The sequence below is a fragment of the Miniopterus natalensis genome, chromosome 4 (assembly GCF_054644295.1).
Source record: "Miniopterus natalensis isolate mMinNat1 chromosome 4, mMinNat1.hap1, whole genome shotgun sequence".
NCBI lineage: Eukaryota > Metazoa > Chordata > Mammalia > Chiroptera > Miniopteridae > Miniopterus > Miniopterus natalensis.
The window spans coordinates 82,490,508-82,551,455 of record NC_142084.1 but is presented as its reverse complement, the minus strand read 5'-3'; the positions used below and the strand labels follow the sequence as shown (position 1 = coordinate 82,551,455).

Sequence of the window (60,948 nt, the reverse complement as noted above, 5' to 3'; positions counted from 1 at the left end):
TCCGTGACCTCGCTAAGGCCGTTCACAGCAGAAGGCCTTTGCACTTGCTATTCCTCCTGCCTCTAACGCTCTTCTCCAGATGGTCCTGAGGCGTGTTCCCTCACTTCTCTCCGTCACATTATCCTGTCGCATTTTCTTTAAAGCACTCACTACCATCTTAGGTAATTGTGATTTTGTTTATTTTTATTAATTTTTTTTTTCAATTACAGTTGACATTCAATATTATTCTGTATTACTTTCAGGTGTACAGCACAGTGGTTAGACAATCGCATACTTTTCAAAGTGTTCCCTCCGATATTTCCGCCTGGCACCATGCATAGTTATTACGATATTACCGACTATACTCCCTGTGCTGTAGTTTACATCCCACGGCTATTCCGTAACTACCAATCTGCACTTCTTACTCTCTTTTCACCCAGTCCTTCCCCCCTCCCCCTCCGTTTTCTGTTTCAGGGTAGGCTTCTGAACTAGAATGTCCGCACCACTCCAGGGCAGGGCCACAGTCGCTTCCTAAACCTGAGTGTCTGTCCCAAGCGCCCAAGGCAGTGCCGGGCAGGTACCTGTCCTTCAGTAAATGTACGGTGGCCAAACTCCTGCAGCTCAGGCCACGCCTTTAAAAAAACACCCGCGGATACCCTAGCTTCCATCACGTCGTACCCCCACCCACCGGCTCCAACCCAAGCCACGGCAACCCCAGCAGCTGCCCCGCAGTGCCCCCCACGGAACCCTCACTCACCGGAGCGGCCCCAAGCCTTTTCCGGCCCGAGCGGCTTGACCCGGAAGTGCTCCCGGGAAGGCGAGGCCGCCTCAGGGCTGAAGGAGTACTTCCGGGGTACTAGGAGCGGCTCGTCGGCGGCTGTGGCGGCGGTGAGGGTGGCAGCGGGCTGGGTGCGGGGCTTCCGGGGAGGAGGCTCGTCGGGTGCGGGGGGACCCTCGCTGCTCTGTTCGCCGGGGTGGGGAAGGAGGGGGTCTGGGGCTGGGCGGCGGCCACCTCGCGGCCGGACGCTGAGGCTGTAGGAGGGTTTTGGGCATTGAAGCGCTACGTTAGGGTGAGGCAAACTCCTCGTGGGCGAGACGTCGTCAACTTAGCGCAGGTTTACAGTAGATCCCCCGTTCGGAACTGGTTCTCGTTTGTGGGAGGAAGTGACCGCGCACGGCTGCCCGTCTGGAGACAGCCTGTTAATAATGATAGCAGTGATGTAAACCACCACCACCACCACAGGTACTAACAGCAGGGCTCCCCGGGCGCGGTCATGGGCCAGTCTGGTCCCAGCCCTCACACACCCCGTGTCGTTTAGTCTTTGTAGGAGCCCTGTCTGGTAGGTACTCCTAGCGGCATTTTACAGACGCGCTTGGGTGAACTCACTTCCTGACAATTACTGCAGCGCGGAGCTGGAAGGATGTCGCTCAAACTCCGGAGTCCGTGCTTTTTAATCACCGAACGAAACCTCCTTCCACTTAGATAACTGTGTGGCTGGACGTTCTCCAAGAAAATGCAGGAAGTATATACATATATATACACACACACACATATATATGTATGTTAAGTGTATACATTTTTACTTTTAAAAAACGTGACTCATTTAGTTTTGCTTGTAATGGTCCAGTCCTTTGAGTCTTTCTCCTCCAATTATGAAAATAAAACACTACAGAATACTTGGAAAACTTACAAAAACATTAAATAGTGCAAATACATGTAGTTGGTATTTACCCACCCCCCTTTCCTGCTAGATTATGAACCCATTGAGAACAGAGATGGTATAGCCATCTATTAACGAAAGTAATAATGATAAACAGCCAGCACCACAAAAACTTCTCTTCCCATCTAGCTGAAATGTCATTAAATCTTTGTTATACAAATGAAAGAATAGCGATAACTAGTGTTTAGTATTTTAGAGTATGTCCTTCCAGTCTTTTGTAAAGTTATATAAATTATTTAGTACATATATATACTACGTGTGGTATGTGTACTATATATACAATGTATAGTATGCTATATTCAAAGTATACATTATTATGTGTTGTAACTTGGAGAGAGCTTAAGGAGAGTAAAAATATAGTTAAAAAAGTACATATTCAACTACACAGAACATTAATTGAATTTTATTCAAGAATTGTGTAGTCTTTCCTTTTAGGCCCTTAGAGTAAGTGGGGCGCAGAAATTGTGTCTTTATTTCTCAATCTCCAGAGCTTGGTAACTAGTAGGTACTCAACAAATGTTTGCAAGTGAATGAATCAATAAATGACTATTTCAGACTTCGTTTGTATGTATGTGGGTAGTTGTATCTAGATTGTTTTTTCCCCCCCTGTGTTTTGGTAATGTGTAATGTGTGAATATCATATAACCATATGACTTAGGATCCATGGTGTTGTGTAAATCTACGTTTCTAGTCTACCATTTTTCTCCCTGCCATGTTTACTACTGCTGGTATCTGTCCGTATTTCATACTGTCACACCTCAGGTCTTTGAGCTTTCCTATGTTTTGTTTCCACAGCCTTGAATTCTCTCATTGGCATCTTCATCTGTCAAAATCTTAAGTGCCCTTTAAGGTACATGTTGCAAGTTGAGATGCCTGTAGGGGTTAATCAGGTCACATAAACAATAAAGTTGATTCAAGTGGAGATTGTGGAGAACTAGAGAGCACTACCCTCTCGAAAATATCCCAGCAATTATTTGCCGTGAGCTAGTTATTACCAGGTCAAATGTGGGCCCAGTGTTACAAGATCTTTCAGTTTTACAAGGGAAGTTAGAAATCTATTTGTATACAAACTTTGAGTTTTAAATGTTAGCAATTAATACTAAAAAATGTTGAAACACTGTGCAGGCCAAGTAAAAACCATCTGTAGGCTGGATTTGGCGTTCAGAAATCTCACTTTGTGGCCAGTATTGTATGTTTATTTCTGATATGTTGTCCATGAGTGGTTTTCTCTGTTTCTAACAGAGCTCTTTCTCTCTGTTCTTTTAGTATTTTGTGTATACCTCAATTTTGTGCTCCTTCCAAGCTTCCTTAATTTTTAATATGTCTCTCTTTTCTAGTACATTAGGAATGTTTTTATGGCATGGGTTGGGTCTGCACTTAGTGTATATTGGTACAAAATCTGTGCTTGTACATACCTAAGGTCTCATTGTGTCATATATTTCTTCCCTGGTAATACTTGGTTTTCCTGCAAACCAGCATCTGCTCTTTGTGAAAACACCAATAGTATTCTTGGCTTTAATTGCCAAAGAGCTTTACTTCTGGAAGGAATTGAATTGGTTAACATTGTTAAATGGCTGGTCTCATATATATCCTATCTGATTGCTTAAATTTCATAATGTCTCTGAAAAATTATGGTAGGAATAATGACAGGAAGTAAAAGCAAAATTGATAAATTAGACCTCATTGAAATGAAAAAGTTTTGCCTTATGAAAGGTCCAATAAAGATGAAAAGATAAACTACAAACAGATAAAATATTTGCAAACCACATATCTGACAAAAGACTTGAATCTAGAACATAAATGGAGCTCTCAAAACTCAACATTAAAAGAAAAAGATTCAACTAGAAAATGAGCAAAAGGCACAAATAGGTATTTCACCGAAGAGGATATACAGATGGCAAATGAGCACATGAAAAGAAAGATGTTGAATACCAGTAGTGATGTAGAGAAATGCAATTTAAAGCCAGACAGAGATGTCATTACACACCTATCAGAGTGGCTCAAGTAAAAAATAACACCCCCGAATGCTGGCAAGAGTGCAGAGAAACTTGATCACTCATACATTGCTGGTGGGAATCCTATTTTGGAAAAGAGCATGACAGTTTCTTATACAATTAAATTTTAAGTACCAGTGATTGTACTCTTAGTCATTTATTCCAGAGAAATGAAAGCTTATGTTCCCATAAAAGTTGTACATGGATGTTCATAGCTGTTTTATTTGCAATAGCCCCAAACTGGAAACAGCTCAGATACTTTTCAACAGGTAAATGGTGAAACAAACTGAGATACATCTTATTGCCAAGTAATACTACTTGGCAATAAAAAGGAGAAGCCCTTGACACTCACAACTTAGATGGATCCTGAGGGTCTTATGCTGGGTGAAAAAAGTAGATCTCAAAAGGTTACGTAGTCTATGATTGCATTTATAGAACATCTTGAAATGACAAAAATGTGGAGATGAACAGATCAGTAGTTGCTATGAGATGGGAGGAGGGTGGGATGTGGCTAAAAAAGAATACCCCAAGGGATCCTTGTGATTTCATGTTTCTGTATCCTGACTGTGGTGATGGTCACAGAAATCTATACGTGTGATAAATTTTTATAGAACTAATTACACATGCACAAATGAGTGCATATAAAACTTGTGGGATCTGAGTAAGGTCGGTCAGTTGTTTCTTTCAATATCCTCCTGGTTGTGATCTTATAGTATAGTTATACAAATTGTTACCATTGGGGGAAACTGAGTGAAGGGTATGTCAGATTTCTCTGTATTATTTCTTAAACCTGCATGTGAGTCTTATGATAATCTTAAAAGGTTGAAACGAATAATTTTTACCAGAAAAACCTATCTAATTAATTTTTTTCTTGGGATTTTATATTACCAGGCGATGATCTAATCATGTCGGATAAAGATGATATTGAGACTCCAGTGATAACTGAAGCAAATCCCATCCTTGAAGATGAGAACTCTGAGCCAGCCAAGAATTCTGAGTCTGTTGACCAAAATATCAAGCCAGAGAGTAAACCAGAACCTGTAGTTTCTACTCGGAAAAGACCAGAGTCCAAACCTCCCAGTGACTGTGAGACTTCAGAAGTTCTTCCTGTTCAGGCATCACAGGCTGCAGACAAAGTAGAGTATCTACTGAAAGTTGAGATTAAAGAAATGTTAGGGTTAAAAATAATTTGGAATCAATGCCAGTTTAGAATTGTGCCTATTTCTTTCCTTTTATAACCATAAAACATAATTTTCTCAGTTTTATAAATGCCTTTTTGAGTAGTTGTCTTTGCTGTCTTGTGCTTACATGCAGGTTACATACATCTGTCAGTCAAACAACACACATTTCTTTAGCCAAATAATATGTGTTTGCTTGCCCATACTTTTGGCTACTAATTAGATGCCTTGTCTAGACATCCTTATTTTCCTCTGATTTTAAAATTTTCTTTTGCCTTTTGTTTTTCTGGCTACTGGGAAAATTAGGAGACTGTTTCCAGAGATGCACCTCAAACCGGATGGGGCTATTGGGGCAGCTGGGGCAAGTCCTTACTTTCCTCAGCCTCAGCTACAGTGGCCACAGTAGGTAAGGCCATCGGTTATTTTATTAATTTTTATATCTATTTTGCTACAGATCTGTGTTAAAAATGATTTTGTTAATAATTTCTCTTTTATGTTTGCTTTGTAGTTTGAGAATGCATTAGTAATGATGGGCTCATTTATACAGCTGCTAGAGTTTGCAGCATTTTCTTCCTTAGAAGGTTGATGTTTAGGACTTGTTAATATAAAACTATTCATTGGTGATAATTTTTTTCTTCTTTTGGTAAGGATGCATTCTCAAACATTATGTAAGATCAAAATAACATGTCCTGTGGCTGTAATGAAATTAAAAATCTATGGGTTTGATTTTTGGTTTGTTTCTTCAGTTTTAGTGACTAATAGCAAGTAATATTTAAATATAAAAATGTTATCATTTTCCTCATTAGGACAAGGTATTTCAAATGTCATTGAGAAGGCAGAGACTTCCCTTGGAATCCCTAGTCCCAGTGAAATTTCAACTGAGGTCCAGTATGCAACAGGTTAGTATATGGAAACATTAAGTCCTAGAATTATGGATCAAAATGAAATGGTTGAGGTCATTTTTCAGTAGAAAATTATTGAGTGTCTGATATTCAGGGCATGATGGGAGTAGGGGAGAAGAGAGAGAGAGAGAGAAACTTCAATGTGAGAGAGGACACATCGACTGGTTGTCTCCCGAATGTGCCCCAGTGGGCCAAGGATCTAACTTGCAACCCACTTATATGCCCTTGACGGGGAATTGAACCCATGCTGGCTGATGCTCTAACCACTGAGCAACACTATCCAGGGCTCATCTGTTATTTCTTATTTGAGGACCTGCTGTGCTTTACTATGTTTTTTTTTATGCAAGTATACATATGATAAAGCTTAATTTATAAATTAAGCACAGTTCATCTCTCTGTTATTTGAGTCTGTTTTTATTGACCAATTATTTTCTTGGTTATAGATCATATTTTTCATTTCTTTAATTGGATGCTGGATGTTACAAATGTTACGTTGTTGAGTGGATTTTGTTGTCTTTCAAAGGGTCTGAGTTTTGTTTGGCAGGCAGTTAAGATATTTGTAGCTTAGATCCATCCTTTTAAGCCTTATTTTTAAGCCGCTTTAGGGTGAATCTAGAGCAGCCATTACTCTTTTTTTTTTTAAATCCTCACCCGAGGCTGTCTTTTCCATTGCTTTTCAGAGAGAGTGGAAGGGAGAGAGAGAGAAAAACACAGATGTGCGAGAGACACATCCATTGGCTACCTCCTGCATGAGCCCCGACCTTGAGCCTGCAACCGACGTATATGCCCTTGGCCAGAATCGAACCCGGGACCCTTCAGTCCACAGGCCGATGCTCTAGCCCCTGATCCAAACCGGCCAGGGCCAGCCATTACTCTTAAGTACTAGTTTAGCCCTGCTCCTAAGGCCTCTGACCTATCTGAGGTCTCTACCTAATTCCCAGATGTTTAACTAGATTTCTCTAGTTAAACTCTGGTCAGAAGTCAGATGTTGTATAGCCTAGCATGGGCTTTGGACATTGTTTAGTTTACAGCTCCATGGTAGTTTTTGCCCAGTGTCATGGAGTCTCCCAGTGCATGAACAGCTTAGTATTTAGCCAAAGACTCAAGAGCACTCCTGCGTAGATTCCTGGGACTCCTTACCTTTGTAGCTCCCTCCTCTCCAGGACTTCGACTTGCAAGTTCCAGGTGTTTCAGCCTTCCTAGATTCCAGTCTTTCCCTCTTCCACTCAGCAAGACTGCCATGCTTTGCTTGGGTTTCCCCTCCCAGTGCTGTGGTCTGGAAAGCCAAGCCAGTCATAGGGTTCCCTTTGTTTCTCTTCTCTGTTGGTTTATAGCCCTGTACTGTCTGTCGTCCAATATCTGCAGGCAGTTATTTCTTATATTTTGTCCAGTTTTCTAGATGCTATGGTAGGAGGGCAAGTGCAATACCAGTTAACTCATCAAAGCTGGAAGAGGAAGTCCTTCCTATAGTAGCTAATTATTTGTTTGTCTCCTATAAGAGATTTTGAAATTAATAGATTTTTTTCAATGAAACATGTTCATTTTTGTAATGCATGTTACAGATAAGCATAATTTTTAGGATAAAATTTAAACTAGACTGGAATTTGAAAAGCCAGGTTTATTGAGCTATAAATTATATACAGAAAGTTTACTTCTTTTAAGTATATAGTTTTACATGTTTTGACAAGCATACAGTCCTGTTTACACTGTATACACAGTCCATTGTGATTATGCAGAGAGAGAGGAAATATTTTCTATATCTATAAAGGCAATCAAGATGCAGAATATTTTCATCATCACCCAAAGTCCCCTAATGCATGCACCTATTCTCAGCTCTTGACAGCCACTGATCTCTTTCTGACTCTATAGTTTATTTGTCCAGAAGATCCTGTAAATGGAATTATACAGTAGTCTTGTTATATATATCAGTAGTTGGCTCAAAAGACTGGATTTTATTTCTGAAATTAAATGAAAATGAGAAAAAGCTCTCTTACCTTTCATTTTAAAATAGGCAAATAGTTTAATAAAACAAAAAGGACTAATACCTTGTATATGGGAAGTAGGATTTAATTTTTAAAAAATTCACATAGATACTAACAAAGCAAAATCATTTATGGACCATGTCGTCATGTTTACACATCTCTCCCTCGTGTAGGAGAGGCAAATGCCAAAGAGAATGAAAACTCCTCCCCGGTGACTGGAGCGTTTGGTGTTTTCTCAACCATCTCTACTGCTGTTCAGAGCACAGTGAGTATAAAGCACAAGGTAGCCTGCTGCCTTCCATGATTATAGTGGGTTTTTGTCTCTTTCTGCCTTATTCATTGAAAAGCCATGGGAACGAATTACTCTTAATGACATTCCAAATCTCTGACGATCAATTACTTTGATTTTAGGGGTAGAGTGAGAGCTACTTGAAAATTTTCTTTAAAGGAGTAAAGGAGGGAACAGGAGGTGAAATGTAATACAGAGGCAGTGTACGTAATATTTTATGGACTAGAGTTCTTAGTTTTGTGGCCCTAGAAAACACTGCTTTACAAAAATATTTTTCTCATAATTGCATCTTTTAGGCAAAGAAGAAATGTATTTATGATGGATATTTGTAAAACTATATATGATTAGAAACTTTTTTTTAAGATTTTTAAATTGATTCTTAGAGAGAGAGGAAGTGGGGGAGAGAGAGACACACATCACCATGAGAGCGATTCATCTATTGGCTGTCTTCTGTACACACCCTCCTGGGGATGAAGCCCGAAACCTGGGCATGTGCCCAGACTGGGAATGGAACCGGCAACCTTTTGTTGCATGGGATGAGGCCCAACCAACAGTCACATTGGCCAGGGCTAGAAACATTTTTAAAAGGGTAATATAAGAAGCTTAATATCGCCCGGCCAGGTGTGGCTCAGCGGTTGAGCGTCGACCTAGGATCCAGGAGATTGGGGTTCTATTCCCGGTAAGGCCACGTGCCCGGGTTGTGGGCTTGATCAATGACTCTCTCATCATTGATGTCTCTATCTCTCTCCCTCTCTTTCCTTTCCTCTCTCTGAAATCAATAAAGACATAATTAAAAAAAAAAAAAAAAGAAGCTTAATACCTTCCCTATATGATGATAGATAGCTAGTTCTTTTTAATTTTGACTTTTTTTGAAATATAACACATATATACAAAAATGAAGTCTCAAGTGTTCAGTTTGAATTTTCACAGTGTGAACACATTCAGACTAAGAAACAACATGATGGTACATGAAATATCTACCCTGTGCCATCTCCAAGTCATCTGTGCTTCCCACTCTTGCCTACCAAGATAACTACAACCCTGACTTCTACCATTGTAGATTAATTTTGCCTGCTTTTAAACTTTATATAAATGGAATCATACAGATTGTACTCTGTTGTGTCAAGTTTCTTTCACTCAACATTATGTTTGTATGGTTTATCCATGGTGAAGATTGTGTGGTGTAGTCTATTTTCTTTGCTGTGTTTCATTGTGCGACTATGTCACATTTATTTATTCCACAGTTGGTGAGTATTGGGGTAGTTTATAGTTTTTAGCTTTTACATCACAGTTTCTGCCGTGAGCATTCTTGTACATCTTTTGATGAACCTCTGTAAACATTTCTGTTGAATATGTAACCATGTGTGGAATTGCTGGGTCATTAGATATTCATAGGTTCAGATGTAGTAGATAATGACAGTTTTCCAAAGTGGTTATACCAATTTATATTCTCACAAGCAGTATGTGATTGTTTCAGTTGCTCTAAATTCTTGCCAGTTCTTGGTATTTTAAGTCACTATTTTATATAGTCAAAACATGCAGGTGTCTTTTTTCAATATTATTGTAATAAGGTTGCATGTGTTTCCTAGGGAAAGACTGTTATCAGTGGGGGTTTGGATGCCTTAGAATTCATTGGGAAAAAGACAATGGATGTAATAGCAGAAGGGGATCCTGGATTTAAAAGAACCAAGGGTCTGATGCACCGGAATTCTACACTGTCTCAGGTACTGCCTTTACCTGGTTGTTTCCTGTTTCTGTTTTGATCTGTATTTTTGCCTGTGGTAACTTGGGACATTGTTAGCACTTACTTTTGAAGACTTTTTAAATGATTTTTAAATTGAGACTTTTTCTTTTTTGGTGGGGGTGGGGGGGAGGAAGAGCTCTAATGCTTAGAAAACTGCCCAGTTCTTTTTTCCCTCCTCTTTCCTTTCTGCAGAGGCCTCCTGTCAGTGCAGTATAAGATGCCAAGTCCTTTCAGAGTTGTTTATTAGATTAATGTTTAAACCACTTTCAGAGAAACACCTGGTTCCTTGGGTGTTATTTACCCTGTCTAGAATCAAATTATGTGTGATCATTTTCCCCCTGCAGCTCCTGGGCCTACCAGCTTTGAATGACAATGCCAAGAATAAAAGGGCAGTGCGCTATACTGTTACCCATCTCACCCCTGAGCCCTCATTACTCGCTGCAGTGTAATGCCTCTATCTCTTTTTCAGGTTTTACGAGAGGCGAAGGAGAAAGAAGAACAGTGGACCACAAATGAGGTTACTATGGAAACGGATAAGAAAACTCATTACGGGCTACTCTTTGATGAATTTCAAGGCCTTTCACATCTAGAAGCTCTGGAGATGCTTTCCCAAGAAAGCGAAGTAAAGGTAATTCTAAACCAACCATTTCAACTGGAGGCTTGAGGCTCTGAGAATACCAGGCCAGAACAAACTAAAAACTAGTGTTTGAACTAACTGCTGAAAACAGAATGAGTCAAGTGTTATTTCTCTAAATTTAAACAAAAAAGGAGAGATTAACAAAGAAGTTTTAATAGCACATTTGTTGTTTTTCCTCACCTTGGTCTTTTTTTTTTTTTTTAAAGTTTCTTAAGCTTAAACTGCCAATTTGGATATAGTTACCTGTTAGCTATTGATTAATTCAAGACTGTTTTATTTCCAGACATTTATGTCTTATATTATTTTTGGAAGTACAAATTCCACTTTTCTGTAATGACCAGCCTGTTGTGTTAAGGTTCTTAAGGACTAGATTAGGTTGGCCAGTGAGCTCCTAATTTTAATTTTAATCTGACCTGTAGCCTCTTCCCCATTTGAGAATGTTTTTCTTTTATCTTCCCACAACTTTATGTTGATTCAGGTGAAATCTGTTCTTAATTCTCTAAGTGGAGAAGAATTAGAGACTCTAAAACTTGAACTGGAGCAACTGAAAGAAGCATTTTCCCTTCCAGAGTTCTCTGAGGAAGAGGAAGAAGATAAAAAAGGTGAAATGAAAGCACAGCTTCTGGGTGGGAAGGATGCAGTGTGTCTGTGTGCGGTGGATTGCCCTTAAAATATTTTCTCTCCAATTACACTGGCCAGATTTTACTTTTTTCATTGAGAATTTTTATGCAAATTCTCTGCAGCCTGGCCCCTGACTAGGCACTGTTATGAGCAGTGAGCCTTATGTGCCTGTTACCTCCTCCTACCCCCAACCTCCTCTTCCCTCCCCCCAAACTCTTGGAGGCTTCTAATCTGCTCTTGCAACGCACATCTCTGCCTGCTTTTTCAGTTAGAGAGCTCCCCCTGTCAGATTCCTGCCTCATTGGGCTGGTCATCTCTACGAGGTTTTGTATGCCTGGATACTGCTCCCATGCCTCTCTGGCCCCTGTGACCCCTGTCCTTTTCTTGAATTAAGGCATGTAGGGTGGCAGTTATCCAAAATGTGGGTGATAGTTTGTCTTTTGTATTTTCAAAAAATTTTTATGCCATCTTTTTTAATATCTACATCCCTCAGAAAATGTAAGTGTAGTAACTACTCACTTTTGCAAAATTATCAGGAAATTTCCAAGCAACTGAATCTTAAGCTTTGAGTTATTTTAACATTTTAGCTGGAAATATTTTTAATATATGTTTACGTACTAATTGGATCTCTTTTCAGTAGAACATAGTGAATACAGTTTTGCCTTTTTTTTTTAAATTAAATAATTAGTTATAAATGTTAAAAGTGAAAATTCCCTCAGGGTCCATCACGACATACAGGGCCAGTTACCCATGTAGTAGATTAAATCAGTGGTTGGAGAGTGTGGTCTGCAAATCCTTGGGTCCCCAAGATCTTTTCAGGGAGCTCATGAGTCAAAACTCTGCATAATAGTATCAAGATGTCATTTGCTTTTTAAAAAAATAATCAGTTTCACATTTGCACTGATGGTGCAAAAGTAGTAGTGGGTAAAATTACTGGTGCGTTAGCAGAAATCAAGTTGATGGCACCAAACTGTACTAATATGTGTTTTCACTTCATTCACAGTAAAAAAAAAATAAGGTGTCATCTCATTTAAGTTTGTCCTGATGAAGCAGTAACAATTATTAATTTTATTAAATCTTGACCCTAGAATATACTTTTTATATTCTGGGTGATGCATACTGAAGTTGTCTCAAGGAAAAACACTTGTATTATTGGAGTTTTAAGCTGAATTACCTGTTTTATTCATGAAACACCTTCTTTAATTAAAAAAGATTACAGTCACACAGACTATTCAGAGCAGAATATTCGGTAAACATTTTCTTGAAAATGAATGATGCGAGCCTTTCTGAATTGTTTTACATGGGACTTGTGTTTTTTTAGGGGATGAAGATTTTACCAAAGAGGTATCAGAGCTATTTTCCCAGCTGCATGTCTCCTCCAAACCAGAGAAACTTGCCAGGGTAAGTGACTACTTCCTGATGATTTTTTTTTAAATTGTATGGGTTTAGCGGATAAAGAAAGTAAGATTGTTAATTCCTGGCAAGGATATCACCAAAATTGAGGGTACATTCTGAGTTCCACACCTTTTGCCTGCCTCTTGCTTTAACAGGTTAGCATGCTAAACTCACATCTGCATCCCTTTCCCTTCCCGTGGAACACACTCATCTGCCATCCTTACCTGTTTTCATTTGGAATTCTTTGATTGTCTGAAAGCTTAATTTAGGTCACAGAGTTGGTCAGTGCTCACCAGCCTTCATGGCACCAACAGGGCTAGCCTCTATTGAGTTTTAACTGTTCACAGGGTTCTGAATGTTTTCAGAGATAATGGGATGTGGCCCCTGCCTTTGGGAAGCTGGAGGTTGCCATTTCCTAGAGCCCAGTGACTAAGATAATGACCATTTAGCTTGTGTAAATGTGAGAGTCTGTGGCCTAGGTGATGATATTTTCCCATAACTTTTTCAGAGAGAATGGAAGGGAGGGAGAGAGGGGGAGAGAGAGAAACGTCGGATATGGGAGAGACACATTGACTGGTTGCCTACTGGTTGCCTCTCGCACGAGCCCCCACGGGGACAGGGAGTAAACCCGCAACCCAGGTATGTGCCCTTGACCGGGAATCGAACCCGCAACCCTTCTGTGCATAGGCCGACACTCTCACCACTGAGCAACACCAGCCAGGGCATGCTTGCTGCTGCTTCACCCTCCTTTCCAAATCTCCAGAAACATTGCTTCCTGGCCAGGGAGAGCTGAAAGCCCCACCTATTGATCCTTAAAGCCTCAATCCCAATGCTGTATCTGAAATAAAACCTGTGATTCTTTTAGTTCTCAGTTGGAATATTCTCAAAGTTTTCTCTGGATTCCTATTGCCTAGTTACAGCTCTGAACACATTCTGTCCATATGTTACTCAAGTGAATGCTTTCTTTTAATGCCAATAAACATTTCCTTAGAAACCAGAACTTTCTAAGTTGCAGATGACAGAAACTAAAGTCAGACGGGCTTAAGCAAAAAGGGGCATTCATTAGCTCAAGAAACTGTAAAATCAAGGGGCAAGACTGGCTTCTGGCATGGATGTCCACCTAGAAACCTGCCCCTTCTCCATCTCTTGACTCTGCTTTCTTCTGTTTAGCTCCATTCTTAGGGGTGCTTTTCCACAGGGTGGTAAGATAACTACTAGAAGCCTCAGAGTAACTCAATCCAGTTGAGTAACTCCAACAGAAAGAACTCCCTTTCCCAGTAATTTTATCAGATGTCCTGAGACTGATGCAGCGAGACCAATCAGAGTGCTATTGCCACACCGTGGATCTGAAATCAAGTGGTGGTAATAGAGAAAAAGAGGAGGGGCTGGTTGGAGAAATATGTAGGGTAAAATCAGACCATCTTGGTGATTGATTGGGAAGGGAAGAATCTAGGATGGCTCACATATTTTAGCTTGGGTGACTAATATATGGCTGTTCCTCTAAAGCCCTGGGGATTAAAAATTTTGGGAGGGAAAGGTCATTCAAATTTTGTACATGTTGTATATGAGGTGACTATAGAATATCCTGATTCATATGTCCAGCAGGAAGTTGGAATATGTTTTCAGGAGAGGTCAGTGCTAGAAATAAGGATTTAGGAGTTAGCAGCAGGTAGGGAATAGTTAAAATCACTGCAATAGGATGAGCGAAGAGGAGAGGGAGAGGGGTGAGACGAGAGCCAAGGCCAGAACTCCAGGTAATACTGATGTTTAAGGGACTACCGGAGGAAATCAGTACATACAAGAGACTGAGGAGGAATGCTCGTGAGGGTGGAGGGAGAACCAGAAGATAGTGGTGTTACAAAAGTTTAAGAAAACTAGAAACATCCCAAAGGGCCACCATCAGAATGAGTGAACTATGGTATATGTATAAAATGAAATACTGCACAGTAATAAATAAGAATGACCTGTTGGTACATGCAGCAACTATGTGGATAAATCTAACAGGCAGTATGTTGTGCATAAGAAACCAGACACAAATGAGAACTTATGGTTCCATTTACATGCATTTTAAGAGCAGGTAAAATTTATTTATAGTGAGCCAGAAGAGCGGTTACCTTTGGGTAGGGGTAGGGGGTCTCTGCTTGAGCAGTACTGACTAGGAAGGGGTATGGGGACCTGCTATGGTCATGGGAACGTTCTTTATCTTGATCTGGGTCACAGATACATAGGCACATGTACATGTAAACATTTCTTTAGCCGTGCTCTGATTTGTGCACTTGACTGTACGTAAATTACACCTCAGTTTAAAAAAGTCAAAGGATTAGAGAATTCAAGAAGGCGTGAGTGGACAGCACTGTTAAGTGTTGTAGAGCGTTTGAGTGAGTTAAGCACTGAAAAACCAGGTGTTATGTTTGGATGAGAACAAAAGGACTGACTTCCATGATGCTAACATGTTCTTGGTCAGTACACAGTAATCTTGGGGAGCTGAATTGTTGATAGACAATAATCTTTTTCTTATTTAATAGGCAAGAAATACAGCCTATGAATGGATCAGGACATCTCTGGAGAAGCCATTAGAGGAGAAGGAAGAAGGAGAAAAACGGTTGGAAGGAGAAAAAACTGAGCAAATCAATAAAAATTCAATAGAGGTAACCAAAGCAAAGAAATACTTTTTTTTTAAAAAAAGGATTTGAGATGTGGGGGTATTGCAATCAGGGATCTAAGGGCTGTGTATTTTTTTTTTTTAAAATATATCTTTTTATTGATTTCAGAGAGGAAAGGAGAGAGAGAGAGAAACATCAATGATGAGAGAATCAACATTGATTGGCTGCCTCCCGCACGCCCCCGACTGGGGACTGAGCCCGCAACCCAGGCATGCGCCCCAACCGGGAACTGCACCGCAATCCCCTGGATCCTAGGTCAACGCTCAACCGCTGAGCCACGCCCTGCTGGACTAAGGGGCTTTGTATTTTGTTGCACTCTCATTCATAATTTCTACCTGTGTTTCAAGATTGTGACATCTTACTTCCAGACTGTAGGATGGAAAGAAAGAGTGAAGAGAGAGACAAAGGGCACATATGTGGTGTCATGAGGGTTTCCAGAGCTGCTACAAGAAGCTTTATCTAAATCTTTTGGTGAAAACTTAGTCACATGGTCACACCTGACTTCAGGGCAGCCTCTGTTTTGCAGCTATGCGTCCAGCTGTAAAGTTATATACCTACCAAGGAAGAAGAGGTTTACTAAAGGGTAGCTATTAGTTTCTGTTGCTTTCAAGATATTGAGTCCTTCAGTATGAGAGAAGTAAGGCACTGTCATTTCCTCGTGAGATTAAAAAACACCTATGTTCTCTATTGTTCCATCCAGGATATCCATGCATTTGCAATCCGGAGCCTAGCCGAACTGACTGCCTGCTCAATTGAACTGTTTCACAAAACAGCAGCTCTGGTTCTGCATGGCCAGAAGCAGGAAGTGACAGCTATAGAAAGAAGCAGAACCCTTTCTCAGTAAGCGTAATAAGTATCCCTCTAAATGATGCAAATTGCTGAAAGAATTTTCTTGGCTCATTTCCAAAGTTTTAGAAACTTTCCTTTCAACAAGATACTATTCACATTGTACCATTCACATATTACAGGTTTGTCCATTTGGGGTTTTAGTTAGTATGTAGACAATTGTGGTGTTTCGTTTTCACTGAGCCATAGTCTACATTATAATTTTGCCCTTTTATTAACCACTTTATACTCTAAAAACTGGTTCTCAGATTATTCGTCCTGATAGCAATAGAATTTTACATAAGTAAAAACAGAAAGTAGTTCTGAGAGTCTCAATTCTGTATAATTAAGTTATTGAATGCTAATTATATACCAGGCACCATGCTAAGGGATTTACATGTATCATTTCTAATTTTCACAACAACCCTAAATGATCAGTCCAGTTTTAAAAGTGAAGAAATGCAGACTCAAGAGAAGTAATCTGCCCAGGTATGCACACTGGGAGTTAATCCCAAGTTTAACAGGGAGTTAAAATTTTTTTTCTTACTATGTTGCTGATTTTGAACAAAAATTTCAAAAATAATAGAATGTAGGTAGTCACAGGAGGGGAAAAAAGACCTATGACTTTCTAAATATGTAAATCTCTTAATTAAATAATGAGAATTTTCATAGGGAAGAAAGGTGTGAGGGAGTGTCCAGTGTGCCAGGGTTTGGAGGGGCTCTTGATGTCTCCAGACCTCTTCTTCACCTACAGTTTTGATTGATACTCTTCTGTAATATCCCATAGAGGGGGCCTGGCTTTGTCTTGAGCATCCTTAGGATGGGGCACTCTGAACCCCAAACTAGCTTGTTCTGTGGAAAAATGACTATTTCTACTGTTTGGAATGCTCTTTCAGTCATGACTGGCTCCCTTACAGAATTCAGGTTTCTACCCAAATGCTGCTTTCTTTCACCACCCAATCTAAAATAGTGTCTTCTCCTATTTTATAATCCTTCACTTGCTTTATTTTCTTAGTTCATATCACCACCTAGTGTATGTGTATGTATATGTGAGTATGGCTGTATGGATGAGTGTATGTTTATATATCTGTGTACATGAGTATACGTATACATATATACCTACATGTGTAATGTGTATGTATGTAAATATATATGCACATTTATCCATCTATATATACATGTATAGTTTCCCCCCTGATTAGCAAGTAAGTTAGAATCCATGAAAACTGGGACTTTGCTTGTTTACTAATATATCCCCAGTGCTTGACACCTGGCACAAAGAAAACTTTCAAAAAATATTTGTTGAATAAATGAATGAATGTATTTCAATTTTAACTTTATTTCTAAGTTGAATGTAGGATTTTTAAAGTATTATCTTGTCTCCTTAAAATGTATTTTTAGTTATTTCCATTGATTTAACTGGAAAGTATATTACTTTCTAGAGGATTTTGTAGAAAAATGTTATTCCAAGGAGTGAGTCTTCCTGTAGCCCGAATGCCTATTCATATGGCTCCCCAATACATAAGATAGCTGACTTAGGCATATTTACTCCCTTTAAAAGCTTTCTTCTTTCACATTTAGTACCAGGAGTGATTTGTTCTCTTCTTACAGTTGTTAAATACAGCTTATTAAAAAAAGAGTGGAAGAAAAACAAAAAAAAGGAACCCTCCTTACTTTTTCCCCATCTTTTCTAGGATGACGGTTGTGTTGTGTAAAGAGTTGTCCTTTTTGTCTAAAGAGTTTACCACCTGCCTAACAGCTGCTGGGGTAAGAATTCATGCCTCTTGTCGGGCTAATGTCTGTTTTGTTTTGTTTTGTTTTTAAAACAGCTTTGTTAAGATGTAGTTTACATACCATAACATTTTCCCATTTCAAGTGTATAATTCAGTGCTTTTATAGTATATGTGTAGAGTTGTGCAATCTTCACCATAATCTAATTTAGACTGTTTTCATTATTTCCCTGAAAACCTCATACCATTAACAGTCATTCCCTTTTCCTCCATATTCTTCTATCCCTAAGCAACACTAAATCTACTTTCTGTCTATAGATTTGCCTATTCTGGATATTTAATATAAATAGGATTATACAGTATGTAGTATTTTGTGTCTGGTTTCCTTCACTTAGCGTAATGTTTTTGAGGTATATCCACATTGTATCAGTATTTTTTATTAGCAAGTAATACTTTCTTTCGTGGATAAATACTATGTGTCTGTATCCTTATCCTAGTAGCATATTGTCTTAATTAGTGTAGCTTTGTGGTATATTTTAAAATCAAGAAATGTGAGTCTTCCAACTTGCTGCTGCTTTCTCAGTATTTTTTTGTTTGGGCCCTATGCATTTCCATATGTTTTTTAGGATCAGCTTGTTCATGCTAACTGATTTTTGCAACTCATTTTTGTTTTCTCTTTTTATGAAGTTGGCAGAATATTTTATGCTGTCCTCTGAGACCTGTATTAGAAATGGAGACCTTGATAAAGCAAGAACCCTAAAGTTTGATTCTGGTTTTAAGGACTGGCACCTTAGACTTGGCAACTCTCATTCATATTTTGCACTTGCTAGCCAGTAGGAGAGTTGTAGTTAAAGCTAACGTTGTGTGTGTGTTTTCAAGGAATTGTAAAAAAATTTACTGAGTGTTTGTGAACTGTGGAAGATGATTCAGAAATCAGGAATCATGAATTAGGATAAAATGAAGGGCATTTCTTCTCTATTTTTTATTTTATTTTTCAATTAGTTTAAATCCTTGAGGAGTCTTTTGAATTACACGGATTCTGTGTCCATTGGCCTTAGCGGGAAAGTTGCTTCAGAATTTGGTAGGAACCATGCCTCTGTTTCCATGAGCATGAATTACCTTTCCCCATATTGCTCTGATTTTGTTCAGTTTGCCACCAGGAGTGACTGTATTATTCTTTGTTTTGTACACATAAACACATCTCTTGCCTAGATAGACTTCAGTTTCATCTCCAGCATAAACACCTTTAATTTTAAGAAAAGCTATGTCTTCCCTTTGGTTCCGGAGATCCTGCTTATAGCTGGCAAAAATGGCCTTGGACCACAGCCTTCCAGATATATTTGTCGTCATAGAAGTCCTGTTCCCAGCAGTCCTCCACAGACTCCAAGATGGTGGCAAAAGCAAATAAAGGGCATTTTTAAATGAGCAAACAAAAATTACTTTGTAGCAAATTGAGCTCATAATACAAAGAACAGGTTGGTGCTTGCCAGAGGTAGGAGGTGGGGGAGGCAAAGTGTATGAAGACAGTCAAAAGGTATAAAGTTCCAGTTGTAAGTCATGGGAGTGTAATGTATAGTAGCATGGTGATTGTAGTTAATAATACTGTATTGCATATTTGAAAGTTGCTAAGAGAATAGATCTTAAAAGTTCTCATCACAAGAAAATTTTTTTTTACCTATGTATGGTGATGGATGTTAACTAGACTTATTGTGGTGATCATTGTGCAGTATATGCAGATATCAGTTATGTTTTACACCTGAAACTACTGTAGTGTTATATGTCAATTATACCTCAATTAAAGTAAAAATTACTTTGTAGTAAGTATATAAGTGTCAGTGTGGCAGCATAGTTATTCTGTGCCCTTAAATTTTAGTTAAGAGCATGACCCAAATTAATTTTTCTTTTGAATTTAGATTGTACCTGTAAGGCATAATAGCTATATTAGATATAATATAATCATGTAGCTTCTCTTTTCCTCTTATATTTTCTTTAAAAGAGCTCTTGGGTTTTCTGAAGTTAATCTTTCAACGTCAAATCTTTACATATGTTTTATAAAGATACTTTAACCCAATAAGTCAACTGTAGGGTGCTAACACATTGAATAGTAAATTTGCATTATTTATTTCCATGTTTTTCAAATAGCCACTCTAAAAACCATTAAGTATTTTGAGCATATGTTTCATATCTGCATATTTTGTTTTAAAAATTTTCTGAAGTTTTCTGGTCAGTTGTACCATGTCCACCTCCTCTTCCAAAATGCAAATACTTTTAAAAATCAATCAAAATTACAAAGGTGTAAATGATCCATTTGGATAGCACAGAAAGATATAAAGAAGGAAATTTAAAGCACTTCCAGAGATGATATTTTGCTGTCTCTCAGTCCAAACTTTTTCTGTGCTTACATTTGTGTGGGGGGGTGTGTGTGCACATATGCTCAAGTGTGGGCGTGTGTGTTTCAAAGTGAGATCATGCCATGTTTATTGTTTTTTAACCTGCTGTGTACATATAATGCTGTATACTTTATTCTAGGTCAAAGAAAAGGCAGATGTCCTTAATCCATTAATTACTGCAGTATTTCTAGAGGTTAGTAGTAATTGTTTTTAAGTCTCTTAACTTTTAGGCATTTTGTATTAGTTAATCCTTCTTAAGTTTTTTGGCTTTCTTGTTTTTTTCACAAGCTTGGTAGTTTAGCCATGTTGATGCATATGCGACCAAAATGGTGTGTATCTGATGCATATTCCCTGTATTAATTATAACACATAAAAGATTAAGCTGCTGGGTAAAGTGCACAGGAAGGAGTAGTAAGCTGTCATTACTTAGTACTACCCCTTGGCAGTTAACGGACAATTCTCAGTAATGAAACAACTTCTGGAGACCAGTGGGTAAACATGAAGGGTTGGAAATTAAAAACAGGCAAGTACTGCTTCTTAAAGGACCAAGGCTTATGCAGAGATTTGTTAAAAATAAACCATTTTGTCATTTCCTTGCTGAGAAATTTGCTTTGTTTTGTCAAAGAGGTACCCATATTTACATAATCCTCAGTCCATTAGATTTAAGGAGGTGGGTTGTTTAAATCCATGGAAAAGGGGGGTACATGAAGACCCCTTGATGGGTTACAATGCTTCCATGAGTGACGCTTTCTTGATTCCATGTTTTAAGAACTCTATCTTGTAAATTAATTGTGCAAACAATTTAGACATTTGATGATCTGTTTAAAACATTTATGTAAGTCTGGGGAGGAGAAAATATATTTGATAATCGGTTAAGTTTTTAGTATGAATTGAAAAATATTTTTTTGCTACTAGACTGTTACTTCTTTAGTTTTAAATTCTTTAAAGTCACCACCAATGAAATGTCTTTAATTCCTTAACTGCACAATTTTTCTTGAATAGTCAGGGAAATTATTCTGATCACTTAAACAATTTTTTAAAAAAAAGCAAGTTTGTGATTTAGTAGATGGCAAAGTGGTTTAGGTGAAACAAGTGTGCAAACTAGGAGCCCAGGGATGTCCTGGATCTTCCCTGATTTGCTGATGACCATATATACCAGGCATTTACCTTTTTGGCAATCTCACTATCTTTATTTACAAAATGAGAGATATAACTAGATAGTCTCTTGAGGTCTCTTTTGGCTGGAAAATTGAGTGTCAAATGTCACACTGAAGTTTAAATAGGAGTACTTGTCCTTGGTAAATCCAAAACAGGCAAACTCACTTGATAGGGGCTCCCTATTGCTGTTTTGAGTTTGTTGTTCTTACTCACAGATTTGAACACTTGTCCTTGAAATTATACATTTTATCTTAATCTAATGAACTCTCTGTTACTCTTTGGTAAGGTCAGAACTTGTCAGATATAAAAAAAGACTGGTGACTCTATACTGTAATCATCTTTGAAAACATTAATCCTTGTTCATATTTGTGAGCACTGACTATGTTGAGTCGGTGTAGGATTCATAGCCTCCTGAAATCCTCTTTGAGTAATTGACCAAAATGCTGTGATAGGATCTTCCCACTCAGTCAAGGAATAAATAAGCTCTGAATGCCAAATTTGAGCAGGACACCAAAGAATGCTGACATTCTTTTTTGGTGCTTTCATATGTCAAGAGCTAGATCCTTCTTTCCCCTGTACCTTTACCAAAATGGTAAAGTCTGCCCTTATTTGTCAAACTACAGATTCTATTAGATTTATACAAATTAATCTTTGTTGTTGTTATCTTATGGTGTGTTTTCTTTTTTAAGTGACTGTGATATTTTCTTTCTCTCTTTCTCTTTTTTTCAATCCTGATAGGCATCAAATAGTGCTTCCTATATTCAGGATGCCTTTCAGCTACTCTTACCTGTGTTGGAGATCTCGCTCATTGAGAACAAGAATGAATTACCGGAGGCATGAGCTGCAGGGCCAGAGGCCTTTATCAGAACATTGAAGAACAGAGAAGATTGACCTGAGACTTGTGATGGCCAAGAAATGTCACTCTGTTCTGGGTATCCTTGTGGAAGTGAGGGAGAAGGGCTATTTTAGTATATAAAAATTCAGGCAGGATAGCAGTTGTACGGGAAATTTGTTGCCTTCACTGCTTGGTTGAAGTATTCAGGTTCTCACACTGCCCTTCTCAGTTGTTATAATTGATAAATTATTTGAAAAGAAATTTTTTAAAAAAAAGTTAAAAAATACTAGCTATAGATAAAGGTTAGTGGGACACTCAGGTAAAAATATTGGTCTTTGATGGTACAGAACACAGTTTTGTCATGGATATAATTGGTTGTTAAGCAAGAGAAAAAGTACTTAATTTCTTATTCTAGAATTCATGTGCTTGATCTATTAAATGCTATGCACTTTCTTTAATAAAATCTACGGTTTTAAGAAGCTGAGTATATAAAAACTCTGTAATGATTTCCTTTTATTACACAAATTCTTAGAATTGGTTAGAAAGTTTTATCTGCTTTTTAAAATATGTTTTTATTGACTTCTTTAGAGAGAGAGGAAGGGAGAGGTAGAGATAGAAACTTCGATGAGAGAGGGACATTGATTGGCTCTCTCCTGTATGCTCCCTACTGGGGATCAAGCCTGAAACTTGGGCATGTGCCCTGACCAGCAATTGAACACATGACCTCTCGGTGCCTGGGATGACTCTCAATCCACTGAGCCATGCCGGCTGGGCAGAAAGTTTTATCTGCTCTTTAATTCTTAGCAGGTAGTTGGCACTGAGAAGGAACTTATAGAATATACTTGTTAGCCACATGTATTAACTAGAGCAGTGTGTCGTTTAGCTTCAAATTGCTCTCCTACTCCAAGATGACACGGTTTAAGTTGTAGTTGACCTCCATTCAACTGGATTCAAGACCAATAAGTGCCATTTAGAGAAACAGTTTCATGTTTGCAGATATTTTTGAGTTTCTCCAGGATGTTTTTCCTGCATATCCAATATGCAGGGTAAATTCAGTAAGAGCCAGCTCCACAGGAGTATGAAGCACCTATAGTAATGGGGTTTTCGTTGATTGAATATTGTTGAAGTGGACTGTAGGGTCCCGTAGAAGTGATGTTCATTAATAACAGGATTTCACCTGTTAGGCATGGTATATTTTTCCTCATTCTTTTTGTTTTAATGTATTCTTTAGCATGTTTGTAAATTCAGCTTTATCCTTTTAGATCATCAGCCGCCATTTTGTTCTCCTCGTCAATTTAAGAGACTAAAAGGCTATTTTCTTCCTAAAAGTTATTTTGGTATTCCCTCTTTTTTAAAAGTTCTTCAACTTTATGGCTATTAACTTTTAGGTAACTTTTGTGAGTTCTGCTGCTCATCTTCTAAAACCTATAAATAGAATGTAATAAGTTTTTCAATTGATCCTTTTATTTGTCTAAACATGAGTATCTTTCTAAGACCAAAGAAATAGCAAAGTCATAACATAGATTGATATCTAAACTGTTTCTGTGTAATCACCTTATTTGGGGTAGGGGGCTGTTTGTAAGCAAGGAGGAAAATAAATAGACTTGGCTAAAAAGGTACACCAACAGCACTAAAATGTAGCTGTGCTTATATTCTGTTCTAAAGTGATCAGAAACATTTTAAAATACTCCTTTTTATAGACAAATTTCATCCTTCCCAAAGTGACTAGTTCTGAAATTTCAGAAAAACAAGTTACCCTGTGGTTAATAAAGTTGGTGTTTCAGTTCTGATTTGCTGCCTCAAGCTCAGTTGCTGTGTCTGAACCTGGATCTCTTGAGCAAGGTACTCCTTAAGGAAGGCTTAGGGCTGCTCACAGTGCCCACCACCTGCTCAGACTCGTAAAAGGAAAGTTTGCAGTGTTTACTCTTTGGTCTAGAAACAGGTCCAAGGTTTTTCTTTCAAGAAGACAGATATAGGTGGAGGACAGAACAGTAACTCTTTATGTGTCTGTCTGCAGTGTAGTCCCGAATTTGACCCGTTTTTAGATTAGACCTCTCAAAAGCCAAATGCCTCTTTTCTTTCTTCCTCATTTCTCTCCTCAGCTTCCCTGCATCCACCCAAATATTTTTTAATGGATTTAGGAGACCACCAATGGACTGACAAAAGGAAGAATTAATTCTGAATAACACCTAAAATATAATGAAGAAAAAGTCTCTTGATTGAGTAGAGAGAGAGACTAATAAGAGCATAAACATTTATTTGTAGGTGAATAGGTAAATTTAGGGGGCATCTTGGAACCTATTGGATTATGGTGATGGTTTCCAATGGTACATGCTTCATTATTCTGTTTGAGATTGGTGCATGATGTAGTTTCTTGATGACACCTGCTTTTTTGGTGCTATTTCCTTTAAATTTTCGGGTTTCCAAAATTTACTGTTACGTACTAATTACGTGCTACTCCCCCTTTCCAATGAACAACTCCATAGGTAAAATGTTTAGTTACTACTGGAGTAAATGCTTCTCTTCCTACTGTTGAGATTTTTAAAGGCTATGATTAAAAGAGACCATTAATTTGATCTAAAAGAAATAGAAACTTCCATGAACTAATTATTGTCTTTTTTTCCTTTATACAATATTTTGGAAACATGTTGAACAAGCTATTTTTTCCTTCCCTCTTTTGATAGATTTTTTTTTTTAGGCATAGATACCCAGATTGACAGGCCTCTGAAATGTGAAATAGTAATCCTATATAGGTGGCATTTCCACAAATCTGAAATTAGTGCTAATGCACAAATGTGAATATTTTAGTCCTACAGTCAGGAAACAAGACCTTGTGAGTTCTTCCACCTGATTGAGGACCTTCTTTTTGTACTTTATCTAAAGAACTGTTCGAGGGAGAGATATTTTGTAAGTAGTTGCTATTGATGTCATCATTTGAGAAAAACATTTTTCTATATTTTTAGATGCATTCTGAATTTTAAAGGTGAGAATATTCTTCATGTTGGAAAAACCCAGAATTAAATTGTACCCACAGTGGGAACTTAGTAAGCATGATACTTCACAACTATCAAAGATTGGGATTGGGATCTCTTATTATGTCTTAACAACATAATGTGATGCTCATGTTCATTGAAGACTTGAAATGAAGCATTTGAGAAATGAGGAAGTTCTAAAAATAGACCTCTTAATTACCATGTCCTCAGATCTCTGGCTAATGTATGAGGAGAATTTTGAAAACTTCCTCACTAGTGTCACTTTCCAACTGCACCCTGATATTCCTCAATCACCAGTCCACTCGTCCCTCCCTGTTTTACTTGTGGCCCCTGTTATTACATTCTTTGTTGTTATTTCATCATTTCGCCAAATCCCAAAGTCAGTTCATGTCTGATTATCGCTTCCCCAATCAACTCTTCAGGAAAAATTTAAAAAAGAAATCTGGATTCTCTGAAACTCATTTGTCCTTTAAGCTAAAGAAAGGAAGCCTACAGTGATTGATCACTCTACCCTTGCACATCAGTGTTGAATTTTATAGACATTGAAGTTTCTGATTGGTCTACTTTTATGAAGGGCATATACAGAGACTACAAATTGAATGAAATTATCACCTATTTCTACTTGACAGCCTCACATGTGTCTCCTTCTGTACACACTAGCCATTGCTGTGCTCTTAAGCTAGTTCTAAAGAGGAAGTCATTTTCCCAACTTGATTGTGGGTGCACCAATATGCTTAATTTTTTAAAGCACATATTTAAGTTGGAATGGGAGGAGTTTGTGGCAGAGTTTCTACCAGCCAGTCTTACCTGGGAGACTGGTGCACTGACCTGGGCAATTTCAGCCAAATCTGTTTAGGCCTGAATTATCTACATAATAATTGTAGCTGTTTATATCAGAATTGAAGGATTTTTCTTTAACTGTTTAGTACAACTGGATCTTCCCTGACCCCTCCAACACATATTGAGAGTAATAACTGCATAGTTAGCATGTATGTTGAAGCAAAAATTTCCAAGTTAGAATTGAATATTCTTACACACAGCATTCAGTAAATCAGCAAACACTTAAGTTCCCTTAAGTTTTGCTTGCCCTGAGTTTCCAGCTTCTGGCATAGAGTCTGGCACATGGTAGGACATAATGTGTTGGTTGACTGAAAGAAGGAAGAAAAAGGGAAGGAAAAGGGGGGGTAGGAAGGGTATCCTAGTGCTCTGCTACTCGTAGAGAATATAGAGCTGGATGGGACTCTCAGGCATATAAGGTTGAAACCCTTCATTGCACAGCTAGGGACAATGAGACCTCATAAGAGCAAAGTGACTCCCCTGAAGTCACATAGCTAATCGGAGGCTCTCTGGGGACCTGAACTCAAATCTTTGGATCCCTGGCCTGGCCTCCCTGTTACACCAGAGCCTCACTAGGGTTCTGCACACATTTGCTGAGAGGCTCCTTCCAGACACTGGGGCTGGGGAACAAAGTGCAGAATGTGTGGCCTCTGTCCTGTAGGAGCTTACACTGGTGCCACTGTCTGAGTAAGTGTAGATGCAAAGCCCTCTGAAAAAGGAAGGGAGGCAGCTCCTCTGTTGTAATGAATTATGGTTGAGTTGGATGGACTTGTTCCCAATCCGGTTGTGATTATTGGGGCAGGTCAGCATAGCAAATATTTGCAGATGCATCCCTTAAAACCCTCAAATTGCTACTTTCGTTTTGGTGGCTTGTGTCTTAAGTGGCCAATTTCTGCTGTATTTAGAACTATACAGAATGATCTATTATTCATCAACCACCAATAGCTAAGAGGGCACTAATGTGTAGAACAGCTTGAATACTAGGCACGATGGAATATACTTTTCTCTGTAAATCTTCCCAACTGCTCCCAACCTGTGAGGCAGGTTGATGACACCCCAGTTTATGGTCCTGCAGGATGGTGTAGAAGTTAGGAGCAAAGATAGACTCAAAATTGAGTCTCAGCTCCCTCATTTTCTAGCTCAATGATCATGAGCAATCCTTTAAATTGCAGTATTGTCATCTTTAAAATTGACCTCATAACAACACTTGTATTATGAAGTCATTAACAGGATTAAATAATCTGTGTAAGCTGCTTAGCGTGGCGCCTGCCACATAGCAAAATGAGGTAATGCTTAGTGAACACCATGTGCCAGGCACTGTTCTGAACATTTCACATGTGTTCAATCATCATCATGAGATAGGACGAAGAGCATGCCCATTTACAGATGGGAAAACTGAGGCACAAAGAGATTAAATAACTTGCCTGAGGTAACATACCCAACAAGGGGTAGGGTCAGGATCCAAACTCGGGCAGCTTGGTACCATAGTTTCTGTTTTTAACCTTTACATTACACTGCTGCCATAAGCTATCAGTAAAGAAATCTTAATGGCTATTAGCTACTTTATTATGATTATGAAACAGATTCAGAGAGTTGAGTGATTGCTGAGATTTCACAACTATAAATGGCAGAGCCCCTGCAATGTGAGCCCAGGTTGTCTGGCTCCCAAACTCATGTTATATTTTATTTCTTTTAGGGGAAAAGCTTGGAGGTGCCTATCTGGTGATAAATATCTGTAGGGGAGCATCTGGGCAGACTATTCAAAGCCACTAGGAGTTGGCATAGAAAGGACGGTGTGGTGACAACTCATGCTTGCAAAAGCAGGAACAAAGATCTCAGTGAAGTAAGCGCATCTGTGTCACTCAGTGATCAAGAGGAGAGAGGAGTACATCAGTGTTCATAGATTTATTTGTAATAGCCCCAAACTGGAAACTATGCAGATGTCCTTCAGCCAGTGAATGATTAAACTGATACATCCACACCATGCACTACTACTCAGCAATCAAAAGGAACAGGCTGTTGATACACGCAAGAACTTGGATGAATCTCGGGAATTATGCTGAGTGAAAAAAATCCAGTTCCAAAATATTACATACTGTATAGTTCCATTTATATAACAGTGAAATGACAAAATTATAGAAATGGAGAACTGATTAATAGTTGCTAGGGGTTAGGAATGGGGCTGGGAGCAGAGGTAGATAGGTATGTTTTTAAAAGGGCAACTGGAGGGATCCTCATGGTGATGGCACCTTGGCCGTTGTGGTGGCTACATAGACCTACTTGTGATAAAGTGCATAGAACTAATATGTGCGCATGCACACACACACGTGAGTACAGGGAAAACTAAGGACTCTGAATGAGAGGTGGATTGTATTGCTGTCAGTATTCTGGTTGTGAAATTTTATTTTAGTTTTGTAACATGTTACCATTGGGGGAAATTGAGTAAAGGGTACACAGGATCTCTCTGTTTCTTGTATTTCCATGTGAATTTACAATGACCTCAATTATGATTTCTATTTTTAAAAAAGGTAAGAGGGGGGCTTAGGGCCAAGGAAGCCAAAGAGTCAAGAAACTGCCCACTTCCTGGATTTAATAAACATTTAGGGATGCTGTGATTGTCCCTATTACAGGCACTTGGAAGCAAGAATGGTGGCAAGTGTGGCTCTCTTTGGCTCCTCTTAATAAGCAGGTACTTTGGGAGCAGGTTTCAAAGTAGGGTGAGAGGAGTGCAGGAGGAGTTTGAGGTTTCCTGGGCGATTCTGATCCATCATTGTTCCTTGAAATCCACCACTTTAGTGGAAAAGATATTTACAAGTTCTGTTTCCAGCATCACTAAAGCCATATCCTGCATCAGATGGGAAAGAAGCATTGCAAATTACACAAAGAAAGGTTTTGACGGCACCTACTGGGTTCTAGTTCTGGCTCAGCCACTAACTCACAGGATTGATGTGGAGCCACTTTGAATCTATTAACCTTAATAATGATAATAGCTATTATTAACTGAGTAGTTATTTCATGCTGATGGTTTTAAATACATTACTGCATTTATTTCACAACAGCCCCACAAAGTTGGAACTGTTCTTAGCTCTAGTTACAGATGAGGAAGGACAGTTGTGGCCTGCAGAGGTTAAGACATTCGCCTGAGGTCATACAGTGAGGCAGTGGAGCAGATTCTCTGCTTGTTTTCATAATCACGGCACTGACTTCTACTTGGTTCTCAGCCATAAAAAGAGGAGATTGGGCCAAGGGGTTTGGTTTCTCCATGGCTTCAATGGATGCCGAGCCAATTAGCTAATTCTGACCTGAGCTTAACGGGGAGCAGTAAAGAAATAATTCCAGAACTGCCAATCTTGCCCTATAGGGAAAAAGATACACCTGGGCCCGCAAAGAGAGAGAGAGAGGGTAACTGAATGATTTTCCACCCTTCAAAGGACGTGACTTAACTTAGAACTTTCTGTTATATCCTGATTGAATGTGAAAAATAAGCCCTTTCTCTAAATAGAGTTTGGGTCTCTAAAGAGTCCTGTTGGTTGAATGCATTTTATAACCTGTCTCTTTTGATTACCTAAAATACAGACAGTGGGAAGGTAAAATGTCTGTGTGCTGGCTCACTCAAGTTCACATAAAGCCCACCGGGAAAAGCACCTGGTGCTGTTAAGAAACTAGGAATAAACCAGGATAGGATGCACTAAAGGCCAAGGTGGAAGGGAGATACCAAGATCCAACGTGAGAGGAGAACACAAAATAGCATCCCCAGGTGGGCTGTGCCTTCTCCGTCCAGGTGAGAGGCTGGCTGACCCTGGTGTGAATCATGACGGCTTTGACTGGAGGGCATCAGGGACTACAGCTCTTGAGAGGCTCCCCTCCATGCAGTTAACCTCACTGCCTGCTGTAGAGTAAGACCGCAGGCTTGGGGGTCAAATTGGTCTGGGTTAAACCCTGCCTAAGCTATTTCTGTTACCTTGGGTAATGTTACTTCTAAGCCCAACTTCCTTGCCCACAAAATGGAATAATATGAGCACATTACTTATGTGGACATTTTACACTTACCCAGGGCTGGCTACTTAATTTTCAGGCTTTAGTACAAATTGAGAATGTGGGATTCCTTGTTCAAAAAGCAAGAATAAAGCTTTGTATCCTGCTCCATGGTCCCTATCTTTGCCTGTCATTTTTTTTTTTGTTTTTTTTTAATTTCCTAGTAAAAGCCGTGCTACCTCAGGCACAGGGACACTTGCTGGGTGAGTGCAGACCCTCACAGGTGCCTGGGGCCCCACCTGGAGACAAAGTGAACAGAGCCATGGGTGAGCTGAGGCTTCAAGCCCCAGCACATGTTTTATTGTCACATCTGACTTTGCTTGCAGGAGCTAAATTCAAAGATAAAATTATTAAGCATTTCAAGATGGTGACTACAGAACATTAAACCCCCAAGTGTATGCCCTTCCAAGCTTGGGCCTTGTGTGATTGTACCAGTCACACGCCCATGAAGCTGGTCCAGGATGTGCTTGTAAGCCATTAGCATAGACCCTGGTCCATAGCAAGGACTTAGTAATGGTCAGTAGAGAGTCCCAGCTTTACTCACTGATCACTTTAGGAACCCCATAGCTCTCAAGCCTTCACTTGAGTTTTACATCCAGCCCGGCTTGTGGGTGGGTCAGGGAAGGCGTTATTACCACCCTTGTACAAATGGGGAAACTGAGGTCCAGAGAAGGGATAGGACTTGGCTATGTCACCTTGTAGCTAGTAATAGAAGCCAACAGTGATCTCTAGACTGTCAGTGCTGAGTGTTCAAGTTCAGCATCCCCTCTGGACTTCATGACCTGGAGATTATGAACGACAACAGCTCACGCAGCTTCCACTGGGGAGCAGCCTGCTCCAGGCCCCTGCGTAGGTTTCCGAACTCTGGCTCAATGCCAGCCTCCCAGAGAGTCTTTCCTGCCAAGTATTTTTTTCTCTCATATGCATATTCATCCAAAATTTAATCATGAAATGTAGTTTTATCTGTGCTTTTTACATTACCAAACATTATAAGCATATTTGTGGCTTATTAAATATTTTAAACTCTATTTATAAGAGTTTCATAATATTCTATTTTGGGGAAGCTCCATAATTTATTTGACGAATCCCATATCATTAGACACTTAGGCTTTTTCCTATTATCTTTCAATTACTGAAAGGCAATGTACAAGTTCTAAGTGGGATAAGTGTACCTGGCTCAGGGGTCATTGTGAAGATTTAATAAATTAATACAAGAATAGCATTTAGGAAATGAAACAAGTACTATGTATGTAGTAATACATACATAGTAATAGAACTAATATTCTATTGGCTCTATTATTTTGATGATGCTGTAGTTGATAGCATTTTATACACATCTTTGTAAGTGATTATTTCTAGAAGTTGCATCACTGGGTCTGAGGGGAGAGCATCGTTAAGGCTGGCATGGAGTGTGTCCACAGTTTATGGGAGGTGTGCTCTGCAGCTGACAGGGAGATCAAGGGGAGAGGGGTGTAGCATGAGGGTGGGATTGAACCCCAGGCTCTGGCTAGAAACACTTGTCATGATCTGACTGTGATGCCTGAGGATGTTTGGACAACAGTTTGCCCACCGTAGGGCTGAAAACCAGAAGGGGCGAGAGCATAAAAACTTCAGAGAGGGCCCCAGAAAGCATTTGCTCTCCCAGCACAGACAGCAGTTTGCTCTCCAGCTCCAGGTCGGTTCTCTTCCTTGGTTCCTTCTATGACTAAGGAATTGGGCCTTGGATGCCAGGGAGTTGAGATGAAATTGGATGGGACAGTGAGTCTTCTATAGCCAGGGACCTGTGACAATGGGCTGTCACTTCAGGTGAGCACTGGCTAGAGGAGCAGGGAGGACTAACAGCAAATATCTGCTCTGTCAACTGTCTTCCATCATGAAGCGTAATTAAAAGTAATTTGTCTTTAGGATGCCCCTCATATACCCAAATGTGTATTTCATAGCATGCAGAATCATAGAATTGCAGAGATGAAAGGGAATAAAATTCCGCACAGTGTTCTAGAGCAGAAATCTCAAACATTCATTTGTGAGTCAGAATCCTATGTCAGAATGACCTGGGGGCTTGTTGGAAAGGTTAAGTCCTGGTTCAGTGATCCTGAGTGGGCCCCAGGAATCTTCCCCTTTAAGAATCCCCCAGGTCATTCATGCTGATGTAGGTGGGTTACACTTTGAGGAAATCTCGTCTGTTACATCCCTAGCAGGTTGCCTCTAGTGTTGGGAAGCCCACCACTTCAGGAGACTGCCTACTCCATTTTAGTACAGCTCTGACTATAAGAAAGTGCTGCCTTATGTGGAGCTGGAATCTGCCTCTTTATAATTTTCACCCACTATTCTTAGTTCTATCCACTATGGACATGCAGAGAAAGCCCAATCCCTTCAGGCTTTGATGGGCAGGATAGAGCCATGAAGAAAGGAGACGTAGGCTCTGGTGGCCCTTGCTCTTGCTCAGAGACAAAGTATTCAGGTCTCTGGATCCCTAGAGCCTGTGCTTCCTGGGCTGGAGGCTCCCTCCCTTTAGGCTTATGAGCTATTTGAGGCCAAGGCCTTGCACGGGGAGACAGAAAATAGGAAACAGGGAGGGTCTCTGGATTGTCAAAGGGTCCTCATTCTGCAGACCTGTCTCTGTCTGGCCCATCTCCTTTTGTCCAGAAATGTATGAGGTTTTAGGCGAAGAGAACCCTGTGTGAGCACTGATCCCCTGTGGGTTTCTGGAGAAAGTCACCTGTCTGGGCCTCTGTTTCCTCATCTGTCCAAAGGGTTAACAATATGGACCTCACAGGGCTGATGTACTTATTATAGAAGACTGTCTACAAACAGGCTCTGTAAACTGTAATGTGCCAGGAGGATGCCAGCTGCTGTTACTCTGTTTTCAGATTGGTGTGCATAGAAGATAACTTGGTCGAGATGGGCTATGTCCTAAAGTGTGAGTTCCTGCTTACATGGGATTTTTTCCCTCTATGACCAGGCCTTTTCTTCAGGGGGCTGTGACTTGGGGCATGATGGGAAAAGGGGTCAGCTCAGCAGGAAACCCTCCCCAGGGTCACCAGAGGTCTGATTAGGATTTATGGGAAAGAAAATGTTAATCAGGAAGTTTGGAGCTACAGACCAACAATACTGGGGTCAGAGGCCAAGCCAGCTGTGAGTAGAAATCACCACTCACACCTGTGAGTTGATCAAGTTTGCATGGACAAGCTCATGCATGTCATGTGTACATACATCACACATGGTCTCACTTGTCATTACATACACCAGGCGCCCAGCATCCCTTCCTACAGCCCACAGGAGCCCCAAGGCTGACTTGAGGGTATGCAGTGCTTAGCAGAGACTCCAGGTCTTGGGGGAAGTGCTTAACTATAGGGCCACCATTCAGTGTTGATGGGGAGCAGAAGCTTTCCTCAACAGCAGTCATGCTCTACTTGGTTGAGGAAGGACTCTGGATGGGAGGGAATCCAAGATTCCACTCCCACCATGGCACCAATTACCTTGTGTATTTTTGGAGATATCACTTTGCTTCTCTGGACCTCAGTTTCTCTTTCTGTAAAATGGGTCCATAATCCCTTCCAAGCCCACTTCTGAAAATGGTGGTGGGGCTTAAATGGAATAATACATGTGAAAGTGCTTGGAGAAAGCTGAAAAAAACTGCACGTGCAAAAAGAGGAGGGGAAAGGAGAAAGGTGGACATGAGAGCAGTTTAGGGAGCAGTCCAGCTCCAACTAAGGGTCCTTTGTCTAATGCAGCAGCACTCCCCGGTAACCTCCTTCATCCCTGGAATTCACCTTCCAAACAGACTTGTTTTTGAAGCTTGTGAAGCAGTAGATGAGTCAATACAGCTTCCTTCTGCCTTGGGCAGATTTTTTTTTAAAATATATCTTTATTGATTTCAGAGAGAGGAAAGGAGAGGGGGAGAGAGAAACATCAATGATGAGAGAGTCATTGATTGGCTGCCTCCTGCACGCCCCCGACTGGGGATCGAGCACGCAACCCGGGCATGTGCCCTGACCAGGAATCGAACCCTGGATCCTAGGTCAATGCTCAACCTCTGAGCCACACCCGGCCGGGCTTGGGCAGCTCTTGAAGTTGTGAAGTAGGAACAGTTAGATGCCACCCATCTAACTGTTCCCATTTTTCTCTGGGTGCTCCTTCCCCCTCTATGCTCCCCTTGTAGCCTCTCAGTGCCCGGAGGCTTTCCCCCTCCTTCCATCTTCCTCATAGAAATGGAAATAATCTGATATCTATCATTTATAGTTTAAAGTTATAGCCTTCAAGAAACTAGTGTCAGAATTTGGACTAAAACCTGTGTCTCTCCATTGCAGTGTTGTGTTGACTGGTCTGTGCTGCCCAGGCTGAATTTTTCCCCATCATTGCTGCTCAGCACAGATCCCCATAATGGCTCATCTTCTTGTCTGGTGCTCTGGGCATATCCCACACCTAGCTGAGGGTCTGGAGGAGAAGGGAGGTCCTCTGAGGGCAATGAGGGTACCAGAAGCTGTGGGAGAACCTGGCCCAGCACCCCAACCCCCCCATTGGCGTTGTCCCTCTAGCAGGAGGACAAGGGCAGTGAGAGCAGTGGCAGCGGCAGCAGTGACGAGACTGCGCAAGTGCTAGTAAGAGGCTCAGCCCGTGGGCTTGCACTCCCAGCACACCGGAAAACCAGGGAGACGTCCTGAAGGGGGAAAGGACTCGCCACAGGTCACCCCAAGAGTCAGAGCCAAGTAGAGTGGATCCCAGGGCTGCTAAATCCCAGTGCAGAAATGATCTCACAGGGGAGGCTCTGGATGAAGGGCTGCTAGGGTGTCTGGAGAAAATGCCAGTGTCAGACAGACAGATGTCAGAGCAGAGCCAGACATCTGACCAGGGTCTCTTGGGTCCTAGCACAGTGCTCCTTTCACTGCCCTAAGCAGACTGAGTTCCTGGCCTTGAGCTGGAGGAGACAAGGGGAAAAAGTGCCATCTTTTCTCCAGAGGAAGCTTTGGGTCTCTGGAGAAACGTGTATACCTACAAAGCAGAGACCACAGAATCCTGTGTTGGGAGCAGGGATTGGAGTGAGCTGTAGGAAGACAGAGTCCTTGGCTGGGTCCTGAGACATCTGCAGGAGAAGGTCAGAGGTGTGGAGTGATGAGGGTGTTTGGCCTGGAGTGGAGAGAGATGGAAACAGCAGGAAGGGCAACTGAATTCTGGAGGAATTCACGGTATGAGAGAGGAGAGTCTGAGGTCAGAAGTTGGGACCTCCATGACCTCCCGGGGGGGGGGGGGGTGTCTCAGGTGCTTTGGCCCTGCAGCCCGTGCCACTTTCCTTCTGCCTTATCTCCTTGGCAAGGTCTGACTTTTCTTCTTGTCACACAGAACTGGAAGATGATCACCAAGAAAAAGAAGAAACACTTCAATTAATTGCAGGAATCAGCTGCCATGGGAGCCCAGGAGAAAGGGCAGTCAGGGGAGGGTGGGTGAAGGAGGAATGTCACACAGTGAAATTGTTACTTACACTAGTCAAGCCTATCGTGTTCATCTTTGCTTTATCGTTTCATTAGGTCATTTTGACATAGTGTCCTAGCAACAGCAAAACCTTATTATTTATTGAGCCCCTGTTATACCACAGTCACGGTAATCAGAGCTGTTATCAATTGTTTAATGTAACCCCCAATCAACCCAATAGGTCTATAGTATCACCATTCTAAATTACAGGTAAGAAACAGGTCTAGAGAGCTTAAGGGGCTTGTCCAAAGTCAACATGGCTGTGGGGTGGGTGGGGGCAAAAGAGTTTCAAATACTGTATCGAGTGTTTGACCATATTGCCTGTCCCCACGGAAAACACATGGAAACCCTGAGCGCATCTACTTACTGTTCACTGCACTGCCCACAGGGCCCTCCCAGCCCTCATCAACCTAACAAAAGGGAGCTATAGCTAGATCAGGGCATCTTAGAACGAACTAGGTTTGACCAGAATCTTGGGAGACCTTGAGCATCTCTCTCACTGCCTTTGAGGTTCACTTTCTGCACCTGTAGCCCTGGAAATTAAAACCCACAAAGTAAAACTTCCATTTCCAGGGTGTTTGGCTCCATCTTCTGGTCAGTTCTGATCACTGCACTGAGAGCTCAAGGCCCAAGCAGGGAATGATTTCATTTCAGCCTGTTTCTCAAGCTGCTTCCCTGGGCTTCACTCATTAAAACCAGAAGCCGCGGGTCTTATGTTCAGAAAAGGGAAGAGGGCCACTAGGGCAAACTGCTCCTCCTCTGCCTCTCCCAGTACGTCTCCTGGGCTTTAGTGGCTGGGTTCTAGGTCAATGGGAGTGCTTCCAACATGCTCTCTTGAACTTGTTCTCACTCACCTTCCTGAAATAAGCAGGATCTGGGTAGGAGGAGTGATTTAACCCTAGACCCTGCCAGGAGGCCCCAGATTCTGAAGCTAGAAGATCAGAAGAATGGCCACCTCGGGTCTCCCTGTCAGGGCTGGAAGATAAAGCAGTGCCTCCTCACTGATGCCTTTCTAATCACTCCAGCTCTCCAAGTGTGTTCCTCCTGCTGGGGAGCAGGCAGAGAAAGATGGCCCATGGAGAGAAACCAACCAGATATGGGAGACTGCAGGGTATGTGTGTGCGCGCGCGCGCGCACACACACACACATACACACGGGGGGTGGGGGTTGGGGGAACAGAGATTCAGAGAGACAGAGATGATGAAAGAAGAAAGAAAGAAAGAAAGAAAGAAAGAAAGAAAGAAAGAAAGAAAGAAAGAAAGAAAGAAGAAGAGAAAGGAAGAAAGAAAGGAAGAAAGGAAGAAAGGAAGAAAGGAAGAAAGGAAGAAAGAAAGGAAGAAAGGAAGGAAGAAAGGAAGAAAGGAAGGAAGGAAGGAAGGAAGGAAGGAAGGAAGGAAGGAAGGAAGGAAGGAAGGAAGAAAGGAAGAAAGAAAGAAAGAAAGAAAGAAAGAAAGAAAGAAAGAAAGAAAGAAAGAAAGAAAGAAAGAAAGAAAGAAAGAGAAAGAAAGAGACAGAGCCTCTGTCCTGGCACTCAGTATTTTTCCACTTTCTCCCAAGGTCCATCTGGCCCCCCTGCCCTTGCCTTCCCTGAAATGCCCCTGAATCTTCCCCAAACCACCTTTACACCTGAGCAAGCTTCAGTGGGTTTCTGCCTCTTGCAAAGATGTGATTTCCAACCAACTCTGCCCTTCTGGAAGAGCTTGGGGAGGGGCTGGGGGCACTCGAATATCCATCCTGTAAACAAATGTTGCAAGCTGGGGAAGCAAATGCTCCATTCTGCTCACCAGACCATCCATCACTTACTACCTCCAGGACCTGGAGATGACTCTTCCTCAGAAAACATCAATAGAGTCGCCGACTCCCTGTGGCTGGCTGGTCTCTTGTCAGTGGCAGTCTTTCTGGGAGCAGACGTCCTGCTCACCCAGGGCATAGCTAATGAGGCTCAGGCTGAGCTCACTGGCACCCCAGGCTGATATGCCTGATACTCTTCCCTTACTGGGACTGTCCTCTGCTCAGACCAAGCCCCACTCCTCCAGGAAGCCTTCCTAATGACCACACACGAACCCTTCTCTTTCTAAACTGTCATAGCACCTATTGTCTGTCTTTGAGTGAGTCCTGCTCCATAATTATATAAAGGGCTATTATATACGTTATAAGCCCATCACACTTACCCTGTGGGTGGAAAAGGAAATCATTAACTTCTATTGCTTCAGATAATAAGAGCTATTCATAATATAGAATGTTATTTCGAGGCTGTGCATTTTCCAGGTGCTGTTCTAAGCACCTGTTTACCTATTAACTCATTTGATTCTCATAACCATTTACAGGACAGAAACCTGGGGCACAGAAAAGCTGTCACTTGCTCAAGGTCACACCTATCGTTGGTGAAGGAGGGTGAAGGAGATTTCATGGCAGATTCCTCCCCTCTCCCACTTTGCTGCCAGCACCTCAAAGTCCACTTTTGGAACTTGGTCCTTTTATCTTAACGGCTGTAATTCCTATAATACAGAGTTTTTTAGGGGAGGAGGAGAACTGAGGAAGAATGAAGAGAAGGCCTCCTAGACCTTCATAAATGGCCTCCTTGAGAGTCAGACATTCCCATTTTCTAAGTGTGCCACCCTGTGGAATGCTACTTCCTTGGGACATTATGTAGGTTTTACTTAAAAAAAAAAAAAAAAAAGTCAAGTATGGGAAGCACTAGGTAAAACTGTCCATGACTTCTCAGAGCCTTACCACGTTGGGAGAAATGTTCTATTAACTAAAACAAATTTGGCCACAGATCTCTACTCTTATAGACCACCCCTCAAATTAGACTTTTATGGAAACTTCTTTGAGAAAAGCTGCTTGAACCCACTGGATAACCAAGCCCCTGCTGACAATTACTGCATTTGTAGGGCTTCCTAACTGGCTGCCCTTCGTTCACATTTGGTGGTTTACCTGCCAAATAGTTTCTCAGGTCATTTGAGGTGGATTGACCCAAACTACCCGCATTTTCCTTCCTCCAGGACTTCTGGGTACCCTGTCAGTAACTGGCTGCATTTACAGTGTCAGGACCATGGAGCAGGGGGCTCTTCTTGTCCGAGGTCCTTGCTTTAACTTGCTCACTCACTCAAGCATTATTTTAGAAGATGTTTTCAGCATCTCCAAGGTGCTAGGCCCTGGTGGGGTCCCTGAGGCAATCAGAACCTCCCCCTGGCCTGGGGTTGGTGCGGATGGAAGATGGGCACACAGGGAGGAAGATGGGACAATGGATTGTGGGACGGCGCAGAAGGAGGGCTCACTTCTGGGGTCGCGGTGTGGGGGGGTTCTGGGAGACCATCCAAGGAGGGTGCATTCAGAGCTGGGCCTGGAAGGGGGTTAAGAGGTGACAGATGGAGCTTGTGGTTGAGCATGGACAGAATTCTTGGGGGCAACAGCAGCAGCAGCAGCAGCAGCAGTAGCAGCAGGGGAGCCCCTGACAGGTGTCCTGACTCCCTTTGCACCTCTCTGACTGTGGAAAGTGGTAGAGCCCAAAGCAGCTGCTGAGATGGGACTCTGGGCCAGGGTATGCCCACCCCTTTGATCCCAGGATCTTAGGGTGGGAGGTGCCTGCCTGTGCTCTCCTCCTTCATGGCTAATCCTCAGCAAGCTTGGGAGGAAGGAAGAATTTACATTTGTCTTGTTTTCACTGTACCCCAACACCTACACAGGGACCCACTGACTTTCTGTGGGTGAGGGCACAGACATCCATTCCCTTCTCTGAGCCTTTTTCTCTCCCCTCTGCTTTCTGTTTATCCGGAACCTGGTTTTGGCACTTACCCATGAAATTACTGAAGTGAGCCACTCCAGAAACAGTTTCATTTTCCCACGGAGCTCTTGAAGGTTCACGAGTGGCTTTTTGCAGAATCAAGAGTCCTGGACCATCAGAGCCCACTGAGCATCGAGAGAGTGTGCTGATATCCAGAGCAGCAGCAGGACAGGCACTGTGACAGTGGGCAGGGCCAGGAGCCCAGGGAGCCTTCTGTATAAATTTCTGTAAATAACATCGGAAATAATATATCGACTGTGTACAAGGAAGGATACAGAAATCCAGCCTGGAGGTCCCAATCCCACTATGGACTGTGGACTGTGTGAGCTCAGTTAGGGTTTACAGAGCTGTCCAATTCTTTCTGCCCAGACTAGTGATCCTATCTAACTAAAAAGATTATTGTATTAAGTGAGACAAGGCTTGTTAAAGTCCTATGCAAGTTAACCAGCTGTTGTCACACAAGGAAGATTACCACACCATAGCATTCTGGACCCTGGGCCCTTTGACCATAGACTCTCATGGGGTTTTAGTTCCCTTCTTGCTTCCACATTATTTTATATGTTGCTCTGGAAACTGCTCTTCACATTGCATTATAGTATTCTCCCCTGAGCCTTTCTCTTCAGTATGGCAGCCTTTCTTTCTTTTTTTTAAATATCTTTATTGATTTCAGAGAGAGGAAAGGAGAGGGAGAGAGAGACAGAAACATCAATGATGAGAGAGTCATTGATTGGCTGCCTCTTGCACGCTCCCACCTGAGGATCGAGCCCGCAACCCGGGCATGTGCCCTGACTGGAATTGAACCCCGATCGCCTGGATCCTAGGCTGACGCTCAACCGCCCAGGCACGCCCGGCCTGGCTGGCAGCCTTTCTGATAACCTCAAGGGTATCACGTCCGTGATCTGAGACTTGGTTTTCACATCTGAAGGATGGGCATACTACTGGCTCTTGGCCCAAAGGAACGTTTCGAGGATAAATGAGAGAATGTATATACATGTATATAATGTATGTATGTACACAATACGTACAATAGAGGCACATGCATTTCACAGCACAGTGCCTGGCATTACCACAGAACACCTGTCATTTCTCACCCCAGTGCCCTGCTCCACACCAACCTGATGCTATTTCTCACTGGGGAAATTAGAGCAGGCTTCCTGGAGCTGGTGGGAATTGAGCTGGGCTTTGAAGAACTGGAGAGTTTTCACACATATGCAAGCGTGGGTATGAGGCTGGGTAGGGTGGAGGTTTGCTCTGGGGACAGAGAGGAGGCTACCTTGGCTAGAGCTGGGTTCATTGAGAGATAAACATAGAAGAATAGGGTGGGGCCCTAGCTGATTTGGCTCAATGGTTAGAGCATTGGCCAGGGGACTGAAGGGTCCGGGGTTTGGTTCTGCCCAAGGGCACGTACCTCAGTTGCAAGCTCAATCCCTGGCCCTGGTTGTGGCGCTTGTAGGAGGCAACCAATCAATGTGTCTCTCCCACATAGATGTCTCTCTCTCTCTCTCTCTCCCTTCTACTCTTTCTGAAAAGCAGTGGAAAAAATATCCTTCAGTGAGGATTAAAAAAACAAAAAAGAGAATAGGGGGGCGTTCTGGAATCATTAAAGGTTGAGTCGAAGTGGGGAGAGGGGCAGGGGTCATCTGGTTCCCAACTCTTATCTGTAGGGGGAATAAAAATGCATGACTTGGTGGTAATAAGAGAGCCTGGTCTGAGGCTCACTCCGCTGTGTGTTCTTGGATAAATTACATGTCATCTCTGATCTGGGTTTCTCCTCTGTGTGATGGAAATACTACCGTAGTTTCCCCTTCTCGGCGGTTTCGTTTTGTGCAGTTTGTTGCCCACGGTCAACCTTGGTGCAAAAACATTAAATGAAAAATTCCAAAAATAAACAATACATACGTTTCAAACAGCCCGCTGTTTTGAGTCGCGTGATGAAATCTCGAACCATCTCGCGTGAATCATCCCTTCACCCGGTATCTGCGTCTGCGTCTGCGTCTGCGTCAGCGTCTGCGTCTGCGTCAGCACGTAGACGCTCCCGGGACTGTTAGTCGCTTCAGAGCCATTTTAATTGTCAGACGGACTAGCTAAGTATGGCTCGCAGGGCTTGTGTTCAAGTCATTTTATTTTACCTCATAAAGGCCCAGCGCCGAGGAGCAGCGATGCGGCCAATTCGGGGAGAAGCCGTGAGGTGCTTCCGTTAAGTGAAAAGGTGAGTGCAGCACAATAACGTTTGGTGAGAGAGCGAGACCACACCCGCATAACTTTTATTACAGTGTATTGTTATAATTGTTCCATTTTTTTATGAGTTATTGTTGTTCATCTCTTACTGTGCCTGATTTAGAAGTTAAACTTTATTGTAGGAATGCGTGTAAAGGAGAACACAGTATATGAAGGGCTCTGTACTGTTGGTGGTGTCAGGATCCACGGGGGACTTGGGCCGCGTCTCCCGTGGATAAGCTGTAATGCTTGCCCTGGCTGCAGAAGGAGAGCCGAGCCTGCCACCCCTAAATAGGCCACGTGGACGTATCGATTACCTTGAATTAAAGTTATCTGAACCCTGGTCGGGTCGCTCAGTTGGTTAGAGCATCACCCAAATTTGCCAAGGTTGCAGGTTCAATCCCCAGTCAGGGCACATACAAGAATCAACCAATGAATGCATAAAAATGGGGAACAACAAATTGATGTTTCTCTCTCCCTTTCTCTCTCCTTTTTTCTCTCTCTCTCTCTCCCTTCCTCTCCCTAAAAATAAAATAAAATAAATAAATAATTTGAGAAACAGCCAGTGCAAGAAGGACACTCTGACCCCCTCTGTGCCTGTGAAAGCAGGAAGTAAGTTTCCCACGTGACAGGTGCGCTCCCTGTACCAGGAGGGGAGAAGGCCTCCTTATCAGCAGAGACAGGGAATTTAGGGTAGAGGAAGCTGTATTACTTACTCCTTTGCTACCCCAAGTTCAAACTTCTTTGTCTCGTCCGCTCTTCACTAATTTATAATTTCTTTACCTAAAAGGTATAAATGCTGCCTGCTCTGGTCACTTGAGTCACATATTTATAATGGGGCTTCCATACGTATGAAATTAAATTAGTTTTTCTCCTATTCATCTGTCTTTCATCGACTAAATTGTTAGACCAGCCAGAGAACCTAGGAGGCAGGAAGGGACAGGTTTTCCTTCCAGCACTGCTCTGTAATTGGCATGAGGATTTAGTGAGCCTTAGGCTGAGGAGTCGCCAAGACGTGCTGGGCAAGGGGCCCCCTTCTCCTCTCTGGGCCTTGATTTTACTGCCTGAAGAATGGATACCGCATCCATCTCCTGGGTACAGGAAGACTGTGTGTCTGGCCAGGTTGCCAGCCCCTAGGAGGGGAGAGGAAGGGGACTTGGGAGGGCCCCAGGGGAGTGGAGGGGCCTCGGCTTTAGGCACAACCAGGGTTCTTCTCCCCTCCTTCCCCGGATTTTCAGAAGGAACAGCCTGCTGTGATAGCTGCTGTGGGTCCCAGAGCTGGAATTCTCTCTCCTTCCTTTTTCTTGCTGGGACAGGTTACATAGCTCACAGGTGACAAGCTCCTGTTGGTGTTGAGTGCTGGGGTCACTGCCCTGCACGTTCAGCCCCTGGGCATTCTGGCCTTTCCTGGAGGGGCCCAAGGGAGCTGGACCTGCTCTTCCTCTGCCCCCCCCCCCCCAATCACCACTCTTCATCCCCACCCTGATTTTAGTGACTTCATCTGTGTCCATGCTTCTCATTCTGGAGGAGAGAGGGCAGGAAGGGGAGAGCACCTGCTGTTCTGATCACTTCTGCTGCTCACATAAACATTGGCATCACTGTCTCCAAAGCACATCCCTGGCCTTCCCCCTGTGGGGTATGCCAGGCAGTGCTCTGGGCCATGTTTCATGTGGGGAAGTGGGCACTGAGAGGACAGGATTTGAATTCCTACTCTGGTGTACTTTGCACTATGCAGGTGACTCTCAAATGTGGAATGGTGTAAGAATCACATGGGAGTTTCCTAAAATGCAGACTCCTAGGCTGTTATCCCCAGAGAGCAGCAATGTCAGTGGGGCCTGAGCATCTGTATCTTTGACAAGTGCTTCGGAATGATGACACACAATAGAGCTGAAGGACCGCCTCACCTTCTAAATCCCAGGTGTGTGGTGTTTAGGAGAGGTCCAGAGTTAAGAGTAACCTTTATTGAGTCCTCAACTATGTCAGGCACTTTAAATGGGTCATCACTTGAGAAGGAGACATTGTTAGTCTCATTTTATATATGAGAAAACAGGCCTGGGGAGGTTATACCATTTATCTGTTCAAAAAGCTGGGATTTGAACTTGGGTCTCATAGCTCCACAGCCTAAATCCATTCCACCTAAACTTTCTCAGTGAAGTCATCCTCACACCTCTTCACCCCCATTTCTAAGACTCCCAGCCCATCTTTCCCCCCTGGAATTAAAAGGTTTGTTCCAGATCCCCAGCCAGTGGGAAAGGTGTCTTTTCTTGCAAAGCTTCTATCCTGCCAGCAGGTGGCAGTGCTGGACTAGGTATGTGGGTAAGGAGATGGAGCCACTAATTTGAGGATTATCATCTTTTGTTTTCCTCAACTGGTTTTACAGCCTCTTTTCCTCCCACTCTCTGGGCATCGTAGGCTGTTAGATTTGCATTTGCTGAGCTGGTGCTTTTTAGTACCTCAGCATCTTCCAGGTTGGGACACCCCAGGAATTCCAAATCCCCTAGAGCCATCATCTGGTGATCATAGACTTGGAAGCTAGCTGTAGCTATAGTTTATATTTGCCAAGTAAACGCTTGGCACCCAAGTGCTTTCTATGCATTACCTTGGTTCATTCTCCCTACCCCACAAAACCTCTCTGAGTTAGGTGCTATCATCTGACCCGTTTATTCAGAAGAGAAAACAGCTCCAGGAGGTCAAGTCACTTGGTGTAGGTCAAGAAGCTGGTTAAGTGGCAGAGCCAGACTTGGACCTAGAAGTTTCTGGCCTCAGAGCTGTGCACATAACCATTATGCCCTCATTTATGTAGATGGGGAAACTGATGCCTGGAGAAGCAAGGGATTTACTCCTGGGATTTATTGGTAGTGCTGGGGAAACTGATGCCTGGAGAAGCAAGGGATTTACTCCTGGGATTTATTGGTAGTGCTGGGACAAGAATCTAGGCCTTCTCAAAATTCTGGGCCTTCCCTAATTCCTGACCGCATGTAGCTGTAGATGAGGGCCTGGGCAACAGGGAGTCTTCGGGGGAGGGTCTCCACCCGCTGCCCTCTCCAGGCACAGGGTAATTGGCAGGTGCTGTGCCCAGAGCCAGACTGAGGTGGCTGAGTGTGGAATTGTGGGTCAGGGAACTCTCAGTCTTGTCACCGTGTGTCCCCAGCTCCTAGCCTGGCCTGACTTAAGATGGTGCTCAGTTTTTCTGGAGGAAATGGACAGTTCTCTTTGACTATCTTCTCAGGCTCTCTTCCCTGGCTGCCCAACCAAGTGGGTGATGCGTATTCTTGGGGTTCTCTAGCCCTGCTGGGAGCATGTATTTGGTCTCTTAGCACAGACTGTCTCTTTGTTCTTTGACTTCCCAGATTGGTCCTCTATCTGTCCTCCCTCCTCTCCAGATGGAAGGACCCTCGGGGACACTGTCTTCTGTCCCTGTGTGTCTAGCACAAGGTTGACCATAAAATAAGCTACAGATGAAAATAACAGTCTGCTGTTTTAGCCAAGCAGTGCACAGTCTCTATTGCAAAATGGAAAATAAGCCAAAGGAAGAAAATTAAAATCACCCCCAGGATAATAGGATCCCTTTCTTCAATGGTATTTTAATGGAACCGAGTGTTTCCCTTTCTCTTTTTATTATGCAAGAAATATATACTTATTGTACAAATGTGAAAAATACAGGTAAGCAAGCAAAAACATTTTAGTTCACTGGAAAAACCACTGTGTAAGCCTATCAGCAATCTCATTAATAATTGCCATAATATTAACCACCTCTGTATGTTGAGGGCCTGCTATACACTATCTGCTTTACATAATTTTAAAAGAACTTTATTGAGGTATAATTTATATATGGTAAAACCCACCCATTTTAATTAATGAATCACTTTAATGAGAAGATTTTTAAAAAATCTTTACCCGAGGATATGTTTTTATTGATTTTTTTTTTTTTTTTTTTTTTTTTCGAGAGAGAAACATTGATGTGTTGCCTCTTGTATGTGCCCTGACTAGAGATTGAACCTGAAACCTAGGTATGTGCCCTGACTGGGAATTGAACCCACAACCCCTTGGTGTATGGGACAGTGCTACAACCAACTGAGCCACCTGGCCAGGACTTAAGGCAGATCTTTAGTAAATTTACTGAATTGTGCAACATCAACATAGTCCAGGTTTAGAATATTTCCATCACCCCAATAAAATCCCTCAGGCCCAGTTAATAGTTAATCCCCATTCCCAACCTGCAGCCCCAGGCAACCACTCTCTATTTGCTGTCTGAGAAATTTTGCCTTTTTTGGACATTTCATATAAATGGAACAATACACTAGAGGGTCTTTGTGTTTAATCTGTACACTGATGATGCCAGGTGCAGCTTCTCCTTTACAAATGAGGAAGCAGATTTCATGAGGTGAAGTGACCTGCTGGAGGTGGCCACGTGGGTAATGAGTGAAGTAGCCTGGGTTCCGCTGGGGTCACCAACACCTTCTACCACTTTGTCCTGTGACAGGACTTCACACATCCAAGCCTCTGCAACTACATGTTTCTATGTATGGTTTTCCTCCCAAAGGGATTGCCCTCTGTGTATTCTTTTGCTACATTTTCACTTCATAATAGATAGTGAGAATGTTTCTGTGTGAATAAATACACATCCACAGTAGCCACAGTAGAATCTTGACAAGTACAGTGCAGCAGTTAAGGCTTTGGAGTCTCACTGGCTGGGTTTCGATACCAATTCTGCCACTTATTAGCTGTGTGACTTTGGGAAAGTTACTTAACCACTCTGTGCCTCAGTTTTCTGGTTTGTAAAAAGGATATGTAGTACCAGCCTCACCAAGCTGCTGTGAGAGCTCAATGAGCTAATATAATTCTGAGCCGCTGGTGCTGGGTACTGCTTAGCCAGGGCCAGTGTATTGGTCACAGGTGTTGATTCCAGCCTGGAAGCTGGCCTCGGGGTTGGAGCATCTCTACACCTGACTGACCAACCACCTGGAGAGGGTCACACCGTCTCCCTGCTGTGTCTGCCACAGCTGGGCTCTCAGGCTATCTCCCTGTGGATTAGTGGAGTAAGGGCCTGAGGGGGTTGGGAAATTGACAACCTTATTCTGGCTGGAAGGCTGTTCCTGGGAAATAAGGGAACTGAGCTCCAGAGCTTGAAAAATGTTGGGATCAGCCCTATACTATGAGGGTAAAGGTCCCAGGGCTCATGGAACTGGGCAGGGGTCCGACCCCTGTGCCAGCCCACCTGGGTCCAGGCAGCGCCTTCCCGAGGCTCTGGCCTGGCTTCTGCTTGCTGGTATCCAGGAGCCAGAAGGCTGTTTCAGTGCCATCAGTCAGCCAGCAATTAGTGAAATGGAGGCGCACATGTTGGCTTGCAGATTGTGGGTGGGAGGACAGGATGTGGTGGGAAATAGCTCACCAACTCTAAGGGCGGGGGTGGCATTTGCCTGTTCTCTGGTGATTTGGCAACAGGCACTCATATGGGCTTGGCAGCCCATGAAAAGCCCTAAGGGAGCTCAGACTCTTTCCTTCTGTTGGGTTAGAGGTGGGGCCACCACTTTGCCTTCTGGGCAGTGAGGTCAGCAAGGTCAGAGTCTGGACACTGGGCACATCCTGGGGGTGGGGCGAGAGCTGAGGACAGGCATGAAAGGGGGTACGGCCTGAGTTCAGGTGGGTGGGGAGCCAGGAGATGGGCAAGGGATGGTCAAGCTGCAGTGGGTGGACCTCCACCACAGGGACTCAGAAGAGAGACCTGGGCAACCTGTTGGTGCCTATGGCAGTGTATGGAAGGTGATATAAACAATGTAAATAGTTTGCATGGAAATCCAAACTGGCTTCTCTTGGAAAACTAGACATTCAGCAGCATAGCCTACATTTTTGTAAGGCAGCACCCTGACTGGGGATGCACAATGGCTGCCTCTTTTGGACAGGGCACCTACTCTTATCATCATCCTCCAGCCCAGAAGTCCAGTGCCATAGCCATACAGCCACCTACACTGGGCCAGTTTCATTCTTTTGAGTTTGTGACCTTTGGCTTGGGGATGCTCAGATCAGGACTTAGTGAGGTCAGGAGACTCCAGAGGCAGTGACTCTGAGTTGAGACCTAAAGGCCCAGCTTTGTTCTCTGAAGGGTGTTCAAAGGGTATATATAGCAAAGTGCAAAGGCCCTGAGGCAGGAAAGGGCTTCCTGTGCTCCTGGAACTCCTGAAATGAAGTGCCCAAATCAGACTACACATTGGGGAGAGGAGAGAGAACCTTTTGGAACAAGTTTAAAAGGAGTTAGGGGGTAACTCCTGCACAGCCAACCCTTCTGCAGCCTAACAGCCCCAGGATCCTGCCCACCCAGTGAGCAAGGGGATTCAGGGAGTGGGGGGTTGGGAGGAAGGGAAACAGAGTACCACAGAGCTGCCTTTTGGGGTCCCTTTTGGACACTCTGAATGAGGGGAGAAGGGCTACTTTTCTGACCCCTGTGTCTAAGTGGCTCCCTCCCATGGGCCCCAGAGAGGCAGCTGGACTCAGCCCTGCTGGGCAAGGAGCAAGGTCAGGAACTCAGTCCTGGGGGCTGTGCTGCAAAGGAGGACTTGCTGTCCCTTGGGGCTGTTCTGAACTTTGGGAACTTCTTGGGACCTCAGGGAACACAGAGGCCTTTCTATTCTGTTTTAAATACAAGTTAATTTTCTCTAATTATGAGAGAAATGCATGTTCATTACAGAAACTATGGACAAGAACACAGAGAAGAATTATTGCTGCCAAGGTTATACTATGAGCCTTTTGGTATATATACTTCTGGGTGTCTTCTTGGTCGTAGTGTGGCCACACGGGCATGACATGGACAGTGGGGGCAGTGGAAGGTGAGGGAACTCTAGAGTATCTCTGCATAAGTTCAAAATCTCATACTGATGTGTGGTAGCTGTATGACCTTCAGGGAGCTCCTTGGTTTCCTTGTGTCTCAGTTTCCCAATCTGTGAAGTAAAAATAAAGGCGTTGCCTTCCTCATTGAAGGATGCACACCACGTCATTTGGTGATCCGTTTTTTGTTTTGTTTTTTTTTTCACTTTACTCCTACAGTTGGTATGGATTTTATTCTATAAATCTGGGCTCTAGCTATTTAAACAAAATATTTCCTCACTCTCCACATCTACCCTGCCTCACTGAGGGGGAGGTGTCTCTCTCCATATCCACCCCTTGGGTCCCCCTAGAACTGGCCTGGAAATAGTGACAGCCTCGTCTCAGGTACCTTTGCATGTTCCGTGATGTGGATTCATTGCCAAATGTGTCAGGTCCCTCGATGCTGGGGCTGCCGCAGGTTCTCTGCTACACTTGGCAAGGGGATCTTTGTTAAGAAGGGGTGGGACAGTGCTGGAACTTGGGTAGAACCCCGTGGGGCATGCTGCCACCACTCGCCTGAGGACCAGCACCTGCTCGTGGTGCGGTTGGGGGATGGGGTGGATGGAGAAGGGAGGTGGTGGTGAAGGGACAGGAGTGGGCAAGGAGCTGGTTCCTGCAACCCTTTCTCCCACCTCTCCCTTCTCTCATCTTTCTCTTTCCATCCACAGCTTCTCCCTCCTTCCCACAAACTTGCCCAGCGAATTTAGAATTTAGAACCAGAACCCAGAAGGGAGGCTGCCTTGCAACACAAGTCTCCCGTAAGGCCAGTGAGCACAGGCTTGGCTTGTGTGGGAGGGTTAAAAATAAAATAGTTCTCATTTTTCTCCATGATTAGATTCTTCACAGTGGCAGCAAACACCAATGACTATCTCAATGTATTGGCGTACAGTGACCACTTTTTAAATGTCATTAAGAATTCTTTTACAGGGTAGTCTTTATTAACTGCAGGACGTCCCAATACATGGATATTTTCAATTTTTCCAATGCTTCACTGTTATATATAACTGTAATAAACATTCTTATACCTAAAATGTAGATGGATCTTTGATGTTTTCTTAGAATTCCTAGCAGTGGGATTATAGGGTCTGCATTTTTAAAAATATATATTTAATTTAATTTTTTTATTGTGGTGAGAACAAATAACACAAGATCTACTCTCTTAACACAATTTTAAGTGTACATACAGTACTGTTATCTATAGGCACAATGTTGTATAGCAGATCTAGAACTTTTTTATTTTGCAAAACTGAAATTTTATTCCCATTTAACAGCACATCTCATGTCCCCCTCCCTCCAGCCCAGGTCTGGCTTGTCTTTAAGATATTTATTCTTAAGACTGTTGTGCACATTTCAGGTCCATCAGCAATACATGAGAGTACTAAGTGGACTGTTTGTCTAGGTCTAGGGGTGTCACCAGGCTTGGGTTTAGGGATTCATTGGCTTCTTTCTGTAAGAGGTCCTGAAAGCTCCATGGAGTCCAGCAGTGAAGTCCTCTGGTCACGTAGCACCTGGCAGAATGTGCCTCCTTCCCTGGTTGTCTTCCCTTGCTGTGGCACCTGGAGCTCACCTTACCTGGGCCTGGTGATGGGGAATAGACACAGGTAAGGTCTTTAGGACACAGATGCTGCTGGAAAAGCCCTAGGTTGCCTCAATGATGAGGGAAGATGCTCTTGAAGGTTGTACACATATGCATAGGAGCCCATGCATACCACAGGCCTAGCTGGTGAGGTGGGAGGGGATAAGTGACAGGCACTGAATTGGCAAAGGCCTTTGGGACATTGTAGCAGTGTGTAAGGGGAGCACTTGTGAGAGGCAGAAGTGGGCAGAGGTTGAGCTGGTCTTGAGAAGGAAGAAACCTGAGGAGACAGGCTGGAGGAAGGGGCCCAGGTTATTTGATATCAGCAGTTCTAAAGCCATAGGTGTCATCCCTCAGGAGCTCCCTGTGTTCACTCTCAGTGGGTACTGGCAGGAGCCTGCAGCAGCATCTGTTTTGTGGCAGGGAAAGGTCACAGTTAGGCTGATGCCTCAGAGTTCTAATGGTCAATTTGGGGCATTTTGGGGAGGGGGAGGCTCTCTGAACAATAGATGCTCAGTCCTCATTCCTAGGATAAAGTGGCTTTTCCCCTTCCAGCATTTTCCCTCTGAGGTTGCTTCCAAATGCCCCTTTGTGAACTGGTGCAGGTCTGTGATGGAATTTTCATTTGTCTGGCAAACTGAGGAGAAAAGGACTGTGAAGTGAATTTTTAATGAGGCTAGGTTTATTTAATTTTAAGGACTGTTCTTTATTCTGAGGCAGTGACCTTCCTTTTGGTGTTAAAATGTTCTTTCTTTTATGAAATGATTATGAAAGTAAATGGCATTTTCCTTTATTCTCCTCACTTGGTAATTTAAAAAACTGGAAGTCTTAGATGGGTACCTTTCTGTGCATGGCCCCACTCCCACCCCTTTCTGTTTGGATGTAAGTTTATCTAGTCAATAAAAATCCAAAAATTCCAGAGCTCCTGGGTATGTTCTGGCTTTAGTTCTTATCATATTGGCTTTTATCCCAAAACTCTCATTTGACAAATCTCAGGAGCCCACTGTTCCAGGCCTTGTACCAGGAGCTGTGGTGGTAGGCCTGGCTGGTGGTGGGATGTGTTATATTTGGCCAAATTTCCAAAGTTCCTGACTCTTCCGTGATAGGCTGAAATGCCGCCCAAAAGAGATCCATTTTCTGATCTCTGGAACCTGTGAATGAACCCTGGTTTGCAAATACTGTGGTTAAGGATCTTGAGAGGAAGGTGTTCATCCTGGATTGTCTGGTGGCCCTAAAAGCAATCACACATATCCTTACAAGAGAGGCAGAGGGAGTTCTGAGACAGATACAAAAATGAGAAGAAGGCAACATGAAGGATGCTACAATCGGAGTGATGTGACCTCCAGCCAGGAATACCTGCAGTGACCAGAAGCTGGGAGAGGTAGAACAGATTCTCCCCTGGAGCCTCTAGAGGGAGTCTGGCTCTGCCAACACTGTGACTTTGGACTTTTGGCCCCTAGAATTGTGAAGGAATAAATTCCTGTTGTTTTCAGCCATCCAATTTGTGTTAAGTTGTTATTGCAGGAAACCAAGACGCCTCCCACCAAGTCAGTGGAAGGGACTAAGCCAGGGTGAATTACTGGGGCCTTGTTGTCCTGAAGGGGTCAGGACCAGCTATATTGCTTATCATTACAAATCTTGTGTAATGAGATTTAGCAGGTTCACTTTTGCTGGGAATCCCCCAAATCTTTTCCACCAAGGCCTGGACCAGCCCTCTGTGGCCTTGCCTCCCACTCTGCTCCATGTGGGGTCTACCTTTGCTCATTTCCAATCACATCAGAGTGTTAGATGTGAAGCTTACCCTGAAACAAACCAAATATGCTGCAAAATTTCATTGTTATGGGTGGTGGGAAATTCAATTTTAGTCACCCCTGGGACTCTTCCTTGTTCCTGAGCCTGGGGAAATGTCCTGAGGTCTTGTGTGTTTAGTGGGCAGCTAGAACCTTGTGTCCACCCAGTCACAGCTGACACCCTCCTTGTGCAAGTCTATGTGACCTTGCAGGCCGGTGACTCCTGAGAATTACACATGGGGGACAGGATACAGCCTCTCCAGATGTGCCACAAGGTGTCCCCTTTGATTTTCTAGCACTTCCCAGTCCAGCAAGTGGGCAGGAAACACCCATAGACCACTGTCCTTGATTCTCTCAAGCCCTGGAGGATAGTTTCTGTTTCTTCCTCCTCTGATGCTTTCTGCTTCTTAAACTTCCAAACTCACCTCTTTCCTTCCCTCTCTGTAATGATCCAGAGGAACCCCTCTGTTATGGACTGAATTGTGTCCTCTCCCCCTCTAAAACTCATAGGTTGAAGCCTAACCCCAGTGTGACTTTATTTGGAGATGGGGCCTTTAAGGAAGTAGTTAAGGTTAAATGTGTGGCCATAAGAGTGGGGCCTAATCTGACAGGACAGGCATCTCATAAGAGGAGAGACACCAGGGATGTGTGGGCTCAGAGAAGACACCAAGTAAGAACACAGAGAGAAGGTGGCCCATCTGCAAGCCTGGAAGAGGCTCCACCAAAACCCAGCCCCAATGGCACCTTGATCTTGGACTTCCAGTCTCCAGAACTGTGAGAGAGCAACTTTGTTGTTTAAGCCACATAGCCTTTGGTGTTTTGTTATGACAGCCCTGGGAGACTGATAGAGCAGCTCAGTGAGGTTAGGCTTTTCCAAAGTAGAAGCCGAGAGAGGAGGCATTCTTCTGATGGCCTCCCTGCTCTTCCTGTTAGTCCAGAAACACTCAAGGCCCCAGGAAAGGGCGTGTGCTGTGGGCCCTCCACTGGTGAAGTTCAGGGATGGGGAAGCACTGTAGCCTGTCTTCACAGAATCAGGAGAAAACCAGCGCTACACACTAACTCATTTTTCTGCTGCCTTAGCACTGGTTCTCTTTGCAGACTCACAAATATTCTGAGGCTGACTGTGGATGAGTGATTAGAACCTCCAACTCCCAAGCGGTGCTCTCCAAGACCAGGCATGACTGGGCAGGAGAGGCACACCAGAGGATTATGGTGAAGCACGAAATATGAGACCTGGAAAGGAGTCTTGAGGTTATATGATGAAGATTATAATCTGAAGCCTTGGCCGGGTGGTTCAGTTGGTTGGAGCATTGTCCCATACACCGAAAGGTTGCGGATTTGATACCTGGTCAGGGCACATGCTTGGGTTGTGGGTTTAATCCCCCATCAGGGCGCATATGAGAGGCAGCCAGTCAGTGTCTCTCTTTCACATCGATGATTTTCTGTCTCTCGCTCTCCCCCTTTCCCTTCCCCTCTCTTAAAAAATTGATGAAAACCTATTCTCGGGTGAGGATTAAAGAAAGATGATAAAGTCCTTGGATTTAAATTTGGGGAAACTGAGGCCCAGGGAGGTGAAGGGACTTGCCAAGGCCATCCAGTTGTTAGTGGAAGAGCCAGGGCTAGAACCCCAGTCCCCTGATTCCCAGCCTGGTGTTTACCCCACACCCCTGCTCCCTCCTATGCTGGTTAACATGTGAGGCACCTTGTCTGAAACCACTGGCTCCAGGGAGACTCGGGCAGTTGCCTAGCTGTGGCTCGACTCCTAGTCAGGGGCAGGGCCTGATCAGACAGTGGGCTGGGAGTGGACTCAGCATCTTGCCAATTTTTTTTTGTTTGTTTAAAGGAAGAGAACATTTTGCATTTGATAAAGCAAATCTATATTTTATCCAGCACATTTCCTGGTAAGATGGGAGTCCTCAGGGAAACTTAATCCTGTGGTTCTGATTCATCTTCATTTAAACTCATCTGTTTTCCTTCTCTATGTTCTTTTCCTCGCCCCAGCCCTCTGAGCTTTCCTCTAATCTCTCTTCCCTCAGAAACAAGGCATCCTATTTAGACAGACAGAAGGTTTCCCACCCCAACTGTCATACCTAAAAAAACCTACAAACCTGGACATTCTTAAGTACCTTTCAGAATGGAGAGTATATTCAGAAGGCTACAGAGAATCAGAAGAGTGTTTGGGACAAGTACATGGAAATAATTAATGGCCCAAAAAATCTGGCCTGGAAAGACCTAGAATGATTCAGCCTAAAAGCTGGTCAAGGGGTGATTTAACAATCTTGGCAGAAGAGCAATTATTTCAAAGCCTGGGGACCAGTTTCTCCAAGAACAGAACAGAACAGAACAGGAGGAAAGAACCTGAAGCTGCAGCATGAAGGAATTAGGTTAGACATATGGAAGGATTTCTTGATTGAGATGGTCTTTAAGAGGTAAGAGTGAATATAAAGAATTATATAAAGAATTATTTCCCATGGGGTAGTGGAAAGATAGAGGCTTTGAAGACAGTGGTTCTATGTCTGGTGGAGCTACTCTTTTTTTTTTGAATGTTTTTATTGATTTTAGAGAGAGAGCGAGAGAGAGAGAAACATAGATGTGAGAAACATTGATTGGCTGCGTCCTGCATGCCCACTACTGGGGCTCTAGCCTGCATCCCTGGGCATGTGCTCTGACTGAGAATTGAACCATCGACCTTTTGGTGAATGGGACAATACTCAACCTACTGAACTACACTGGTCAGGGCTGGTCATGCTACTCTTGAGGTATGCAACCTTGGGTCAAATACTGACTTTGAGACCCTGTGTCTCTACCTGAAAGAGTGGAGGTGACATACCCACCTTACAGCATTGTCAGAAGGATTGGAAAATGTTTGCCGCATACTTGGTTCACATAAGGGGCTCAAAGGTGGTGGTGCTTAATGTGATAATGATCCTGAAGATTATGATGAGTGATCAATGAGCATTGGTTCCCATTCTCTTACCCTACAGTCTTATTGGGGTGAAACTGTATGCTTATAAATTATCTAATAACCAAAAAAGGGACAATGGCTCCCTGGGGTGCTTGAAAGAGCTATACTCCTCAGAATTCCTGGGCACAGAATCTACTTTTCTCCCTCCTGGCTGAAGATATGGCCTCACTGATGCTAAGGTCATTCCAAGGACCAGGAAGGTCTAACATCTAGAAATATTGCCTCACATGGAATCATTATATGCACAGGTTGTTTGGGTAAATCCTTCCTGAATGGTGCAGCTTTTCATGTCAGGAAAGATCCTGGCTTTGGTAGAAAAAGTTATGGGTAGCTGATGGTCCCCCACTAGGGGATTTGGGGGACATCTGAGAAGTGCTGTATTGGTTTTTGCCCTGCATGGCCGTTTCCCTTTGGCTTAAGTTTTGACTTATTTTTGCAAGTATCCAGACATTTTTAGTGGGTTTAAGTGTGTGAAGTTTCTTTTGTGCCAATACATAGGATGCTATACCAATTAGCCAGAGGGGGCAGTGTAAGGTAGGGGCCAAAGTGAGTCATAAGCAGTATAGGCTGAGTTACAGGAGAGAGAGATCAAGACAGCCAGAGTAATCACAGCCGGCTTCCTGAAGGTGTGGGACTTCTCAAAACCATACAGGGAGTGATAGGTAGTTCTCGGTGAGTCCGAGGTGATCAGGGAGAGGACATTCAGGGGGGGAGAGAGTCTGGATCAAGGTTTGAGGCTGGCAACGAACCAATGGTCAGAAATGATCCTGTGGGTGCCATTACTGAGAGAAGTAAGAAATGAGGCAGGTCAGAAGGTTGGAGGCAGCTTCTTGAGTCTGTGAAAGTTGTGCCAATCTGGTGTTTGAACTTGATATTCTAGGCAATGAACAGCTAAAGGAGGTTTTTCTGAGAAGGGAATGAAATGACAAAGTGGGCATGACAGTATTTGCTGAGTAGAAAATCTACCAAACCTAGAGAAAAATATTGGAGAAAAAAAACTCAATTATAGAAACAATTTGTTCATGGCTTAACATTTCGAAAATGCAGAAAAGTATAAGAAGAAAAACACTAGTCTTAATCCTACTACTCACAGATATTTTAAAGAATTTGTTATAGTTTACTTATTTTATTTTACTTAGCTTTTACATATACACATATAATTTTTACATGTAAAGTGTTTATATTCAACTTTACATATTTTAAAAATGTAAGTATTTTGCATATTATAAACTCTGCATAAATATAATACCTGTTTCATGATACTCAAAGATACACCAAACTGCTCCCTAGTTGATAAATATTTATTTTGTTTTAAAATTGCTACTTATAATAAACTACCCAAAATAGAAATATTGCATCAAAGTGTATGAATACATTAAAGAATTAAGATTTTTGGGAAATACTGTAAAATTGCTTTCCAAAAGTGTGCTACCACTTTAATGTCTATTAACAACGTTTGATCATGTTTGTCTAAATACTCCTTGACTGCACTGTGTATTCTAAACAAACAAACAAAAAATCTTTGCTAAATTGAAAGATGTAAATATTTTAATTTCCATCTCTTTGATTACTTGTAAAGCTGAATATTTTTACATATGTTTGTATATTATTTAAACTTCTTTTATGAATTGCTCACTGATATCTTTTGGCCATTTATTTCTATTGAAATTATCATTTTTTTAATTGAGTGAGATCTTTATATAGTAATTATTTTTAATAGCCATTTTTCTGATAATAAGGATTCTTTAAAACAAATCAGAAAATGAAGATACATTTCAAAAATAAGAAAGTGTATGTCAGTCATAATTGAATCATCCAGAGATAAGCACTGTTAATGTTGCAGTGAATGTACTTGTAGAGTTTTCCTCCTGATCATATATATGCATATATAGATATTCATGTCAAAAATGAGAAAATGTGGACTGCATTTTCCATACTATTTTGCAGCTGCTTTGTATATAGTAGATTATAGATATGTTTTCCATGCCAATAAATGTAATACATTATCATCTTTATTATATGAGTAGTGCCTCGTTGTATAGCTATAGACCTTGTTTATCTGATCAATCCCCAGATTAGTTGATTGCAAGTTAAGTTGAAAAGTTTCCATTTTTTTCTGTTTTAAACATATCTACAGTGAATATATTGTAGTAATAACTGTATGTCACTGTCCTCCTGCTTTCGAGGAACAATTCTGATAAGCGAAATTGCTGGTTCCCAGGGTGAACATAGTTAACGTTATGATACGCATTGCCACACTGCTCTCTATGAGGTGTTAAGAATCCTCACTTCTGTCCACCATAGTGTGCTCACCACTGTATTACCAATGCTGAGTGTTACTGAGTGTTACTGTTCTTTTCTTTTTTAGAGGGAGAGAGAAACATTAATTGGTTACCCTCCATGGGTACCCCGATCAGGGAAAGAACGTGAAACCTGGACATGTGTCCTGACTGGGAATCAAACCAGAGACCTTACGGTGCTTGGGACAATGCTTAACCAACTGAGCCACACTGGCCAGTCAAGTGTTACTGTTCTATTACACCTTTGTCAATCTGATAGGTGAAAAGAGTTTCTTATTTTTATTTTCTTTTTCTGGTTACTAGAGAGATAAAGACGCTTTAAATTTACCAACTAGCTCCTTTATGTTTCTTTGTCCATATGTGGTTCAACCTTCTTTTGAGATATTTACACTGAGATATTTATCCTTGTTTATGAACTCCATATTTTTTAAATAGTCAATTCTATCAGTTTTTATCCCTATGACTTTCTGATTAGATCTGAGGAGGTAGTTTTTGAATTACCTTTTTGAAATCTTGGGAGAACATGGATTTGTTGAAAGACAGAAGAAGGCTGATAACTTGGAGATAGTGATAGAAATAGTTGTACTGTACATGGAGTATAAGAGATTAGTTTATTTCCTAGTTTCTAGTTTTTATTAAGTGGCACATTAAAGATTTATTCCTTTGGCTAAAAGTTCCCTACATCCTGATAAGATGATTGCCTACTTAGAAGAACAGCAACACATCTCATCAGGCATTTCATACCTTATCAGAGTCTTTCTATGATTAAGTAGGAAAGTTTCAATTGTGCCCTCCACCCACAACCCAGTCAACACTCATTGCACTCTTTTCTGTATCCCCATAGCTTCATTTATTCATTTCACAAACCTTTATTGAGCACTTACTATTTACTGAGTACCAGGCATTTTGCTAAACACTGAATAGAGAGTTATGCCCCAAACATCTCTATCCTCCCCTATCAGAATTCTCAACACTATACATGAGTGGGAGCCCTCTGCCTACCCATAGGTCAGGGCTTCTCAAAGAGGGGACCATGCTTTACTCATCTCTGTAACACTGGCTTCCAGCAGAGCATTATGCAATTGACACCTTGTACTTGGAGAGTTCAAGAGAGAAAGGTTCCAGAAAGTGTGGCTGATGGGCCAAAGTTGCTGACCCTCTCCAGAGGACTGGAAGAAATTAGTCTTAGACCTCAGCCTGTAGCCCTCTGAATGTTCTGGGATGATGTGGGATTTTCTTGCTCATAGATAGACTAGTGCTGGACACATCAGTGAGGGGAGAGGAATGAAAGGAAAGTGAAGAGTCTCTGGGGAAGAAAAGCCGTTATATTTAATGCGAAGTGTGGACTTCTGTTTTCTCTAGCCCCACAGCTATCTCAGGAAGTGTCTGGGAACTCAGACATGACTTGGAGTGGCATGTTTGCCAAGTTTTATATTTGATACAATATAGGAAAGGCAATTCACTTCTTCTGAAGGTGTTTATGGCTGCTCTGATTTCCAGGGAGAGTTCTTTATGCTCATGACAGTTTGATTCCTTCCCTCTGTCTGCTCCCTCCACCACCAAAGCATTATAAACTCCCAGAGCTAGAGGGAACTTTGGACATCAGAAAAGCTGCCCCTTTTATTTAGCTGATCAGGGTAAAATGGTTTAGAGCAGTGAAGTGACTTGCCTGAGGCCACATAGGAATTTAATCTTTTGATTCCTAGTCTGTTATTTCATTGTCTCCATAAGTGGTTTATACATTTTTATTGTTTGTAACATATATATACACACATATGTGTATATATATATATATGTGTGTGTGTGTATATCCGCTTGCACACATATATATATCTATATCTATATCTATATCTATATCTATATATATATATATATATATATATATATACATGCTCATGTGTGCATACACATAGAGATAAGGGTGGACTGGCTCTAATTACAGTAAGGGTGATGGGCAGCTCTACCATTCTGGTTTTCCTTTTACCTCCTTTGGAGCCCCTCCGAAGAACCATGGGGCATGGAGGACCCACTTGGAAAACCACTATGCTATACCATATTGTATCCTAACTGTGACCCTGAAAATTTTTTCCCAATAAATCTAATAGATTTCTGGCCACAATCATAGAATGTGAGAGTATGCTAGGCTTGATCCATTTTGTCTAATGGAACTAAAAAATCTGGTGCGGGGGAGAAATTACAGCCAGCCAGCCAGGAAGATGTTTAATACAGTTTGGGGACCGGGAGAGTGATGGGAAAAGCTGTCATTCCTCAGCCTCGCAGAAGGATGGAGATAACTTGATCAGCGTCTCTGTACCCACCCACTGCTTTCCAGCAGGAACACATTTTAGTTGCCTTCCTCCCTGTTTTGTGTTTTTACATTCAGATTTATGATAGAATCATCAAGTGCATTTTAACATAACAAGATTTCCCCCCAAAGGTAAATACCAAACACAACAATTTCTATCACTTGTTAGTGATAAGAGAGACGGAGGAAGACACCAGATTGCAATTGAAAGCTTTTAGAGCATCTTTTCCCTGAGCATGGAGCATAGCACTATTTACTGGATGATTACATCTCTGGGTAGACTCCTTTATCATTCATAGACTGAGGCAGAACTTTCATCTCTTCTTTCCAATTCTCTAGATCCTGTCTAACCTAACGAAGATGGTGGCTCCCCCTGACTTCAGAATTCAACTTTTTAACCTTTTATAAAGCAAATTGCTAATAGATAACTATCAGCATAATAGAATCAGGAGGAGTAAGATGCTCTTTGGAAGACATTTTTATGCCTTCCCAGGCTTTAAGCTCTTGCTATTAAGCTAACAGATGGGTCCACCTTGCTTTTCAATCTTCCCCTGGGTTGGTATCTGAAGGATTTTTGTGATTATAAAAGATATTTACATGTTTAAAGGAAATGTTCCTGTAGCTAAAATGCAAAGACCACTGGGACATATGCATCTCAAAGCTCTTCAGTCCTGATATGGAGAACTATCAATGCTACCTTAAGGCATTTTTGCATTTAGATTTTCTGTTTGTCCTTGAGGTTATTCTCAGATGATGCCAAGAATTTTCAGGCAATCACTTTTAAAAACAAAAGCAATCACCTAAACATCCACAACCCCAATTTTGAGGCAAGAGCTGTTGGTTGTATACCACCAGAGGATTTTTTTTTTTTTTTTTGCCCCTAAGATCTCTGCTCTACAGTGCCCTTGTGTCTTGTTGATTTAAGGGTAGTTTTCTTCTCACATATGATACATATTTGTAGTTCTAACCTCAAGACCAAACAAAGCAAAAATATTTCTGCAAATGCTTCTTGAATTACAAGTGAGTTTTTAATTTTATTTTCTGAATGACCAAAAGAGAATATTTTATTGCAACTGAAGAAACTCTAGTAACAGCCAACACTACTTTCTTTAGCACCGTTAGAACTTATGTGCAATGAACAATTAAATAGTCACAACCTGGGGATCAGTTCGCTCAGCTGCAAGTGTTGGTAGTTTTGTTTCTTCTCCCTGCTATAGCCCAGCAACCTCTGTTCATCTCCTTCACCAGAGCTGGGAGGAGGCTCAGTTCTGCTCACACCCCTGCAGACAGTCCTTAGAAGCATTCAGGATTTTGCATTCTGCTGGAGTGGATCACTAGTGTGAATAGCACCTCTGGATATATGAAGGGCTCAGTGAGGAACATGTGATCTCTGTCCGCTTGTTCCAGCTGAGCAGCCACATTCCCTCAGAGCTCAAAGTTGTCACCTGCCTTGTGTGAATATTGAAATAATTGCTACCCCTCTGACCCTCCACAGACTTCTGTGCTGGGAGCCGCATATCTCTAGCTTCTTATATTGTGGTAGATAAAAGCCCACTTCTTGGCCCAATCTTTTGTGACTGAGTTTTATTTTCCCCACACTCTTTTCTGAAATGGCGACCTTTTCTCCATTCTCATTTTCATCATGGACCTGGCAGCTGGGTGCAGGAAGGCTTTCCTGCATGTGCAGAAAAAGGTTGAAATAGTAGACTTGAGAAAGCTATCCTTAGAGGGGCCTGCTTGCAAGGTTGACCTTGGCTGTTGTCTGGAAAC

General features: G+C 42.4%; 1 protein-coding gene and 1 pseudogene across 1 annotated transcript; one reads left to right on the top strand and one right to left on the bottom strand.

Annotated features, from left to right (window-relative positions):
* The first annotated feature begins 839 nt into the window (after positions 1-839).
* FAM114A2 (family with sequence similarity 114 member A2) lies at positions 840-23,292 on the top strand. The gene is given in 15 exon segments (XM_016213782.2): positions 840-867; positions 4,586-4,830; positions 5,179-5,278; positions 5,679-5,771; positions 7,930-8,021; positions 9,635-9,769; positions 10,259-10,417; positions 10,905-11,028; positions 12,369-12,448; positions 14,968-15,090; positions 15,806-15,945; positions 17,625-17,697; positions 20,190-20,243; positions 21,947-22,033; positions 22,035-23,292. Coding segments are annotated over 14 exon segments (1,539 nt in total). The 5' UTR covers positions 840-867; positions 4,586-4,599; the 3' UTR covers positions 22,083-23,292.
* Positions 18,648-19,010, bottom strand: LOC148093392 (large ribosomal subunit protein eL33 pseudogene; annotated as a pseudogene).
* Positions 23,293-60,948: the final 37,656 nt, after the last annotated feature.